The sequence below is a fragment of the Mustela nigripes genome, chromosome X (assembly GCF_022355385.1).
Source record: "Mustela nigripes isolate SB6536 chromosome X, MUSNIG.SB6536, whole genome shotgun sequence".
Taxonomy (NCBI): domain Eukaryota; kingdom Metazoa; phylum Chordata; class Mammalia; order Carnivora; family Mustelidae; genus Mustela; species Mustela nigripes.
In genome coordinates, this window is record NC_081575.1 from 2,435,120 (window position 1) to 2,507,208 (window position 72,089).

General features: G+C 43.5%; 1 protein-coding gene across 1 annotated transcript; it reads right to left on the reverse strand.

The window, feature by feature from the left end:
- Positions 1-23,819: 23,819 nt before the first annotated feature.
- On the reverse strand, positions 23,820-40,436 carry GABRQ (gamma-aminobutyric acid type A receptor subunit theta). Its single transcript, XM_059385781.1, has 10 exons — positions 40,288-40,436; positions 38,147-38,235; positions 31,878-31,945; positions 30,027-30,247; positions 28,420-28,502; positions 27,804-27,941; positions 27,140-27,292; positions 25,460-25,710; positions 24,188-24,644; positions 23,820-24,103 (listed from the first exon to the last, which is right to left on the reverse strand). Exons 1-10 carry the CDS (start codon positions 40,434-40,436, stop codon positions 23,820-23,822), a joined length of 1,893 nt encoding a protein of 630 aa, XP_059241764.1.
- Positions 40,437-72,089: the final 31,653 nt, after the last annotated feature.

The following is a 72,089-nucleotide window of genomic DNA, read 5'->3' on the forward strand; positions in this document are numbered from 1 at the left end:
ACGCAGGTCCATTTCTAGACTGGCCCTGGAGACCCAATTCTGTGAGGTCCTTACTGTCCTGCCTTTGGTTTCGTACCTTGAATCACAGTCCCTTCTGAGGCCTCCCCTCTGAAGACCTGAGATCGGCTCCTTACACCAGGCCCTTCGTCACTCAGAGACCCGGATGCGGAAGTCCGGACTCGCCACGTGCTCCCATCCCCCTCCACGAACCTTCCAGGTCTGACTCTGGGCTGCGGTCCAGGGTTCCTCAGTCCTCCCTCTGCATGCTCACCGTGAAGCCCAGCAAGACCTGTGCCCTCCTATCACCCCCCACCATGCCCAGTTCCTTCTGCCATGGTCCCCAGTTGCTAGAGAAACCCGGACGCGCCAGTCCCACCCTAGGGGATATGAGACCTCATCTCGCCCGATGCATTTCTAAACTGTCCCTGCAGACGCAATTCTGGGAGGTCCCCGCTGTCCTTCCTCAGGGTTCATACCTGGAACCCCATTCGCGGTGGAGACCTCTCCTCTCATGACCTGATATCTGCACCTTACACCAGGTCCTTTGTCACTCAGAGACCCAGATGCGGAAGTTCGGACTCGCCACGTGTTCCCATCCCGCACCACAGACCTTCCACGACTGTGTCTGGCCTGGGGTCCAGGGTCCCTCAATCCTCCTACATCCTCAACATAAAACCCAGCAAGTCTTGGGCCCGCCCTCTGCCCCCCTGAGGGAGGCCCCGCTCCTTCTGCCAAAGCCCCCAGTCACTAGAGAAACCCCATTCGCCATTCCCACCCCAGGGGCTTTGAGTCCCCATCCCACGCAAGTGCATTTCTAGACTAGCCCTGGAGGCCCAGTTCTGTGAGATCCTCTCTGTCCTGCCTCAGGGTTCATACCTTGAATCTCATTCCTGGATGAGCCTTCCCCGCTGACGACCTGAGATCGGCTCCTTACACCAGGCGCTTTATCCCCGAGAGACCCGGATGCGGAAGTCCGGACTCGCCACGTGCTCCCATCCCCCACCACGGACCTTCCCTGACCGACTCTGGGCTGGGGTCCAGGCTCCCTCAGTCCTCCTACATCCTCACCATGAAACAAAGCACGACCTGCGCCCGCCCCCTACCCCACTGAGGGAGGCCCCGCTCCTTCTGCCAAGGCCCCCAGTGTCTCCGAGACCCGGACGCGCCAGTCCCCACACACTGGCCACGTGTCCCCATCCCGCCCGGGGCCTGCCCGGACTGGGCCTGGGGCCGACCTCAGTTTCGACCCCTCTGTCCTGGGCTCCCAACTCCCTCGGTCCTGCCCCCGCTCGGGCACGACCCCATCCCCCCTGACCCCCCAGGGCCTCCCTGGGCCGCGGCCTTCCTGACCCGGCATCCTCGCCCTCCGACCAAGGTCCTCAGCCCCCTCGGACCCCCGAGGCACCTTTCAGCCGACGCCCCCTGTGGCCACCCTCCCCCGGGGCCCCAGGGTCGGTCCGCGGCTGGGCTGCGGTGGGGCTGCAGCCCTCGGGGCCGCCCCGATCTCCCTCAGGTGCCGACACCCGCTCCAGGGGGGGCCTGGGCCCGTCCTTCTGGGGACCCGTGTCCCCTGCCCCGGCCCCGGCGGGAAGGGCTCAGCCGGACGGCGCTGCCCCGGCCCGGGGTCTCTCGGGGCTGCCGCCATGGCCCCCTGGATCCCGGGGGTCCCCCCCACGACCCCCACTCGGGGCACCGTCGGGGCAGGGTCTACCTGCACGCCTGGCTGCCGGGCCTGGGCTCCTTCCCTCAGCCAACCGGACTCCGGCTTCCCGCACACAGGGCCTCGCCTCTCTCAGGCCTCGGAGGCGGAAGTCGGCGCTCGTCACATCCGGACCCCAGAGGAAGGGGTCCCCTAGGGCTGACAGCACCTCCGCGGCGATGGGTCCCGCGTGGGCAAGGCGGGAGCAGGGGAGCGGGGAGGAGGGTCCCTCGGTCCTCCCTGGGCGCCTCGCCTGCCCTCTGGCAACACTGGGCCGCCGCTGACCGCAGACCTGAGCCCCAGCGGGATGGTTGGCGGGGCTCGTGCCGCACCTGCTCCCGGGGCCCGGGGTGTCTCAGGGCTGCGGGCAGGGACACAGTGCGCTGGGACGTGGGACCCCTCGGCCCTCACCCAGGAGGCCCTCCTCTCCCCTTGTGGGACACACGCCGTCACGGGACAGATGCCTGATGTGGACCCGCAGTGCCCGTGACCGGGAGGCAGGGTCGGAGGAGAAGCGCTCCTTCCAAGGGGTCCCTTCGCCAGCCGCCAGACCTCAGGAACAGTCTGAAGATTTTATAAAAACATTGAATCTACTGACGAGGCTGAGCAGCTGCAGAGGTTTGGGGTTCGGTCCCAGGGTGTTTAGGGTTATCCACTGTTTCGGGGTCCGCTGCAGTGAGTTTTCCTTGGTCGTGCTCGTTCATCCTAAGAAACACACTGTCCGCCTCTACCCGGTGTGTGTACTGCATATGTGTATATATGCATGCTTGTTTATGTTCTATGTGTATTTATGTGTGTGTAGACTATACTTATTTTATGAAACTACATTCTCTTACTCTAAGTGATTTACTTTGATAATCTCTCTTCTATTTCTACTCTGCCCTTTATATTCTATGAAAATAAGTTTTGAAAAGTCATTCCTCACCCCTAAGGTGATTTCCGGTGCTAATTAGCACAGACTCTGGAGTCAAATGCCTCAATCGCTCCATCTTTCCCTCTGTCCTGATAGTTTGCCAGGGCTATTGGCATGGATGCTCTGAGAACCCGCCTTAGACTTATACCAGGAATTAGGGCAGAAGTGTAAAATCATTTCTCCTACCCATCCTGTCATCTGCATCTGTGCAGCCTCCAGTACCTCCCCTGACCCCTGCTGTTCCTCACACCCCAGCCCCAGACACAGGCATCAGCTCAGCACTATTCATCTCCTGCAGGATTTTCTCCTGTTTTGTTGTTTAAATTTTGTTGTTGGTTCGCCTTCCCCCTCTTCCTTCTCTAGTCTTTTGGATTCAGTTTGGGAAGCAGAATTCAGCAGTCTGAGGTTAATTGTCATCTTGCCAGCTACGTGGTAAGGTGCTAAATGTATAAATTATTTCATCAGAATTATATGTTTGCAATATTCTGGTCCCCGTTAATAAACGTGGTATACTGGTCCATTTATTTGGGACATCTTGTACCTGAATCTATCAGTAAACTTGAGTACTTTCTTGTATACTTAGCTATATTTGTACATATATATAAAACTATATAACTATATGTATAATAATTATATTATATTAATAATTATATTATTATAGTATATAATATGTATACATATAGTTATATAGTTTTATACATAGTTGCATAGATCTTGTACATTTTTGTTGGGCTTCTTTATAGGTAATTTTTGGATTTTGTTGGTATCATGAATGGCATATTTTCTATTACATGTTCTAATTAGTTACTGATTTTGTAGGGCAGAGCTGTGTATTTTGCTATAATACTCTTTCATACACTATCTGAAGTCTTATCCACTTGAATATCCCACATGTCTAGTCCTTTAACTTTTCAAACTAGATGATTAGATTGTTTTGAAACACTCTCTTTATTTTCAATATTCATATATCTTATTTATGTGACATCCATAGCTCTGGCTTTGTGTTCCAGTACATTTATGAATGGTGGAGGTGGAAGTATCTATGTAAGTATAGTTTCTGACTCTAATGGGAATGCTTCTAATATTTGACATTTAAGTATGTTTAGTGTCTAATTTTGGAAATGGAAGTTCTTTTTATTGTAAATTCATCTTGAATTAAGTTAAAAGACTTTTTCTTGGAGCACGTGGGTGGCTCAGTCAATTGAGCATCCAACTCACGATTTCAGCTCCATCTCCTCAGCTTCCTGTGCTCAGCATGGAGCCTGCTTGGGATTCTCTCTCTCCCTCCGCCCCTAGCCCTCCCTAGTGTCTCTCTCTCTCTCAAATGAATAAATAAATATTTTTTTAAAAAAAGACTTTTTGTTTACCTACTGATATGGTCAAATATTTTTTATTTCCTCTAATTTGTTAATGTAGGGAATTACAATTGAAAATTATTTTCACCCTTTAGACACAGACTGTTCATTTAATTCATTGCTGTGTTGAATATGCTATTAATTTATTTGAGATATTTGCTGCTATATGAATAACATGGCATAAGTATTCTTTTTGTGGTATGTACACATTTGGTTTTTGAATCTAGAATACCTAGACTGGGAGAGTAAGTTAAACAGTTGCCCATATTTCCATAGATTTGGAAGAGTTGATGTAAAATGGAGATTAATTTTCCCTGATATTTTGTAGAATTGTCTCCCAAAACTGCCTTTCCTGGAACTTTGGAGGGTAACTTCAGTTTTGAATACAGTTTCAGTTTGTATTGTTAAGGGTTTTTATTTCTGTATAATATGGGCCAATTTGCTCATTTCCCCCCCTAAAAAGTGATCAGTTTCATTTAGGATTTCCAATTTAATGACATAATTATTATAATGAAATATTTTCTTATAGAAACTTTAAAATACATAGAGTAGTAGAGAGAATAGTATAATGAACCCATTGTACCTGATCCTCAGCTTCAAAAACCCAAATACATGGCCAGTCTGGTTCCAATTATTTCCCCACATACCCCACATCTCAGCTGCTGGAATAATCATTTTATGTTTAAGTATTTCAATATACATTTCTAAAAGATAAAGACTTTAAAAAATAAACCATAAAGTCAATACAAATATCATTTCAAAAAATTGAATGTCATTAGTATCATTAAATATCCAGTTATTTTTCATATTTACCTGAAGGCCTTATAGTTTTTAAAAAATTTTGAGTTGTGTCAAAATATGATTTGCAGGTGTGATTGTTCATTAGTTTCTTAAGTCTTTAAAAATCTACAAATTCCCCTAACATTATATCTTTTTCCTTACAATTTTTTTGTTGTTGTTGGAAAAAAGAAAACAAACCAAGTCTTGTGTTTTGTCCGGTTTCTTAGTGTAGATTTTACTTAATATAACACCTTGGTGTCCTTTAACATGTTTTTAGTGTGTTGTATTTCTTTTAATTAGTGATTAGAGGTATAAGCTTGATCAGGTTAAAATGCGTGTTTGTTTAATTGTCGTTATTGTTGTTTTGCAAGACATTAGGGGTCACACATTGGTTGTCTCTCTTTGTGCCATATTGGCAGTCATTAATACTTATTATCTTTATCCATTAATCCTTTAGAGATGGTAATTCTCACATTCTCTCTTTCTTAGTTTATTGGCTGCAATATTTCTACATGTTATGTTTACCTTAAAAATAAAACAGCCAAGTATTTTACCAGCAAAAATGGATTTATTCGGGAATAAAAGAGAATTGCAATTTAGGACGTGCAAAGTATGGTGAAACCACAGGCTATGCTGGAGAACGAAGGAGGGGTTCTCACTTTTATAGAGAAGAGGGGAAAGTTAGTAGGGCACTTGCGAGCAAAAAAGCCTATGGGAGTAAATTAGGAGTTTGAAGTGTAGTGGCTTTTCATTGGCTAAATTGTGACCTTCTCTTATTGGCTGGGCTGTTGTCAGGGCAGAAGGAAACCTTTCTTCCTCTGCGGGGATAGTAATGTAGTAGCTGAAGTAGAATCTACTTGCAAGGCGGGGCTCTTACTGTTGGCTCTGTAATTGACCTAGACTGGTAGGGTGTCAGAGCTCCCCCTACTGGCGTTCTGACTCCGTTGTAACCGAAGTTTCTCCTTCGTTTTCACAGAAGAAATCTTTTCTTGTTCACATCCACCATTGGTTATACTGAAGGAAAGATATAACATATTTGTAGTGTTCTCTTACAACTTTTAAACATCTTCTGCGTCTCTATGTTGTACAATTTTATTTTACTTGTTTATTTGTGCTTTTTTCTTCATTAATTGATCATATTTGCAAAAGGTGTTTTGTAAGTATTTTCAAAGAACTGGCTTTTGTTATTTAGCTCTAATGTTATTTGTTTCATTATTTCTGCATTTATATTCGTTATTTCTAACTTTCCACTTCTTTAGGTTTATTATAGTCTTCATTGTCTAGCTTCTTGAATTGCTTGGATGTTTTAAATATTTTTTTCATACATTCGAGGTTATATATTACCAGCTAACTATCATTTAGACAGTATCACACAGGTAGTGTTGTATAGCTTTATGTGTATTACTTTTTTTTTTACAAGTTGAATATATCACTCTATTACTTATGATATTAAACTTTTTTCAACATACATATACAAAAACTGGAGACTATAAAAATTATGTTTATTTATTTATTTTTGTTAAGACAATATTTTAGAGCAGTTTAAGGGTCATTTCAAAATCAGGGGAAAGGTGTAAAGATTTCTCATATTCCCACTGTCCCCACACATGCATAGCCTTCCCCATTATCAACACTCCTTACAGGAGTGGTAATTTCCCAAGTGTTTTCTTTTTAAAATTCCAGTTACTGTAATTATTCAACTGTGGTTCGTTCTTTTATATATTTTCTATCTCTTTATTGAAATCCTCATTGATTTTTTCCCATTCTTCTCTCTAGCCTCATGGGTATCTTTATGATCATTACTTTTTTTTTTTTATCAGGCACATTATTTTTCTGTTTTATTTAGCTCTTTCTCTGAGTTTTTTCTTGTTTTCTCTTTTGGAACATATTTCTAACTCCCCATTTTGCTTGATTTTCTGTGTTTTTTTTTAATGGATTAAGTGGAACAGCTATTTTTCTTCAACTGGAAGGAATGTTCTTGTATAAGGTTGTTCTGTATGTTGTCTGTGTGTGCTTGGTAAATTTGCTGGCTGGTTGGAGCTGAGGTTGGCATGGGCTGGAGGTCCTGGGGTTTTCCACATAGAGGGCGCTTTATCAGGACAGCTAAAACTGAAGTGGATGCAGGTCAGGATATCCTAAGGTTCTATGTGCTGAGGGAACTCCAGCAGGACATTGGAAATGGGTGCAAGTTGGAGTATTTCAGGGTGCTCTGTGCAGGGGGTGTCTTGGCAGAGTGGCTGGAGCTGATGTGGTGTGTGGACCAGGAGGTGCTTGAGCTATTTGTGCAGAGGATGCCGTAGTAAGATAGCTGAAACTATGGTGGGTAAAAGCTCAGGGGACCCAGGGCTCTATACACAGAGGGCATGCTGAAACAGATGTGGATGTAATTAGGGATGTTTCTGGACTCTCTTCACAGAGGGCGCCCTGAAGGAGTAGCTGAAAGTAAGGCAGGATATAGGCTAGGAGGTACTGGGGCACACCATGCAGGGGGCATCCTGGCAGTGCAGCTAAAGCTAAAAAGGGCACAAGCTGGTGTGGTCCCTGGGCTCTTCATATAAAATGTGCCCTAGCAGGACAGCTGAAGCTGAATTGGGTGCAAGCCATGGTGTCCCAAGGTATTTAGGGCAGTGGGTGCCCTGGCGGGGCTACTGAAGCCAAGGCCAGTGCAGGTGGACATGTTCCAGAGTACTCATGTAGGGGTGCTCTGATGGGTTGGTTGAAATTGATGCTGGCACAAGCCCGGGGGTCCTGGGGTGCTCCTCTTAGGGGACACCCTGGCAAGGTGGCTGGATTTAAAACAGACATTGACTGAGGTATTCTAGAGACTCTGTATCAGGGGTGCCCTAGCAAGCCATCTGAAGCCAAAGTGTGGGCCTGGAGTGTTCTGGGGTGTTTTGTGTCTGTGTCACCTTGGCACGGAGGCTGAGGCTGTAGTGAACACTGACTAGTGGTGTCCCAGTGTTCATTGCCCTCTGACCACGTTGGTGGGTCAGCTGGGATTGGTGTGGGCTGGGGCCTGGGGCTCACTGAGGCAGCAGGCCAGTTAGGGTGCCCAGGCTATGCACTGGTCTCTCATTTCAAGATGGAGGTGGAGGCAGAGTGTAGAATGTGTCTGTTAACCCCTCCCACCTGGGGAATATTCCAGCAGCTCCCCTGCAATGGTGGAGTTCTAAAGCTGACTCTTACTTTTTTAAATTTAAATTTTAATTTTTTAAAGACTTATTTATTTTATTTTAGGAGGGGAGGGGCAAAGGAAGAAAGAGAATTCCAAGCAGATTGCTTGGGAATTCTTGTCTAAGCACAGAGCTCGTCTCGGGTTTGAGCTCATGACCCTGAGATCATGACCTGAGCGGATATCGTGAGTCTGGTGCTCAATGGACTGAGCCAGCAGCAACACCAGGGCTGACTTTTTAACGTGCTAGTTGATATTTAAGATTTTGGGTTTTTAACATAAGAAAATAATAATATAAAGTAATTTTTAAAATCAATAAAAGGAAAAAAGGCAAAAAAGAAAAGACAAAATGAAACTTAAAAAACATGACCAAAACCAAACCAAAACCAAACCCCCAAAACAAAACAAAACCCCCTCAAAACCCCAAATGACAACAAACCCCATGGCTTATTTTCTGTTCCCCAGTGCTACTGAATCTGGTGTGGGCTTGTAGACTCTGGGCTCATCGTGGTCTCAAACTCACTGTGATGACCAGAACTGCCAGTTATTACATTCAGACCTTGCTCCCTTCTGGGTTTTTTAAGCTGGAGTGGGAATGTCAATGTGTTTTTTCTCCAGTCTTTCTGACCTGGAGAGAGTTCCCACAGCTCTTCCACCATTTGGCAGAGTTCTAGTGGTTGTCTCTTTTACATGCCAGTTGCTCTATTTTTATTTATTTATTTATTTATTGCTAGTTGTTCTTTTAAACTGTGGCTTTCTTTCTATACCCAAGGACACAGGAATCCGTTCCTGGTCCCTCAGTAATACCCCTCTCCACTGCTGTCCTCAGTGTCAGGGGTAGGGATTCCTTTCTTACTGTCTCTCCATTTTCTTGCTATTCTCTTCTGTACTTCTACTTTTGGTTGTGCAGAAAATATTCAGTCAGCCGTCTATTCTTCAGGAGGAGTTCTCCAATTAACAGGTGTAATTTGGTGTGTTCCATTGAGGAGTTGAGTTCAGGGTCTTCTTCATTGCCATCTTGGACCCAACAGTTGTTTCAAAACTACCAATTTTAACGTGTATATCTTTTTTGTTAAGGTGTTTGTTAAGGTCTTTGGCCCATTTTAAAATCAGGTTGTTTTCTTAATTTTGAGTTTTAGATGTACTTTTAAATTTTGGATAATGGACCTTTATCAGATATGCCCTTTGCAAATATTTTTTCCTAGCCTATGATTTCTTATCTCATTCTCTTGACATTGCTTTTCATGGAACAGAAGTTGTCAATTTTAATGCATTCCAGTTAAATCAATTATTTCTTTCAGACTGTGCCTTTGGTGTTGCATCTTAAAGGTCATCGCCATACCCAAGAGTATCTAGGTTTTCTCCTATGCTATCTTCCAGGAGTTTTATAGTTTTGCATTTCACACTTAGGTCTGTAATCCATTTTGAGTTAATTTTGGTGAAGGGTGTAAGGTCTGTGTGTAAATTAATTTTTTCCATATAGTTGTTTAGTTGTCTAACACCATTTTCTTAAAAGTACTATCTTTTCCCCATTGTCCTGTCTTTGCTCCTTTTTAAAAGATCAGTTGACTATATTTGTATTTGTCTATTTCTGGGATCTCTATTCTGTTCTTTTTTTCACCAATACCACACTCTCTTGATTACTATAGTTTCATAGTAAATCATGAAGTTGGGTAGTGTCAGTTTTCCAACTTTATTTTTCTCTTTCAATATTATTTTTGGTCTCTCACATTTCTTTCTGGTTCTTTCTTAATTGTTTTTATTTATGATTACATTACCTATCTGATTTTGCATGCTGTCTATCTTATCCATGAGAGTCCTTAGTGTATTAATCGTAGTTATTTTAAATTTCTGGTCCAATACTTCCAATAGCCCTGCCACATCAAATTCTGATGCCTCCTTTCTCTCTTTAAACTGCGTTTTTGCATTTTGGTATGCTTTGTAATTTTTTCTTAATAGCTGGACATGATGGTCTGGATAGAAAGAACTACTGTAAATAAGCCTTTAACATGGTGGTAAGACATTTGGGGAGAGGAAATTTTCTGCAGTCCTATGTTAGATCCCAGTATTTTAGTGAGCTTGTGCATCTGGACTGTGAACTTCACAAGAATTTCATTCTTTTCTCCCCCCCCCTTAGGTGGGACAGGATGACTAGAGTAGGCTGGAGTTGAGTATTTCCCTTCTACAGTGTGGAAAGCTAAAGCTAACTGGAGTTGGGTATTTCCTTTCCTGTTGGTCAGTTATGCTCTAATGATACCCCAGCAGGTTAGGCTCCTGTTAACTGGGTTCTCCAGAGGGCAGGCCTTATTAAGAAGAATAGGGTGAGTGCCTGTGTGGCTCAGTTGGTTAGGTGACTGCCTTCAGCTCAGGTCATGATCCTGGAGTCCCAGGATCGAGTCCTGCTTTGGGCTCCCTGATCAGAGGGGAGCCTGCTTCTCCCTCTGACCCTCCTGCCTCTCATGCTCTCTCTCCTTCTGTCTCAGATGGATAAATAAAATCTTAAAAAAGAAGAAGGAGGCCAGGGTACTCTGACATATTTCAAAATGGTTCTTTTTTTGCCCCCCTGCCAGAAGCATGGGGGGATTTTTCTTGATATTTACTGTGGGAACCTGGTTGAGCTCTTAGAGTAAATCTCACAGTATTTTGGCCCCCCACTCAGTGACTGCCCCCTGGAGTTTTTAACTCTCAATGTTGTCTATTCTGAGCCTCTAGTAATTCATCAATTACAGTTCAGGTAATCCCAGAACTGGTTCCCACAATGGTTTCCAGTTATGGGCCTCTGCTCTGGTAAGTTTTCAACCTCCTGTAGTCACCTGCCTGTCTCTCCAATCTTAGGGACCGTGTTTGCCCTGTGTCCTCACCTCTTGTATACAAGAAGAGTTGTTGATTTTTCAGTCTGTTCAGCCTTTTCTCATTTTTAGGAAGGAGAGGCAACTTCCAATTTCCTTACATGTGGAGCTGAAAACTGAAAGTAAAAATGATTTTTGAGAATGCTGTGAAGAGGATGAGAGAAATAAAATGTCATTTAGAAGAGATTTCATGGAGGGACACCTAGCTGGCTAAGTCAGTCAGGATGTGCCTCTTGATCTTGGGGTCATGGGTTCGAGTACCACATTGGTGTGGAGCCTACTTACAGGTGGTTTCAGGGTCCAGGGTGTTTTGTTTTGTTTTTGTTAGTCATAAAGATAAACATATTTAATTGCTGGCCACATAGTTTGTTTATCCCTGGAATACAAAGAAATTTGACACTAGAAAAATCAATCAGTATAATTAGCCTCATATAACAGTCAGGGATTGTCCAGAAAAATAGAAACATTTCTAAATACTTAACACAGTGAAAATTTAATACAGAGGACTATTTACACAAGTGAGGAGCCAAATGAGGGAAAGTTGGGGAACCCAGTAAATAGCAGCATGAGAAAGTCAGTCTGACCTCCAGGCTGAAAGGACAAAGAGAGGTGGTAGTGTTACTACAATCTAAGTATTGGATTCAATAGGCTCTGGAGGCATAGTAGGCCAATGTGATGGTGGCAGGACCCATAGGGAATATGTAGTCATTGAAGGAGAAGCCACTTGATGCAAAGGAAGAAGGAGAAAAAAAGTTTGTCTACCCTGGGTTCTAATCTCCTGCTGGTGCCTCCAGTTGGCTGCACTAAAATGGTAACCAAATATTGGTGAGCTTAAGGATCATAGCCTTCAGGGGTCAGCCCCTGTGTAATTGAGGGAAGAGCAGGAGAAGAATGAAGGATGAATCTAGGAACAAATAGGCTCAGGATTGTCTTACCATATTAACAGATTGAATAAGGAAAATAATATTTAATTTGATAAATAAAAATAATTAATATCTGCATCCAGTCATAATAAAAAGAAATGCTAATCCTAGAGCATAAAGTGTGTATTTGTGAGTCCATACTGATGTAAATGAGTGTTTGGTAAATAAACAAATGGGAGAGAACAGGTACATCTCCCCATGTGGGAGAATTACAAATTGTTTATGTAGATACCCCCATTCAAGGCAAGGGAGCATAGCTCTCCACTCCTTTAAGTGTGTGCTGTACCTAGTGTCTTCCTTCCAAAGAAAGCACAATGTGGAAAGGGTGGGGGAGAAAATAATTTTACAGTAGAGAAGCCTGAAAAATTTGACTTTAGCCAGGTGATCAAGATTAACATAAACTCTGATGTCAAGTTGGTAGTATGTACCCTTGATATGATGTCATGAGAGTAGCACTTTCTTTGTGTTATTCCTCCCTAAAACCCATAACCCCAGTATCTTTATGAAAAAAAAATCATCAGAAGAATTCCCAGAGTGTCATCCTGTAATATACCTGACCAGTAGTCCTCAAAGCTGTCAAAGTCACCAAAGTAAGGAATGCCTAAGAAACTGTTATAGTCAAGAGTATTGTAAGGAGGCATGATGACTAATTGTATTGTGGGATCCTGGATGCGATTCTGGAACAGAAAAAGGACATTAGATAAAAACTTAGGAAATCTTAACAAAAAACCAAGGAAATCTGAATAAAGTGTGAATTTGTGTGATTAGTATTATAACAATATTGGCTCATTAGTTGTGACAAATGTACCATGTGAATACAAGATGTTAATAAAGAGGAAACCGAGTATTGAGCATATGGGAACTCTTTATACTATCTTTGCAACTTTTTAAAAAAGATTTTATTTATTTGACAGACAGAGATCACAAGTAGGTAGAGAGGCAGGCAGAGAGAGAGGAAGGGAAGCAGGTTCCCCACTGAGCAGAGAGCCCGATGTGGGGCTCAATCCCAGGACCTTGGGATCATGACCTGAGCTGAAGGCAGAAGCTTTAACCCACTGAGCCACCCAGGCACCCCTATTTTTGCAAATTTTTTTTATAAATCTAAAACTATTCTAAAATAAAGAGCTTATTAACAAATGAATAAGAGGGGAATTTTAGCCAACTAGAAAAAGGATATATATGAAAACCTACAGCAAACATCATACTTGAATGAGGAAAAGTTGAAAGCTTTTAATTTGAAATTGGGAACTAGACAAGGATACCTGCTGTTATTTCTATTCAATAGTTTGATGGAAATACTAGCAAGTGCAGTAATGAAAAGCAGAAAAATAAAAAACATAGAGATCAGAAAAAAACAAGAAATAAAGCTTCCATAACAGATGATTATACTGCCTGCAAAGAAAATTCAAAAGTACTTTCTGGGTTTAATATCAATATACAAAAAGTAAACTTTGTTTCTACAGCAACAAACAGTATGAAAATGAAAGTAAGAAAACTGTAAATTTGAAACCTATCATACTAAAGTATCAGCCACCAAGAATAATTCTAGCCAAAGAATGTTTAAGAACTTATGGGAAAAAATACAAAAATGCTACTTAGATAAATGTATGAAGAAATACATAAATATAAAATAAAATATCATGGTTATGAAGATTCAACAAGTTAATTCTCCCTAAAATTAATCTATAGATAAACTGTATTTCTAGTACAAAGCCCCAAATCTGTGGGTGAAAGTGTATTTATGTGCACGTGTGTATGAAACATGACACAGTGATTCTAAAATTTTTTTTTTAAAGATTTTATTTATTTATTTGACAGAGAGAAATCACAAGTAGACGTAGAGGCAGGCAGAGAGAGAGAGAGAAGGAAGCAGGCTCCCTGCTGAGCAGAGAGCCCGATGCGGGACTCGATCCCAGGACCCTGAGATCATGACCTGAGCCGAAGGCAGCGGCTTAACCCACTGAGCCACCCAGGCGCCCCTGATTCTAAAATTTAAACTGAGATGCAATAGGCCAAAAATAGCCATGGCAGTCTTGAGATAATAGAAGGTAAAAGGAGTTACACTGCTAGATATGTAAGAATTGTTAAAATGCTATAGTAATTAAGTTTTTGGTGGATGCAGGGGTTGACAAATAGGCCAATGGAAATGAATAGAGCCTTGAAACAAAGACTCTTATTATAGGCCCTTGATTTATGAAAATGGTATAATTTCAGAGCAACGGGAAAAGGAAAAGTTTTTTTATTTGAAAAGTCTTTCAAATAAATGACAACAAACAATAGAATATCCACATAGAAAACAAAATACAACTGGAACCTTCCTGTCACCACACAAAATCAATTGCTGAGGAATTAAAAACCTCCATTTAAAGTTGTTATTTTAAAAAACTTATTTTTATTAGTTTCAGAGGTAGAACTTAGTGATTCATCCATTGCATAGAACACCCAGTGCTCATAGCATCACGTGCCCTCCTTAATGCCCATCACCCGGTTACCCCGCCCACCCTCACCTCCCCTCTAGCAACCCTCAGTTTGTTTCCTAGAGTTCAGCGTCTCTTACGGTTTGTCCTCCTCTCAATTTTCATCTTATTTTATTTTTCCTTCCCTTCCTCTATGTTCATCTGATTGTTTCTTTCTTTTTTTTTTTTTTAAGATTTTATTTATTTATTTGACACAGAGAGAAATCACAAGTAGGCAGAGAGGCAGGCAGAGAGAGAGCGGGAAGTAGGCTCCCTCCTGAGCAGAGAGCCCAGTGTTAGGGCTTGATCTCAGGCCCCTGAGATCATGATCCAAGCCTAAGGCAGAGGCTTAACCCACTGAGCCACCCAGGCACCCCTCCTCTGATTGTTTCTTAAACTCCACATATGAGTGAGATCATATGGTATTTGTCTTTCTCTGATTGACTTATTTCACTTTACATAATTTTCTCTATTTCCACCCAAGGGGTTGTGACAAGATTTCATTCTTTCCGATGGCTGTGTAATATTCCATTGTATATATATATATATACCACCTCTTCTTCATTCATCTGTAGATGGACATTTGGACTCTTTCCATACTTTGGCTGTTGTGGGCATTGCTGCTATAAACATTGTTATAAAAATATTCAATTGCATATATAAGTATACATAACAGCAAAATGATCCTTTATATATTCTATCATCTGGAGAGCCAGCAGTCCTGTTCAAGTAGGATGTGGATAGTGCTGGAGAGGAAAAGACTAAAAGAGGCTGGGGATATTGGTCAAATCAGTAACAAAAAGGGTGGAAATTATATGAATTAGGGAATGGAAATCGTAGCTTCTTTTGCCCCTTTGTGGCCAATATTGGTGGCTTTGCCACCTTCATGGGCCTTTGCTTTCAAAGAGCAGGACCTGGTACTCAGCAGTGGCTTGGGAGAAAGATACCTGGGCCAATAATCTGTTTATTCTGACTCCTACCAGACCAATATTTCTTCTGATCTCTTGAATTCTGGAGAGTATGTCTTGACACAATCATACATGTGTGACTTGACAGTACAATTTCAGAGATTCATGGCAATGAGATGTTGGGATGACTACAGACACCCTGAACAAGCCCAGTAGTCCTCTACTGACTTAGAGTCAGTGCCAGGTTGTTGACATGTGATGGGAGCAGAGTCCTCACTCCCTCCTTACCTGGATTAGAGAGCTCTTGCTAGGGGGAAGGACTTGGAGGTCTTAACCCCACTACTTTTCTGCTCTGGTGAAGGTGACCTGCAGATCCCATTGTCTTGCAGAAATCCCTTCTTATAGACCTCTACTACTGGGGATTTGGGTACTTAATGGAGTAATGGAGGGGTCTCTCTCCTCCCTGAGGTCAGGGGTACTCTAAGTGGGGAGAAGATAGGAATCATGTAATGATTCCACAGTGGTCAGGGAGCTACTGGGAGCACCTCCTCTTCTACCACATGAACTACCACAGTCTGGGCAGGATGGAAGTGTCTAATAAAGTCCCTCCACCATAAAAATAGGATTTGAAGCTCCTAATTGGAGATGCTTCAGGTTTGCTGTCTTATTCTCTAAGAATGGCATCATCCATAAATAAGGCCATAAGGTCATTAGGTGAGGAGACCCCTTAGGAGGAAGAAGTTCATTTTGGTCATTTGATTCACCCATGGATAGCTGAGCCCATCCCATTGCTGCTCCACCACTTAAATTTTTTTTTTCTTTATTTAGCTGCTCTCACTCTTGACAGGACTCAGAGAAGAATTCAGAAACATTCAGAAATCCCGAGATCCCCTCTCTGATATGAGGAATTTGAGAGGTAGAGTGGGGGGGCTTGGGGGGTAAGGAGGGAAAAAATGAAACAAGATGGGATTGGGAGGGAGACAAACCATAAGAGAATCTTAATCTCACAAAACAAACTGAGGGCTGCTGGGGGTTGCGGGGGGAGGGATGGAGCGGCTGGATGATGGTCATTGGGGAGGGTCTGTGCTATGGTGAGCGCTGTGAAGTGTGTAAGCCTGATGATTCACCGACCTGTACCCCTGGGGCTAATAATATATTATATGTTAATTTTTTAAAAGTATATGAAAAAAAAGTATTAAAACATTATATGCTAATTTAAAAAAAAAAAAGAAATCTTGAGATCCCAGAAGACGTTCACTTGTAATTTTGTCAGAGATTTCAGTGGAGGCTTGGGTTATCTCCAAGTCTACTTTGCTCAGGACCAAGTCAGCCCAGAGTGGGTGAAAAGACAAATTGAAGTCTTGTCCATAGAAAGGGGGAGGTACAACTTCCTCCAGCGGTCAGAAAGCTCTCCTTTAAGAACAGCAAACACTCTGATGATTGGCAGTGCTTTGGAATTTTAATGTATGTTGCTGGTTCCTGTGTCAAAGTTAAAGATGAGAAGACTACTACAAAGGACGGCATAGGTATCTCTGAGTTGGAAGAGGAGCAAGTAATATTCCTACAAAGATCAAGAGAAACTCCCAATGGTTGTCATTAGTACTTCTTAGTGATAGGTTCACCTTTCCTGGGTACATAGCAAACTAAATATCCTGGATCTTTAGAGTTATGTCAGGCTATAATTTCTAGTTAATGAGTTGTGAGTACATGTGTATTCCTGATGTGAGACCCCACCCCCAACTTTCCTTTCCCTCCACTACAAAGATTGGAGAAGCACATGCCAATGATCCCTCTGTCAGCTTGTCCCTGAATGGCTACCATGAGCAGAAGTTCCCCCGATGATGTGCATTGATACACAATACGAGATGGAAATAAAGATATTTTGGGCTTAAGTTACTGGGATTTGGGGGCTGGTATCATAAGCAGCACTCACCTAGCCTTTCTGCGTGGATTATCCTATACCAAATTGGGCATTACATGGTTAGCCATTCTCAGGTGGTGAGATGGGGCAGAGTCCCTTCTACATACAATTTTGCACCTAACCAAAGACCCTCTGTTTGTGGTTTGGCATAGGCCAGGGCTCCAGGACATCCTCCATCCCAGCACTCTCTACAGAGAGGATTATGCAGATACTTTGACAAGGAAAGTGAGACCCAAACTTTCTGTCCACTGTCTCCAATATATTTTTAACCTCTGTCCCCCCACGTGATATTAAAGGGAGACTTTCTGAGATGTTGATTTGGTTTTTCTTAAAAGATTTTCATTTATTTATTTGAGAGAGAGAGAGAGGCAGAGGGAGAGGGAGAAGCAGGCTCCCCGCTGAGCAGAGAGCCCCATGTGGGGCTCCGTCCCAGGACCCTGGGATCATGACCTGAGCTGAAGGCAGAGGCTTAACTTACTTAGCCCCCCAGGCGCCCCTAAGGAGTTGAATTGTAATGGAAATAGAGAAATCTAGAGTCAAGGATGCTGAAATGCATTCTGTTGCAGAAAATCTTAGGTTGGCCATGGGAAGAGTTCATGTTCAAGTTCTGGCACCTGTGCATTGGGTGGAGTCCCTGCGCTGTTTTCAGACCATTGGACAGGAATGCATTTAAATCTTATGATAAATAGTTCCTTATTCCCTAGTACTTTTAAAAATATCAGTATAAAATGCACTTAAGATTAAAAAAAATAAAACAAAGCTGCCTCAGTTCTGTATTCCTTACTAATTTTCTTGAGCTTCCGGTCAGGAGGAGAGCTTAAGAGAGACCTGGACTGGGTAAGCAGTACCAGGGCAGTACCAAGGGGCCCCAGGGAGGCCCTGCTAGGGCTTGGAGTAAGCTGAGCCAACACGGGAGGCTGGGAAGAGAGGCCTTGCCAAAAGCCTCCAGACATCGCGGCAAGGGCTCTTTTGCCCTAAGGGAAGCTGTAAACCCCTTAAGGTAGTTGTTCCATCAGTGGCCAGCAAGTGACAGTAGGAACATTGAAGGGCAGCAAGCTCCACTTGGGGTCGCTGGCCACCTTCAAAACCTAACTTGTTAAAAAAAAAAAAAAAAAAAAAAAGACAAAACCTGACTTGCGGCAAGAAATTAGCCTGCAGAAAAGAACTCAGTAGCTAACAGTAGGCTCCAGGTATACTGTGAAAACTCCTCCTTACCTCCAACTGCGTTTTCTGCTGTGTGGACCTGTAACAACACCAGGCCCCTCCCACCACGGGCAGATCGGCAAAGCAAAGTGCCCAGAAGGCACTGCTCTTCTGGCCTCTTTGGGCACTAAAGGGATCACAGAGGAGGAGACATCAGGTTAGGGGCTGTGTTGCAACTCCCAGGGTTTTCGTCAAATGGTGTTTGAAGGTGGAAGTATCAGCAGGATGTTTCAATGTAACTTTACAAAGTTTTATTATTATGTTAATTTTTATACTTATAGCAAGAATTACTAACAAACTGTACTCACTGGGCCAGAGCCCCTCGTGGTACCTACACTTGTGAATTCATTGGCCAGCCAGGGACCTCAGCTCCAAGTTCTAACTATGGTCAGGACTCTACAAAGTTTTTAAAACGTGAGCATGCCCTCGTCCCAACCCCATAGGGCTTTCTTGCTCTCTAGTTTGTACATCCACGTTGGCAAAAGAGATTTTTTTAAATGTTCTTAATAAAGATTCCCCTGCCAATGGAAATAAATGTTCACATTATATTTTGGCACTACGATGGCTTGACTTGTTTCGCAGTTTTTGTTTTACTTATTATTTATTTATTTTCTATCATATTCAGTTAGCCTGCCTATATAGTACATCATTTTTTTTTAATTTTTAAGATTTTATTTATTTAACACACACACACACACACAGAGCAGGGGCGTGTGCATAAGCAGGGGGAAGCAGCCAAGGGAGAGGGAGAAGCAGGCTGTGGGTCTCGATCCCAGGACCCCAGGATCATGACCCGAACTGACAGTAGATGCTCAACCGAATGAGCCACCCAGGTGCCCCTTAGTTTTTGATGTGGTGTTCAACGATTCATTAGTTGCATATAACACCCAGTCCTCATCACAACATGTGCCCTTTGTTTTAAATGATTAAAATGGCATGTGTGAAAGTGTAAACTAATATCAACTGTACATTACTATTTCCACTCTGCTTGAAAACCATGGATTCAAATATCTTAGGGTATGAGCAGGTCAGTGTGCAAAGCCTTGGGGAGGCAAAGGTGAAGAACAGTGGAAGCCAGAGGCTTCCTGGGCCCAGAAGGGTTAGTCCTTTCCAACTGGACAGAGAGGAAACACAATAACCTGTAAGTATAATTGCCACTACATGTATTTATTTTCTCCTTTTGACTATTTACAAACCTTTATTTCAGCATACTTTTCAGAAGCATAATTTTATGTTTCTTCATGTTTTCCTTCTTTGAAGTCTGGACTGGTCAAGGTCTTTTTCATGCAAAAATGTACATTTAATGAGGGCAAAGAGGGAATTGGGTCTTCGGGGGAATCTCTGCTGTTCTGTACCCTTCTGCAGGTCAGGCCAGTAAGACACATGGGTCTCGGTCCTCCTCCTCTCCTGGTTTCCTTGAAGACCTCCAGGTTTGTGGTTTTACTGTAGTTCATCTGCTTCAGAATGGCACTGCCTTGCCTATCTGAAGAACTCTCTGGCTGCCCAAAGTCAAACACCACAGCCAGTTTCACTACACTCGGGCTCCTTCAGTTCTGCTGATGACTCCTGACCCCAGGGATACAGTCCGGCAAGATAGAGCAGGTGCAAAGTCTCACACATGTTGAATTAACAGAGGTGACCCTGACCAACTAGGGCTATTTTATAATTGAAATATATCAGAGAGACACTGTAACACCCCCCCTACCCTGAAAACCCAACACTGATAATAGAGATTTCATATTGATCACAGGACACTACACAACAAACACAAACACACTGCACTTTCAATAGAACAAGTCACGATTTCCTTTGATGCTCAACACCATGGCAAGGTACCATGCAGGTTGATAGCTTAGCAAATGCATTCATTAGTTAATAGCTCAAAGGGTTAGTTCTTTAATGTACAGAAGAAACCTCATTAGGAATGGCCACAGTCTCAGCAAAGCTCAGTTCTAAATATGCAAAGACATTACAGCCTTGCTATTAACAAGATGACACAGATTGTAAGAATACATTTTACAAGCTCCAGTAAGACCCAACAGATCATCCGTTCTCTCTGCAAAGGCACACGTCCTTACAATAAGGTAGTGGTGGTGAAGGAATTCTAGGGGCAAAGACACATGGGTCTCATAATGGGATAATGGGATAGCCCATGTGAGAAAGAGGAAAGATAGGTAGAAAACTGAAGTGGGGGTTGCTCCATCCCAGACTCAACAAGACCTTTCCTTCTGCCCGAGCTCCAAACTATCTCGCCCCCAAGCACCCTCTGATTGGCTGGGGCTGAGAACGGCTCTGCACTTCTGGAGTTACTTGGTGTGAGGTGAGGAGTGGGGCGGGATGTAGGCAGCTGGCTGAGGATAGGGCCGACAGCGACGCTGGTGACAGAACACACACGGAACACAACAAGGGGAGATCTGGCAATTTTCAGGCTAAAATGACCCAGTCCATGAGAAACTCAGAAGGTTCAAATTTCTGCAAAGGTGTCATTGCCAAACCTCCACCTCACCTTGACACATAACCTCACACAGTGTGAGTTGCAGTTGAGTTCAACTGTTTTCATTGCAGCACTTGAGGGCAAGTTGTTCTTTTTAAGGTATAAATATTTTTATCTAGCTACATGGATCTACAGAGATATTTACAACTGGCCTCTCTGCCTCTCTTCTGGGCTTGAAGCCTTCCCGTGCATTGCCGTGAGACACATCTTCAAACCTACTTTGCAGTCCCCACGGCTCCAGTCTCTCTGTATGACATCACCCCAAATAAACCGCTCATTTCCCACAGGGCTCAAAGGCCCTCCAGGGTTCTGGAAACCCAAATCCCAATAAATCATCCAATGCTTTTCTCCAGGAAGTAAGTCTTCCAATAGCCATGATGGGAGCCTCAGATGTGGGGTCATTTCTCTTCTCCCAACCTGGATCTTTCTGTGAGAGGTTTCCAAAAAGAGATCTATGATACTCCAGTGGCAACTTTTTAATTTTTAGCTGTTTTAGGTGTGTTTGTGTGTGCGTGTGCGTGCACACGAATACGAGGGTGATCGTGTGTGATTGTGCATGTGAATATATATGTAGCTGTGAGTGTGTACCTGTTTGTGTATATCTTTGTTTGGTGCTGAGGGTGAGTGCCCACATGTCTTTACGTGTATGTGTGACTGCGTAGGTGTCTGTGGGTGTGTATGTGCAGGAGGCTGTATTTGTATGCTGTGTGTATAGAAAAGAAGAGAGCTGTCAAACTGGGCTGACCTAGGTAGTCAGCCCCTGGGGCTCCTTTGTACCTCTCTCCTTGGTCAATCCTCTCACCCCTCTGATGCTATCTTTCTATGGACTCCAAATCCAAGGCCATCCCAAGATGCAGGATGGGTTACTACAGTGCTCCTGGCCCCCAAAGGGCCCAGCCCTACTGTCCATGCCTGCAGCCCTCTCCCAGGCACCTTTAGCTCTCCACTTCCAGTGCTGCAGTGGATACCGTGGGCGATTTCCTCACATCAACCACCTGCTTCTGGCGGCCTTCAGCCCCGACATGTGTCGGGCTTACAATGTGATTGCAAGAAGGGGTTGAGTTCTCAAGGCTATATACAAGTCCCTCTCCAGTTCTTTAGCTTTCCCCACCCATTATCTACATCATATATCTGTGCTTAATGCACCTTCAAGGCACTGCTCCCCCCACCCAAACCCTGCCTTTGTTCCTCAGACCTGTCGTTTCAGGACAAAGCAACATGCTCTGCACTCCCAGCTTATCCCCTGTTCAAGCGCTTCCTATCTCAAAGCACTAAATTGTCACTTTCTGGGACTACCTTCACTTCTCGTGTGTCTTCTTTCCAGGAGACAGCACAGACGGGTGGAGAGAGGAGGTGGGGGGGACCGGGAGACACTGCTCCCTGGAACAGGAAGTTGGAAAGAAACAGTCAGTTAACCAGCCCGGCCAAATACGCACCCCCCACTAATGTGGGAACAGGCCAAAGGAATTTGGATGGTTCTAGAAGAGCCACCAATGCGAAATACATATGCTTTTGGGTGTTTTTCCTTTCACACTCATTCGAATCATGCTCTCATACACACACAGCATATACCCATGTGCGTCCACACAAGCACACATACTCTTTCATAGGGGTTGTTATATATACACTTTTATACACACCGATATAGATTTACATTACTATACACAGAACTGTACAGCTTCTCAAATGGGTGTATGTACATACAGAATTACTGTGACGCACACATGCACTCAGCTATACACAGAAACACAAACACGGACACACAGTTAAAAGGGTAGGTGTCTGAGGGGCTCTGGGAGAGGCTGCCTAGGCAGGAAGGAGAAACACAGGCTGAGTGCTCGGCAAGTCTTGTTCCCCCATGGCCTCCATTAACGAGGTGGAGCTGCTAGGAAAGGGAGCGCAGGCTCCTTTCTATTTCCCTTGGTGGCCCCCCGGGTGGGCAGTACCCATGTTTCATGTGCTTGGTTCACACTCACTGGCCGGTCATGGGCCACTTCCTGCAGAGATGTTCCGCGTGCTATAGAATGAGGTCTGGTGCCTAGTAGCTAACCTGATGGAGCGCCCCCATTTGTAAAGAGGGGAGGAGAAAGGGGAGCACTTCAGTTGAGAGAGTTAAGAGGACAAGGAGAAAGAAGAACAAGTGGCATGGCTCTACCACTTACCAGCCATAAGCTCCATCTTCTCCCCTCGGAAGAGTGGGGACAACGTGCTTTGCCTTCCCTGGCTCACTGGGCTCCTGTGAGGCCGTGACAATATGATGGGTCGGTGAGCTTGTTGACATCTGCTACGCACTAGACACACAGGATTACTACAGAGATTCACAACAACTGTTTGTCTGCTGTTCTAGACCAGGGAATGAAACAGCAAGTTGGAATTTCCTGACCCTAGTCTTCTTTCAGCAAGTGTTTGCTCTGGGACTAGTGATCAAGTCAGCATCTGACCTGGACAGACGTACCCAGTCCCCAGTCTGTAATATCAAACATCATCAAGCAGAAATATAGACAAGAGAAGTCCCAGTCCCTCCAGAGATGCCAGTTCAATCTGGGAATCTCCAACTTGACCTCATCACCCCCTGCAAGCTCCTGCTGGAAACATGATCTCTCACTTTGACATCTCACTCAGTGGGGAAGAGGCACTTTCAGATCTCCCCAAGTCACCTAGAGCCAGCCCCCTGCACTTTCACACGATGGCTAGTGCCCCCCTGTGTGCCCCTGCTCAACCTAGCTTGACTTTCTCTGGTGAAACCTTAATCAGGGGGTGAGCAAGGACTCAATTCCTAGGAGGGGAAAAATAGAGAAAAAAAAGTAATGTAAAAGGCAATTCAACACATCACGGGGCTGGGGGTGGGGGTGGGGCCGGGGCCGAAAAACGCCCAGAAATGTTTCCGCATTCCTCTGTCTCCCGTCCTGGCTTTGTCCTCCGAGCATTTCCAGGGGCTTTTCTGTGCTTCTCAGATGTTAGGAGTCTTTGAAAAGGTGATAGTCCTCTGGCAGAAAAGGACAATCAGTGTGCTGGGATACCTCCAGCTCCTCCTCAGTCCCTTTCCTTCCAGCTAGAACACTGATTCAACTGTCCAAATAATCACAAAATAAAGTGAACCAAGAAAAGAAGGCAAAATGGAATCAGGAGGAACCTTGAAAGGGGCACTAATAGAGATGATATGCCCAGTAGACAATGTTGAACACCACAAAGGCAAGAGGGAAGAGGATCCGGGACCACTTGTCGACCTGAGGGACATAGTCAGGGTCAAAGAGCTTGGAGGAGAACACTTCGCTGAAGGAGCACCTAGGACTCGGGGGGCGACTGTCATCAGACTCTGAGTTACTGTCCTTGTCTTGGTCAAAGCCTGGGAGCCCATCAACATTAAGGCTCCAGGTACTATCAAGATCACGCCTAAGTTGCTTCTCAAGGTCAAGGTAGCCACTCTCAACTCTGATGTCATCAGGCAAGCTACGGATCTCCTCAAGGTCGCTACGGATCTCCTCAAGGTCGCTACGGATCTCCTCAAGGTCGCTACGGATCTCCTCAAGGCTGTAGCTTGCTTCCTGCACACACCTGTGGCCATAGACAAGCAGATACCTGCCCCTAGGGCCATGGCCATGACTCTCATCCGAGCTCAAGTTCTCTTTGGGATCTTCTGGGTCACGAGTATCAGCATGGCCATGGGCGTCAGCACGGTTGTGGATTTCAGGACAAATAACACCGTCATCAGTCTCAGAACCACTAAAGTGAAAGCCATTCCTGTGCAGGGCCTGCTCTGAGGTGGAGGGGCGATCACTCAGGCTTTCCCTAGAGCCCGTCCAGGCCTGCTCCGAGAGAGAAGAAAGTGAGCTAAGGCTTTCTGAGGTGGCCAATGGGGCCTGCCCTGGGATGGAGATCAAAGAGCTGAGGCTTTCTAGGCTTGCCAGGCAGGCCTGCACTGGTCTGGAGGAAAGAGAGCCACTTTCGTCTTCTATGCTAATCTGGTCACCCTTCAGGGAGATGGTAGATAGACTTCTGACTTCGGGATGGTCATAGCCTACATGAATAAGCACCGGTGGCGGGGAGGGAGGAAGAGGGCGAGGGCTTTCCGCGTCAGCACTCGCGGTGTGACTGGTGATCTTTTCCACTGACAGAATCATCTCTTTCCGGCATCTCCGGCGTGCAGAGGGCTGAGGAACAGGACCAAGAGGCTGTTAGCATGTAAGACAAACCCGCGGGGGCTGCCCAGCCCGTGTCTCCCTGGGGCAGCTGCTCTCTCCGCAGTGCTCTGTGGTGGAAGGAGCCAAGCCTCCTCAGGCAGGTGTGGCTGGGCTTCCTGTGAAGGAAGCGGGAGCCGCCGGGAGGTACCGTACTGCCCGCGAGCGACAAAAGGCTCAGCATGGCTTTGGGAATGGAAAGAGCAAAGGAAGGAGGGGTAGGCCGGCTCCTCCGGCCTCTTTCTCTTCCTTCCAGCCGGCCTGAGCTCCTCTTCCCTCTGTTCCATCCCCAGCCCTTGAAAGTGGGCGAAGTGGACTGGATTTGAAGTCAAAGGGTCTGGGAAGGTCTAGTTCTGCCACTTACTGCTTTGTGACCTTGCGACAATGATTTGACCTATAAAGGAGTGACGATAAAGTGTTCTATTTCTTTGTTATCTGATGTGTGTGTGTGTGTGTGTGTGTGTGTGTGTGTGTGTGTGTGTGTGAGTGTGTGCCGTGTGAGGATTAAGGGAACTACGAAATGTGAAAGGGTCAGGGGCTAAGCTCAGGCTTAAGAAGGTGCCTAATCCCTAATCAGGGAAAGCTGACTGTTTTTCAGAGAACCAAACCTGCACCATCACTTCCTGGTAGCGGTAGCGGGCCATGACTCTTCGGGCTCTCCTCTGTCGCCTTTGGGTGCGCCTGGATCGTCCTCGGCTGTAGAAAAGATAGTTGATGGAGACATACTCCAGCAAGGACAGGAACACGAAGAAGAAGCATACGACCATATAGATGTCGATGGCCTTAATACAGGCCACTTGGGGGAGTTTATCCCACAGATGAGAGTTGATGGCGTTCAGGATGAGCATCGACGTCAGACCTATAAAGAACATGGCACAGGGTTAGCCCCCTCAGGTGGCTGAAGTTCTTGGTAAGCCATTGGGCCCATATCCTACAGGAAGGGAGCAGCCATCCTCCCTGGGGCTGGGAAAGCCCGCAGCCAAAGGCCTTCAGCTCTCTGGGCCTGGGGACTTCGCTCAAGTGCTCTCTTTGCTCTTTGTCCCCAGCTTTACACCCAGCCTGTACTTTGATGATTCTGTGATTTTTCTCATTGCACTTAGGATCAAGTCCAAAGTCTCCAGCCATGGTTTCACAGTGACTTACACCTCCAGCCTCTTTTGCCCTCCAGCGCATAGGCTTTCTTTTAGATCATGTCCCTCAGAAAGGTCTGTGAGCCCTTAAAATATTACACAAATATCAAAGGTTTAGTCCAACATGTGCTCCTAAAGGACTCTGCCCCATAGATGGTGAAGAAAAAACCAGACCTGGATGTGGGGCCCACCACGACCAGATCAACTTGGGAGCTGATTCCGTAGGCCCCACCCTGGTACTATTCGAAACCTCTGGTTCTCCCCGTTGCTTGGACATGACGTTCTAACTGCTTAAACGCGAACTGCAAGGTCTTTCCAAGTCACCCCTCCTCTCTCTCTGCAACTCCTCTATTTCCCCACAGCTCCTACCCCAGGCACGCTGTGACTCAGTCCCCTTTTAGGGCCCCTGTATCTTTTTTTTTTTTTTAATTAAAGATTTTTATTTATTCATTTGACAGAGGCACAGCGAGAAAGGGGATACAAGCAGGGGGAGTGGGAGAGAGAAGCAGGCTTCCCGCTGAGCAGGGAGCCTGATGCGGGGTTCGATCCCAGGACCCTGGGATCATGACCTGAACTAAAGGCAGATGCTTAATGACTGAGCCACCCCGGTGTCCCCCACTGTGTCTTTTGATAGCAATTTCATGTTTTAGTGAATGACAAGTCTTGTGCCTCTGCTTCCTACAAGTCTTGATAACCCAGTCTGAGCAAGACTTTTCTGGTGCAGTTTTAGCCAATAAGATCTGGGTCATTTCCTCCTTCGGCATCTCACAGTATCTATCCCAGCATTCCACTAGATTACTCATTGAGGGTTAGGACTTCATTGGAAGTCCTACTGCCATTTTGATGGGCATCTTGATATGTTGCTTAATCAAAGTTTGCTGTATTGCATTTCTGATCTAAATTTGTGCCTTGTCCATTCACGTATCCAGCAAATAATGCACTCTAGTGCTTTGGCTCTGACATACCAAGATCCCAGCCCTGATGGCTTTTTTCCCCCCACACTTGTCTGTAATATCAGTCTCTCTGCTGGGCTACGCCCCTGGACAAATGCTTCCCTGCTTGTGCAGTCACATACCCCTCAAGTATTACTCTCCTACTCCTGACTTTTTTCTGAGCAAGAGGATCCAGGTTCCTCCCTGGGAAGAGGAGAGGACCTACCAACTGTCACCCTGGCTGCAGAAGATTCATAGTTCATCCAAAACGATATCCAAGAGACAACAGTGGTGAGAACAGTAGGCCAATAGATCTGCACAAGGTAGCTGGTGATTTCCCTCTGGACCAGGAACCTCAGTATCAGGCGCACATAGGAACCTGGCAAGGAGACACACTGGTGTTAGCACTGTAGGGCTGAGGGGATTTTCAGGGTGAAGTACCGGATAGAGGAGGGAAGCCCCTAATAGTCCAGCCTGGGCAGCCTGCCAATCTGACCCTATTTGCCACCTTAGGGACAGTGACAGTGGCATGTCTGTAGGCCCATATGGCATGGCTGATTTGTTTTCTCCTCTTTCCTTCTTCACTTGTTTCATGTCAACTGGAGTTCTGAAATAGGAGGTATAGGGAATATTTCTAAGTGACAAACAGAGGGAGGGGGAGAGGCTGGCTCAAGAGAGGAAGAGCATGAAACTTTTACACCTGTAAAGCATCAAGGTTGGCCAAGGGCTTCCATACCCGTTTTCTCACTTGAAGGGGGTTTTGGAAGGTGTCTAGAGCCAGAAGGAGTAGGAGAGGAGGCAACAGAGAGTGCAGAGGTCAAAGGCAGGCAGATGTCCAGGAGTGTTCCAGGGTACAAGAGAGAAGAAACGGGAGAGAAGATCAGACCCACCTGTGTAGAAAGCCATCTCTTTGCTGGACATCGTCTTGCCCAGGAAGCTGAACTGAGGAATGTGCAGCTGCTCAGTCCCCTGGATGGCATTCCCATCGCCTTCCCAGTATAACACAATGTCTTCAACCGTGTAGCCATCTGGGAGAGGGAAAGAAATAGAGTCAGTCTGAGAAAGCAGGCATGGGCAGATTTCACTGCGGCGCAGGCTGTGGAAACCAAGGGATGGTCAGAGCCTGCACTCTGGGGGCACCTTTGAGGTTTTCGGAGTCTGAGCACAAAGGAGGGGGGGCACTTGGCAAGGGAATTCTCCCTTTGGAGTTTCTTGGCCAGGAAAGAAAACAGAGCAAACAGATGTGTTCCTATCCGCTAGCTTGTACATGGTTTCCCAATAGCAAGCTATAATTTCTCCGTGGGACTGACTATTCACACATGAAAGGCCACCTTCTCCCAGATGCTATGTGTATACTTCTGTCTGTCTGTTCATCTGTTGAAGAGAGAGAGAATGCGGAGGAAGTAGGGGAGATAATGCCCCCCCTGCCACTGTCCGCTCTGCGTTTGGTTTCTGCAGGACAGTAACTTCAAGCAGAAAAGGAGGGGCCTTGGAAGACAGACGTACAGCTCTCCACTTCCAGCTTGCAGGCCTGCTTGTCCAGAGGGAATTTCTGCAGATCCAGGGAACAAGCTGCCGTGGTGGTAAGTCTGCAGAGGAAAAGCAAAAGGAAGGGAAAGGAAGAGTCAAGCCTGGGAAAGGTGCCGTTGCTGAGAAAACGGAGAGATACTCCAGGTACTGACCCACCCAACCCGTGCCCAAACTGCTTACGCCAGCAGTAACTGCTTACTGCCACTGCTCACTGCTCACTTGCTTACTAACGGACGAGCTGCTCACCTCCCTCCCTCATGGCGTACATTCTGTTAGAGGAAAGCTGGGTCACAGCTGTGTAGGCGGAGAGAGGGAATGTGTATGTGACAGAGACACCAAGAGGGCCGAAAGGAAACCTCAGGTCAGCAGGATGGGAAGGGCCCTTGAGGACACTGGACAGAGGGACAGAAAGCGGCCTTATTGCTGAAGAAAGAGCAAGGCTGTCAATAGGAAATGGCGCTGCCCTGAAGCCGCTGAGCTGCCCGGTGCGACGTGGAGTGCGAGTACGTGGTGTGCGGGCATGGGTGCGAGCTGTAGCTCAGGCCCGACGGTGGCTGTGGCGGCTGCTCCGCAGCGCTCTCGTCTCTGTGCACACGGGCCACCGGGGCTGTGCAAAATGACAGCACTAGGTGTAAGGGGGTAGGAGCTATTCGCATCTCTAAGGCGGGCTGTGGAGTGCTGGCCGGGGGCTTCAAGTTGCCACGTGGTGTGTCTGTGAGAAGAATCTGAGGAAGGACCTTGGAGGAGCCGCAGAAGTGGCCGAAGGGAGACCGGGCCCAGTCCCTTTCAACCTTCGAGGTCATTTCCATTTTGTACACAGGGTAGGCTGCGCGCGTGCGTGATCCTTGCATGGATCCTGCATGCAGCTTTGTTGTTCTTTTCACTCTAGCACCTTGGGCGGCGGAGAAAGGAGAGAGAAACCAAGGGACGGAGCGGGAGCACCCCAGAGAAAGAGAGACTCAGAGATGGGGGCTGAGCCCTGGTGCAACTGCCTCTTGCAGCAATTTTCTGAGCTGCGCCTTCTCTCTCACGCTTGTCTTAGCGATAGTTTGTAAGAGATGATGCTGCGAGGGGAGCCCCAGCGACCACACGCTGGGCTCTAAATCAGCCAGTGAGGATGTCCTGCTCGTGTGCCTCCTGTGTGTGCAGAGCCTTACTCGACAGACATACATGGCACACCCCCGGTCCCGGCCTGATGCAGATACGACCAACAACCGATGACCACTGCGTGGGCTTCGGCATTCATTTGTCTCCCTCCCTCGCATCACGGAAGAGAAAAGAAACAAAGATACCTAACAGAATGTACGCCATGCCAAGGTGGAGGGAGAGTTCTTCGAATGCAGAAAATCAAGGAGGGTTTCCTGACAAAGACGGCATTGAAGTTAGGGACTGAAGGATGGGCAAGGTGTGCGGACACGACAGCCGAGGACGGCTGTGGAAAAGTCCGAAGGTTTCACTTTGACTGCTAGGTAGGCTGAGTGAGGGGGCAGTTGCAAGACACCAACGGGCTCCTTAGTGTGTCCCTTACGTGCATTCATGGGCTACTCCGTGGGGAGAAGGAAGCCTGCCAGGGGAAGACTCACCGCATGCCATACCGCACTGTTCCATCTGGGTGAAGCTGAAACACGCGATTTTCCACAGTTATGTCATGCACAAAAGCATCCTTGCTATTTAGAAAGTAGCAGTCAGGGACCCACAACTTCTCCAGCATCCGATAGTCCAGGGTCAAGTTCAGGTTGGTCTCATGGTATGCTAAACGTGGATCTTTCCAGGTTTGATGAAAAAACATTGTGATCGTATAGTCCTGAGGAGAAAAAGGGAACTCCCAGTCGTGAATGAGGTTGTGTGGCTGTTCACCCTCAAAGTGTGTGTGTGCGTGTGTGCGTGCAGGTGTACAAAACACATCCCAAATATGGATGAGTACTGGGACATGTAAGAGTGTTAAATGTGAAGAATAAACTGAGCTTCATACAATTACAATCTGGGTTAAGAAGTGAAATATTACCAACAACTTTCAAGTTTCAATGTGTTTCTTCCAGAACATACTCTCCACACCTACCTCCCAGCCGTATCCATTATCTTAGATTTTAATGAGAATAGCTCTGCTGCTTTTGGTTAACTTTATTGTCTATGTATGTATTTCTACGAAACATACTGCCTACTTGGATCTATTTTTGAATTTTTCTTCCAAATGGAATCATACGTATGCATTCATAATTTTTTTCTTTCACTCAAAATTCTATTTGTGACATTCCTTCATGTTGATGTCTGTAATTAAAATTTGTTCAGTCGCACTGGAGAGAACATTCTCTCATGTGAATATATTATGTATTACACCAAAGTCAGCATGAAATAAAAATAATGACATGAAAGTTCCACTTTACCCCCACTGCTACCGTCTGACTTTTGACTTTTGCCCATCTGGTACATATAGAATGGATTCTTGCTCTGATCTTATTTTGCATTTCAGTGATTAATAATAAAGTCAAACACACTTTCACATGTTCATCTGGTACTTGGTTTTCTTCACAAAAGTGAAGTTCCTGTTCAAATTCTCTAATCATTTTTCTATTGTTTTAAAAATATTCTTATTGGGGCACCTGGGGGGCTCAGTGGGTTAAGCGTCTGCCTTCGGCTCAGGTCATGATCCCAGGGTCCTGGGATCGAGCCCCACATCGGGCTGCCTGCTCAGCAGGGAGTCCGCTTCTCCTTCTGCCTGCTGGTCTCCCTGCTTGTGTTCTCTCTCTCTCTCTCTTTGATAGATAAACAAACAAACAAACAAACAAACACTTTCAATAGCACTTCTTTGTACTGCATGTATCTCAGTCCACTCTGACTTATCCTTTTATAGTTGTTATACTGGTTTTATTTGTCTGTTATGCTAAACAGAGGTTCTAGAAGTTTTGGCTAGATAGAATTTTTAAAAAGGTTTTATTTATTTATTAGAGGGAGAGAGAGACAGAGACAGACAGAGAGAGAGGTGGGGAGGGGCAGAGGGAGAGGGAGAAGCAGATTCAGCAGGGAGCCTGAGGTGGGGCTCCATCCCAGGACCCCGAGGTCATGACCTGAACCGAAGGCAGATATTTAACCGACTGAACCACCCAAGCGCCCCTATAGAGAATTTTAATAAAGTTGAAATTATTTATTTTTATGGCTTCTGTTTTCTACGACTTTTTAAAGAAGTCTTACCACAAAGGCACAAAGGCAGTATTCTATATTCTTTTTTAAAACCTTCATAAGCCTTTAAGCTTTAGGTTTATAACCCATTTGGATTGATTTATTTTTCTTGTTGCATGTGGCTGTAGTTTCCAAAACCTACTAAGTTCATTTATGTGGCTCTGTTGCAAGTCAGGACAGTTGGAGTTGGCTTATGGGTCTGCTCCTTGCCACATGTTCCCTGCTCCCAGGCCCATGGCTGAAGCTGGCATACTTACCATAGTCATTTCCGAGATCTGCTCAATACTGGAGACATACATAGATATTCCCACGGGCACAGGGGCACCTGCAACACAGGAAGACACTATTACATGCAGGGTATGATAAAGTACGGACTCAGGAGCCAGACGGCCTGGGTTTGGACCCCATTTTGACACTTACTAGCTGTGTGACCTTGAATAAGTTACCTAGCCTCCACAGTGTTTTCCAGAATGGCCGACGTTCCTCAGAAGGTTACAGATAGAGCTACCCTATGATCCAGTAATGGCACTACTCCATATTTACCCCAAATACAAAAATACTCATTTGAAGGGCACATGCACCTTGCTATTTATTGATATTTATATAGCAGCATAATCTATAGTAGCCAAACCACGGGACCAGCCCAAGTGTCTATCGACTGATGAATGGATGCAGAAGATGTGATGGGATATTATTCAGCCACGAACAAGAATGAACTCTTGCCATTTGCAATGACGTGGACGGAACTAGAAGGATTACGCTAACCGGAATAAGTCAGAGAAAGACAAATACCACAGGATTTCATTCATATGTGGAATTTAAGAAGCAAAACAATGAAAGTGGAGGGGGTAGGGAAGAGAGGCCAAGCAAGAAACACTCGTAACTCTAGAGAACGAACTGACGGTCACCAGAGGCAAGGGGTGGGGGATGGGGGAGACAGGCGGTGGGGATTAAGGAGAGCACTGGTGATGAGAGTTGTTCAATCCGTTCACTGTACACCTGGAACTCTTATGACAGTGTACATTAGCTAACTGGAATTTAAATAAACATTACAAAAGTTACCTAACCTGACTGAGCCCAAGTTTCCTCATGGGTAAAATCAGAATCAGGACAGCACTGATCTCATGATAACTGCAGGCCAACCACTCAGCAGGGCCTGGCCTGGCCCATCATGATATGATGAGAGGAAGGGGCCCGGGTGAAATCGAGAGAAAACAAGGGGATGAAGCACTCTTTTTCTAAATGATTTTGTGATTAAGAACTCAAGAGTGATGAGCTCAAAAACAAGAGCCAATATTTGTGCAGGAGCATACTCGCGTGAGGGCATGGGAGTATGTCCGTCTGTGAGCTAGTCTGCGTCTTTGTGTGAATGAATGTGTGTGTTGTGTACACGAGTGTACGTGAGTATATTCACATGCACAGGTGAATGTGTGATTGTGTTCACGTGCAGGTGAATATGTCAGTGTGCCCATGAGAGTAGGTATGTCTGTGTGTGAGAATGCATGAGCACGTCTGTGTGCTTGTGTTGCGTGGGAGTGAATGTGTGAGCACGTTCAGGCATGTCGGCATGTTGTGTGGGAGTGAATGTGTGTTCAGATGCAAATGGACATGTGTGTTCGTGTGCAACTTTGAGTGAGTGAATTTGTGAGTGTGTGAGTGTATGTAAGCTTGTTAATGCGCACGGGAATGTCTGAGCATGTCCGTGCATAGAAGTGAATTTGTGTGTTCATACGTGAGTGAATGCATAAGCATGCTTTTGGGTTTGCATATGAGTAAGTGTGTAAGCACAGGGAAGCATGTAGGCAGGTTGGTGTGTGGAAGAGAGTGTATGAATGTGTTCATGTGCAAGTGAATGTGTGAGCATGTATGTACTTGTGAGTTTGTGTGTGTGAGCAAATTTGTATGTGAGCATGTGAACATGAGTATATTCACATGTGTGTGAGCGAACCGGTGTTTCATGTATGTGAGCATGTTTGTGTGGGAGTGAATGTGTTTCCTGTTTCCCTGTGCATGTACTTGTAAGCATGTCCACATGCGAGTGAATGCACTTTCATGTTTGTGTGTTGAAGTTGCTTTTACATGAGTGTATGTATGTTGGTGTCCTCGGTGGATGTGTCTGTGTGTCCATGTGTATGAGCATATTCATGTGTAAGTCTGTGTGTGAGCATGTTACGTGCATGGCTGAGGGAATGTGTAAATGAAAGAGTGTGAGTGAATGTCTGGGAATGCAAGTGAAAGTGTGAGCACGTGACTTACGGTCAGTGTGAGTGAGCACGTTCATTATGTGAAAGTCTGTGTGTGTGGCCCTACTTGTATGTATGCAAGTTAGAAATGTGATTAATGATCATGCTACATACTCACACTCACCACACGTACATATGTGGGTGTCGGAGTGTATTTGTACACCTGAAACAAAGGTGTGAGCACCTTTCTGTGCTTGAGTGGATGTGTGAGCATGTTTGTGTGTGATTAAATAGGAGTGTACATGGGTGTCTTTGTGTGTAACTGAATGTGTGACCATGCCAAGGTACAAGGGAATCCGCGAGCGTATTCATGTATGTTAATGTGTCCTGTGCAGGTATGAGGGAAGACGTGAGCATGTTCATGTGTGAGTGTGTCTGTGCATGGGGATGTGGCTGTGTGTTCATGTGTGAGCTGGTTCATGCGTGGGCATGTTTCTGTGAACTGCTGAACAGGTGGACATGCTTGTGTGAGCAAGCTCCGACGTGAGCTCGTACGTAAACAGCATTAGCTTGTTTGCATGCAGTCACGTGCACAGTGATATCAGCATTTTCAGGCACGTGGGTGAATATGAGTAATTTATATGTATGAGTGAATGTGTGAACACGTTAATATGTATGTTCATGTGTGTGGACATCCAAGCACGTGTGTGGATGTTTGTATGTATGTGAGTGAGCCTGGCAGTGTGCTTGCATATGTGAGCATGTCTGTGTGTGAGTATAAGTGAATGTGGGAGCAGAAGCATGTGAATATGTTAAAAGATTTCATTTATTTATTTGAGAGAGAGAGCACGAGTAGTGGGGCGGGGCAGAGGGACAAGCAGACTCCCCGCTGGGCAGGAAGCCTGATCCCAGGACCCGTAAGATCATGACCTGAGCGGAAGTCAGACCCTTAGCTATCCGAGCCACCCGGGCGCCCCTGTGCGTGAATACATTTTTGAGTGTGTTTGCGAGAACACGTTCACGCGTGTATGTGCATGCGTACGCATGTTCGTACGTACATAGATGTGTCAGCATGTATAAATGTGAGTGCAGGTAAGTTTGTATACTGAATTTGTAAGTGAACGAACTTGTGAGTTGGTTCCTGTGAGTGCACGTGTGAGGGTGTCTGTGTATGTTAACATGTGAGTGTCACTGAATGTATGTCTGTCTTGAGTGTTTTTCTGTCTCCTGGCTTTCTTTTTTGGTCCTAGGTGTCAGCACTGCTCTCTCAAGTGTAATAATGGATGTGAAGATATGTAGTAAACTATAAGGTGCTGTGGAAAAACACTTTTTGGTTGTTTCCTATCGGCTGAAAGCTGTCTTCACCTAGCCCCACAGGTAAGACATCATGCTGTATGTACTGCGCCACAGCGCTGCTATGGGAACATGCGTGACCCTTGCCAGCGCTGCTATGGGAACATGCGTGACCCTTGCAGTTTTAGCTTGCTGGCTTCCCTGCAGGCTGACAGTCCAGAAGTGGAGCTGTGAAGACGGAAGAGCATTCTTCCTATCCCAGGGTTTCAAGCAGTGACAAGTGATCGGGATCAGCCTCTGAATGGCCGCATCACAAAATGGCCGCTACTGTGAATGATTTCTGGCAATGGTGTAGTGATAGAGGTTTCTAGAAATGTAGTTCTTTATCATAGCCTTTAGAGGGTAGAAAGTGTGTTAAGCAGGCGACAAGCCCTAGAGGGGCCATGCAGCCATCCCTGCCCCCGCCTCACTCTTGGGTCAGACTGTGCTACTCAGGCACGGTGGAGTCCTGGGGGACCCAAACCCTAAAGGGCCAGGACATAGCCTTGTCCAAGAGCCCTCAGTGGAAGGAGTATGCATGAAATGTTCATGAAATGCAGCCCCCTTTTTCCTCACCAAGCCAGGAGTCCTGGCCTGGGAGTGTAGCCCGGAGGAAGGAGACCTGGGACTATTTTCCAGTTTACCAATCTAGTGGGGGCACCTTGTGAGAGTTTAGCCAAGGGATCCTATGGAAGGGAACAAGAAATCTCCAGGTAAGTTGTCTAAGTGCTGTCTCTGGGGTGACGGCATCCGTCTTACATCCCATTGTTATCCCTCCTGACGGGCTCAGGAAGGCAGAAAGGGGTTAACCACTTCTTCCCTCTTAGAAGTTTTGCTACGACAAGTCCTTTCCTCCTTAGCAGCCATTAGAGTACCAGAGGAAGAAGAGATAAATGAAGGAATGATGAGGCTGTCCCACTCGTTCCTTCACTCTACACCTGTGCCATGCCACGTGCTGAACTAGGTGAGGTCCTCAAGGAACTGCCTTTGGCAACACTGTAGAATCCCACTTCTCTTGCCCAGAAAGAAGCAGCTGGCTCTTCCTCCTCCTGCTCTCAAGGAGCAATAAGGCTGACCACAGTTAGGAGAAGCCTCTGTGTGTGTGTGTGTGTGTGTGTGTGTCCTTGAATCTCTATTTCACTTCAGACAGAGAGGAATTTGATTCTGTGTCCAGTGGGAGGCACTGAAGGGAGTCCTGGGTTACCCCAACACTGAAACCCCGACCCAGTGTCCCATTGATTGGCATTCCATGCCCACCCCCCACCGCCCAGCCCAGAGGACAGTTTTAGACAGAGCACGTAGTGTCTTCTTTTCTCTAAATGCACTGGCCTTGCTCTCCCACCTTCATGAGGACCCATCTTTTCTCACATGCCCCAGGTCTACAGGACCAGAAAGCTTAGTGTAATTTAGGAGGTTGGGCATCAGGTGCAAACAAATCCGAGGCAGCTCCGAAGATGGCGGTGCGGTGCCTTGGAGATGCCCTGGACCAGCCATGCCTCTGCTCCCTCCCCCTGGCCCTGGATGCCTGCTGAGAAGGCAACTGGAAACAGTGGGCAGGGTGTGCTAGGTGTACTTGAATGGCTGTTGGTCAGCCTTTGTTGCGAAAGGCGAAAAATGAGGAAAGGAGAAAGTGGAGTAGCTACTCCCTTGACAGCCACCAGAGCTTGGTGCGACAGTTCCAAAACCAGTGTGTGCCTTAGCCGCTGAATCCCCCCACTGAAAGAGCCTTCCTTCTGGCCTCTCTACTCCAGCTCCCTGATGCCCAGCGCCCACTCACCTTGGATCCCGGAGAGAGCTCCCCTCAGAGGGAGCGACCCAGCAAAGGCAGCACCAGTTAAGTGTCCCACTTCCAAAGCCTGGGGCTTTGGTTTTCCAGGGGCCTCTCCAGACACATCACAGCACCCCACACTGGTGGGCTACACCGTAGAGCTCACTGGCTGAGGGCCCTTCAGGGTGGAGGCACTGTGCATTCAAAAGACCTCTATTCATATGTACAAATGTGAATTCATTAACAAAGAGCATTCATTAACCCTTTAGAGTCAGTGTCCAGTTCTACCAGCAGCAGGAAGTGGAGTGGTTTCTCCAACTTAGGCACTCTAACTTTTAGTTCTTTCTCTGTTTCCTTTTCCGTTGAGCTGAAATGTGACTAAGTTCTACTTAGTACACCCTCCCTTCCTTTTGTCTGTCCTTGGTCTAGGTTTCCCGGGTGGGTGGCCCCTGGGCCAAAGACTGCTACTCCTGTTCTGTGGGGTTGGAGCAGACTGCCTGTCCCTTAACGCTGTGTGACTGAGCCCAGATGGGCTCCCTGTGTCAGTGTCCTTGTCATTTCTCATCTCTGTGCTTGAGGTCTGAGTGCTAGGCCAAGGAGTTTGGATTATACTTGGCAGTTCAATAATGCCATCAAAAGTTCGTGAGGGGATCAGGCTGGATTTATAAAGATCACACTGCTGCAGTGTGTTAAATGAACTGCACTTGGTGGGAGCTGGAGGCTTTGGGAAGGGGTGGCAGAGGTGGAAGTGCCCAGGACGCCAGAGGGAAAAGTAAACTGGACGGAGAAGCCCATGCCGTTAGTTTTGAGCAGAGCTGAACAAGCTAATCACTTTGCAAGTGTCCAAGGTGCAAAGAAGGTGTGATCGAGTAGCCGAATGTGTCCCGCCACCCCCCACCAGAGATGGAGTGGGAGATCTTGAGCCCATCCTGGGTTACTGCTTCTCCAGCCACGCCGGCGAGTGTGTTTCAGGCTCTTCTGAGGGAGGGGAACTAAGGGGCCCTTGCAAGAGAAGGCAGAGAAGTGGGAAATTGCTGGGGACAGTGCAAAAGGCCTGCAGGCTGGAGGCATGGAAGTGCTCTGAGGCAGCTTTTCCACAGAGGTAGGAAGGCGGGGCCGTAGAGGAAAAGTGTTGAGCCTGGCGAGAGTCACTGGTCACATCCCGAGTGCGGTTGTCTCGTTGCATCTGTCTCAGCTCTACTCCACCTAACACAAAGGATTCGAGTATCTCCATGTGGCTTACCTCCAAAATTTGGCCTCAGACGGACATCGTATTTCGACAGCACCCTGTCCAAAATCTTGTGAACCACAGCTTCATTGGCACAATTTTTGCTGAAACAGAGAAGTCATCAATAAACGCCACATTCCTTCTCAGGGAGCAAACAACAAAGAACCCAGGTGTCAACGTGCTGGAGCCTTCTTTCCTCCTGCACACACGCCGACATGTACAGTCATACATGTACATACGTGTACCCATCTCTCCCTGCTCCTCTCCCTCCCTGCAATGAGTCAGCCAGAAGCTCAGTGTGACGCACTCTTTTTCCCCTCCCCCCTTCCGCTTTTATCCAGAGAATGGGGCACAAAGACTGGATACTTGTTACCAGGCAGGACTGGGGAGGGGGGGCATGAGGAGGGGAGACTGTAGTGGAAGTGGAGAGGGGAGGGAGTGGGCAGGTTCAAGGCCTGAGATAAATGTGTCACTTCAACCCCTTAAGAAGCTCCATCTTGCCATCAGCCTGGATGTGGCTTTCCAGGTTGCTGGGGGTCCTTCCAGGGGCACCCGATGGCCTCAGGAAAGGTCACCTTCCACCCTCAGTGTTCCCCCGCTCCAAGCTGAGGCAGCCAATTTACATTCTCCAGCTCAGGTACATTTCCCTACATAAGCTAGGACTGGGCATTTTGTTCTCACGTCTATGTAAATCTTGTGTTTATACAACTCTGCTTTTTAAGACTTGACAAAGGGCACATGCAGCAGAGAGAGCCTTGCCCATGTAGCAGAGATTAAAGACCCCCCACCCAATCAAACCATTTTAGATTTTTGGAGACCAAGGGCTGCCCTCAAAAAGACATGTATTCTGGGAACAAACGTCTCTCTGGCTAAGCATATGCTTCCAGCCTAGACGTGTTTTGAGTGAGCCCATGTAAGTGCACACAGCTCAGCCCTGCAGAGAGCTGGCCTTTCTAGAATTCTCTGAAGCTCATCCAATTCACCTAGACGTTCAGTGGGGCTCTTTTCTCCAAAAGGGGTTTGCGAATGAGAACAGGCCATGGGCTTCACTATGACTCTTAGGATCTTTGAGGCATTGACCAGGGAATGAACATCAGTCCCTCCAAATCACTGTGTGTGTGTGTGTGTGTGTGTGTGTGTGTGAGAGAGAGAGAGAGAGAGAGAGAGAGAGAGACAGTTAGTTCACTAGCGCAGTCTGGTATGTCGGGTGGAGGACATTGCAGGGTTGTCTGCTGGAAGCTTGCCAGACTATATCTCCCCTCTTTTTTCGGAATACATGTTCATTTCTGGTTTGTCATTTAAAAATTATTTCTAATCATCTTTAATGACAAAATTTTATTTTGCATCATTCCAAAGTGTACACATGTATTATTCTCGAATTAAAACAACACATTCCCGCCTGTTTAGTATCACTCAATAGCCATATGACAGCCCTCAGGATCCGGAGATCCTGCAAATACACATTTTTGTATGATCTACATGTAAAGTCTGACCGTTTGTTTAACATCTCTTCAGATATTTGCAGATCCAAACTTGAAATCAAACACAGAAAAGAACCACTGAATCTTCAAATGTTTTCACAGGAGTAAGTACAAAAGCACACCACCTCAGGCCACACAGCCATTCGGTTATGCAGCCACTGATCGCACTGTCTGGGCTCCGACGAGGTCGAGTCCATAATTTCTATCTGTGGCGTTCGAAAAGGTCTGTCACTGCTCAACACACACGCAAACATACGCACGCGCTTCGGGGAACAGACTAAAATCCTGACTCAAACAGGTGTCTCTATACTCTCTGTGTTTTGTGACTTGTGCATCACCCTGTGCCACTACCACCCCAACCCCGCAGGTGCCAATGGGTATGACCGGGAAAACGTGCCCAGGGCACCGTCCTCCCCCCACCCCCGGGACTGCAGTTTGGGTACATGCGGGGCTCTATGAGGCGCCGCGCTAACAGGTGGGCTTTAGCTCCGAGCTCTATTTCGATCGGCCACCCCCACTCCCACCCCGTCCCCCTCCAGGCACTGGCAGGCAGGACCCAAGCGCCAGGGCTCAGCAAACCGGGTTCAAGTGACCCCAGCCCGCTCCGTCCAAGAGGCCCGAGGCCGCCCGCGCGTCCCCGTCGCCGCCATGCCCAGGCTGGCGGTACCCGCTTACCAGTTGAAGAGGCTCAGGACGACTTCGGGCACGGTAGGGGAGAGCTCGAAGTGGAATTCTGGGGTAGGACTGGGGTCGTGGCCCTCCGCGAGCCAGGTCCGGATGAGTAGCAGGAGCACGGCGGCTCGCAGCATCCCTCTGATGCCCATGGCCACACAGCTCCGGGCTAGAAGGCGCGAGAGACGGCAGCGGGAAAGGGATGGGATGGGGGCAGAGTGCGGGGCGAGAGGGAGCTGGGGGGTCGCTGGGAGTCTCCAAAGAGCCACTGGCGAGGGTATGGGAAGCAGGGAACGCGGGAGCCGAGCTGGAGCCCCGAGCCCCGAGCGCAGAGCCCAGGAGGAGCAGCCCCTCCAGCAGCTCTGCCCGACGCAGCGGCCCCAGAGCGCGCCCGGCAGCCGCCAAGTGCGCTCCGTCTGCGACCGCTCCTGCCTGCGACTGGGCTCCCAGCCCGGCGCCCGGCTGGCTCCGCCCACTCCGACGGCAGCGCGGACCCAGCCAATCCCGCAGGGGCCGGGAGCCGCACAAAAAGGCGCGCGGGGCTGCCTCCGCCCGCAGCCTGCGCTCCCCGAGGCCCCCCGCCCCTTCAGGCCTCTGCAGTCCTACCCTGGCCAGCTTCAGACACGGGTAGGGGCGGTGCCGGGCCTCGCGCGGCGGCGGTGGCGGTGGCGGTGGCGGTGGTGGGGGGGGGGGGGGGGGGGGGGCGGGCGGGGGGGGGTGGGGGGGGTGCTGGGAGGGGAGTCTGGCCGCCGGGGGCAGGGCACAAACCCGCGCCTTTAGGCACCCAGTAGGTCCTCCTCTTCCTGTCTGCAAATATGCGAAATCTGCGTTTCTCTTGGACTAGCGCGTGCCCAAGAGTTTGTTTGGGCTTTTTGTTGTTGTTTGGTTTTTGAGTTTTGCAGTGACTGGCGCGAGGTGGTCTGAAAATGCCGGAGCTGAATCTGCGTTCTGAAGGAGCTGGACGCGCATATCTTACGGCTGCCCATTCCCAAACCCCTGACCCACCAGTCATCCTGCATGCCTTGCCTCTGGGTGGGGTTTATGACAGAGCTCTAGCCACGCAGGAGTGACCCTCCATCAGGCTGGAAATTGGATGCAATAGCCCAATAGTTTCTTAAAGACTAATTTCTCAGAGCGCTCTTGGCCCCAAGTTTAGGTCCCTAGGACAATGCTCAGGGAACTGGAAGGACTCTGCAGTCAGGATCATGGTGAGATCTCTGTCCACAGCCGGGCCATGCAGAGCTGAAGTGAGGGTCCAGGGCTCACACCTTGAAGGGGAAAGAAAGCATAGGCCTGCGTTTCAGGTGTTCGACTGAGTTAGCCTTTGAAGAGCCGTCCAAGGCAATGCTTTTGCATTCTGGCCCCATCGTGTGCAAAAGCCTGGCATTTTGGCTTGGGGGCTCTTCCCACTACCCTGACTCTGTCCTATGAAATAAAAGGATGTCAAAGGGTAAGGAAATTCCTCCGCTCAATCCTCGCTGTCATTCCCATCTTTGATACATGACAAAACATGTTTAGAAAGGTGTCCCTTGAGCCCATGGGCCAGACGGGCAATCAACAAGCAGACCTCAGTCACTTTTACTAACACTGAACCTCCTAAGGCATGCCATTGAGAAGAGTCGCAATGAAAATGAAATTCAAGGCCACTTTTCGTTAGCTAGAACATTCCAACATAAATACAGCCCTCTTTCACTTTCCCTCAGTATTTAATGAATGAGATGGAACTGCTTGTGCCCCACAAAGCTTCAGTTGCCTGGCTTGCTGAGTGTTTCCCACACTTTTCTTAACCATTTTAGGATCAAACTTTTAAAAAATGCGTATCACAGTTCCCTGCTTTCTTGTAGGAACGGAACACTCTCACATCTTCCTATCCCATCTCCTTACCCTCTCTTTCCCTTGTCATTGCGGCAAATGCTCACCTTTCCACACAGGTGCAGAACTAAGGATCCATATGTCACTATCACATACCGAAGTGGGTCAATGGAACCTACTCCTGCTGCTGTTACCTCTGCGCTCACCATCCCCGCGCACCCAGGCATTCTGTACATACTGTTTACAGAACAGTAGAGGCCCAAACCATAATCCCTGTTTCCTGGTTTACCTACTTCCAGCACGTTGGGTTTTTTTTTTTTTTTTTGGTGTGATTCGCCTTTGACTGGATGTTCAGGCAACCGCCAGCAGGTGGGAGTAGATTAATTTAGTTGCAGTATGTTCCCAGCACCTTGGAATCAAATTTCACAGACAGTCCATCTCTCATTTTTCATGGAAAACAAGCCCGAAGCTTGAAGTTTTATTCCTAGGGGCCCTGTGACTCTAAAGATTGACAAAAAGTTGATGATGGTGATGTATCCCCAGGGGGGCCTTCCCACCACTTCTGCTTTCCCTAGAGGTAACGCTTGGTTGAAATTTCTTTTTTTTTTTTTTTAAAGATTTTATAGTAATTAATTAATTAGAGAGAGAGAGAGGGAGCACAAACACCTGGTGCACATGAGGGGTGCAGGGTCAGAGGGGAAGGGAGAGGGAGATGGGGAGAAGTTTGTCAGACCATCTATGTTCTGGACCCAGGTCTGCCACATGACAGTGAATGTTCCAGTTCAACTGGAATGTAGGTAAATTTGGAATAAGAAAGGGGTAGAGAGGTAAAAGTCAAGAGATTAGTCAGAACCTGTCCTAGTGAGGACCACCCACACAGTGTGCAGTAAATAAATGAGGCAAGAAAGATTTGGATCTAATTGTACAAACTAAGAAATTTGATTTTCATTTTAAAATCAACATTAAGCTTTTGAAGGGTTTGTGCAAGGGAATGATTCGATCAGAATGGTGTCTTGGAATAATCATGGTTACTTTGTAAAGGAGGAACTGGAAGGAAGAGAGATTGAGGGCAATGAAAGCTGTTAGGCAGGTATTGTATATCTCCGCTTCTTGTACTGTCAGTCTAGGTAATTTGGACTAATTGTCCCAATGAAGACAAGTAAATAAACTGGATGAAACATAGGAAGAAAAAGCTAAAAATAATGAGGTTTATCTTGTCAAAATTTCAAAGGCATTTTTCACAGAAATAGAGAAATCTTGACATTCATATAGAACCACAGAAGACCCCAAATAGCTAAAGAAATCCTGATTTTTAAACTTTGGTACAAAGCTATGGTAATTCAAACAGTATTAATGGCATTAGAAATAGACACATAGACCAGTGGGATGAATTGAGAGTCCAAAGAAAAGCTCTTGCATATATGGTCAACTAGTATTTTACAAGAAAGTCAAGATGACTTAACGGGAAGGGATAATTTCCTCAATAAATGGTGTTGGGAAAACTGGATAACCACATGCAGGAAAATGAAATTTTACCTCATTTTACACTGCTAACTTGAAATGAATTACAGACTTAAATGTAATACCGGAAACTGTAAAACTACCAGTAGAAAACACAGAAAAAAAAAAAGCTCTTTGGCATTGGTCTTGGCAAGTATATTTTGGCTATAACACCAAAATTACAAGCAACAAAAGCAAAAATTAGCAAGTGAAACTATATCAAATGAAAAAGTTTCTTCACAGCAAAAGAAACAATCAGCAAGATAAAAAGACAACCTCCAGAATGGGAGAAAAATATTTGCAAACCACACATCTGGTAAGGGGTTAATATCCAAAATACATAAGGAACTCGTAAAACTCAATAGCAAAACAAAGCAAAATAAACCCTAACCCCCCCAAATAAAAAATAAAAAACAAAAAACAACCACAAACAGTCCAACTAGAAAATGGGTAGAGGATCTAAATAAATACTTTCCCAAGAGATACAGATGGCCAAGAGGTACATGAAAAGGTGCTCAACAATACTCATCATCAGGGAAATGCAAATCAAAACTACAATGAGATATCACCTCACACCTGTCAGAATGTCTAGTATTAAAAAGACAAGATATAACAAATATTAGTGAGGCTGTAGAGAAAAAAGAACGATTGTGCACTGCTGGTCGGAGTGTACATTGGTACAGCCACTGTAGAAAACTGGAGTTTCTCAACAGATTAAAAACAGAGCTGCCATATAATCCAGTAGTCCTGATTCTGGATATATAGTTGAAGAAATTTAAAATCAGGATTTCAAAGAGATATCAGTATTTTCATGTTCATTGCAACATTATTTACAATAGCCAAGACATGGAAACAACATGAGTGTTCATCACTAGAAGAATGCATAAAGAAGAGGTGATACACACACACACACACACACACACACACACACTGGAATATTATTTACTCATAAAAAGAAGAAAATCTTGTCATTGGCAACAACATGGATGGGCCTTAAGGGCATTATGCTATGTGAAATAAGTCAGACCGAGAAAAACACATGTATGTTCTCACATGTGGAATCTAAAAAAGCTGAACTCAAAGAGATAGGGACAGAATGGTGGTTGCCAGGGGGTGGGGTTGGGAGAAACGGGGAGCGTTTGGTCAAAGGATACAAACTTCCAGCCATAAGATGAATAAGTTCTGTGGATCTAATGTACAGCATGGTGACTATAATTAACAATAATGTATTATATATTTGGAAGATCTTAAAAATTAACACCACACAAAGAAAGGTAATTACATGAGGGGATAAAAATGTTAATTAATCTTATTGTAGGAATAATTTCACACTATGTATGTGTATCAAATCCTCATGTTGTACACTTTGAACTTACATATATGTCAATAGAATCTCAGTAAAGTTGGAAAAAAATCCCTCATAAAGCTATGAGGCTAAAATATAGAAGACAATGAGAAGCCAGAGAGGTAAGTTAAGCAGTAGAAGCCATTTTTGCCATCAGGGTATTTATGTAATCAGAAGAGAGTTATGAAACTTAGCTATAGTTTTGGTGACCTCATGAGCAAAGGGGACAAAAGTTGAAGTTCAAGGCCCAAACAAATGGGAGATTTAATAGACCTTCAGGATATTGGTGAACCAGAAGTAATCAGCCCTGGCAAGGACTTGTAGCCTAGATGCACATCACTTAGGTGGTCCCAGGAATCCCAAGCCTTGAACTTAAACTAAAGTGGCCTTAGACAGGTAGTGACCCCTGGTGAAATACAACTGAAGAGAGAATTATTGAATTGGAAGATAGGTCAAAAGATATTGTCCATGTTTCTGTTTGGAGAAACGAATTATATAGAAAAAAGAAAAAGATGGATAAGAGACCCAAAGAATGTAGTGAGAAGTCCAATATATATTTAATTGAAGTCTCAGAAGGAGAAGAGAGAGAAATGGGGAAGAAAATGTTGGCTAAAACTTTGAATCCACAAGTTTAAGAAGCTCAGTGGATCCTACATAGGATAAATAATAATTCTACTCTTAGAGACATCATAATGAGAGTGCAGAAAATCAGAGACAAAGGGAACTATGATAATCATAAAAGTTAGAGATAATGAGGACCTAATCAAGGGCACAAGCCCAAGACATTGAGACAGGGGGATGGAAGTTAGACCTTGGTTTTTAGAATACCTTTTACTCAAATTTCCCATGAAAGACAATGTAATAAAGGTGCTATCCATTTCATTTTCAATCAATAAAATGTATTTTAAAATTGAATTACTCAGACCAACCTGACTTATAAGATACCTTCCCAGTTGTCATGCTTGGAAGGCCATCTTCTTATGCCTTCCTTACCTCATGGGCCACGAAAGAGGCAAATGCTCTCTTATGGGTCTGAAATGTTAGCTGCAGCTGATTTTTGAACCTGGAAACATGTGTGTAGATAAGGCTTTCTAAGACTAAGCATAATAAAGTGAATCTTTGTAGAAAGGCAAAGGCTTCCTTTTGCTTACTCTTTCCCAAATTTTCATTCTAAGGAAGGGTTTATAAAATAAATAATTTGTGCTTTTCAGGGTATCTTAATACACCCTCCAGTGTATGTATACATGTATACTCACTGGGCTACCTAATACTTGACTGCAGTTAAATTCCTGTAGGACTTCGTATTTCTAACAAATAGAACTAAAAATGCAATGGACTGTATTCTGAGAAAGTGAACTCCTGACTTCAAACCAGAGCTTTTTATACAAAGACTGACTGAATGGCTGCCTGTCAGGGATTTCAAAATAGGAACATCAGAGTTTATGTGGTCTCCTGTACCTCTGAAATTCCTTGACAACTACCTAAGTTGAAAATATCTGTCTATAATGGTTTCTTACTTTTTAAAAAAACTATCTATCTATCTATTTATTTATCTTTCTTTTCAGTGTTCCAGAATTCATTGTTTATGCACCACACCCAGTGCTCCATGTAATACGTGTCCCTCCATAATACCCACCACCAGGCTCACCTAACCCCCATCCCCCTCCCCTCCAAAACCCTCAGATTGTTTCTCAGAGTCCACAGTCTCTCATGCTTGTCTTCCCCTTCGATTTCCCTCAACTCCCTTCTCCTTTCCATCTCTATAACGGCTTCTGAGAGGAGTTTCGAATGTTTTTGCTCAAACTCTTTCATGCATTTCTTCTATTTGAAGGACATTTTTGTATGTCCTCTGGACCCCCTCTTCCTACAAAGGTGTTTCTCCAAGAGAAAATATTTGTAGGGCTGGAAAGTTTTCTCTATTTTCTAACCCAAGTCAATCAGAGAGTTATCCAACAGCAAAGATATAAACTTGCCTTCATTTCTGGCATGCAATATGTGAACATCAATTTTGACCAAATCATTAAGAGAGGAGTTTCGGGAACTTTGATTCTGAGTTTTCAGAGTTTCTTCACTTTTGCTGGGTATTGACAATTTGTCTGTGTTACAGATTTCCTCAGAAATCTGCTTTTTAATATATGGCATCTTAGCATTGAAAGAAAGGAATAGGGAGAATGCTTCACTAACTAGTTTTTTCCCTTGGGAACTGGTTGTAGCATCGTGTGCTGAAAACGCATTTGACTAGAAGAAGATCTAGATTGAAACTCCATCATCAGCTACTAAGCATTCGCCACTGCCTCTGAATTTCAGTCTGCTCATATGAAATATGGGGTAGTAATAATGCCTACTTGTTAGTGGAACAATATAGACAGAGGAGAATCCCTATCCATCCCAACTTCCTAGCCCTGGGGGTTCACCTCGCTTCCTCAACCCTGCCAGGTTTCTAATAATCTCCATCTGGGAGGACTGCTGTAATTACCACTTCTAGCCACCAGGGGTCCTTAGCTCTTTGTCTAACTGTGGACTAAGCTTTCTGCTTAACTAATTGTTTTCTTGAATCCAGGCAAGTCAGACTGACCTTTACAAAAGAATTTCATCAGAAGCTCAGTGAAACAGAGTGGGATAAGCACAGGGAGCAGAGATTCTTCTGAAGGAAGAGGTTTTAATGTACAAGTGGGTGGACCTCTATTTCTATCCTGGAGTTCTAGCTGCCACTAGCTTCTTTGCCCCTCAAAGGGGCTGCTGATGGCTGGCCTTGGGCACCTCTGATCCTGTTCCCAGGGGATGAAAAGCAGAGATCCTATAAAAATGGTGAATGGGTAGCTCCTGGAGTTGTGTAGGGTGCAGCCTGCATAGATGTATAGAGGAGGGCTCCTCTCTGAAATGTGACACCCAGAACCCTCCTGGGTGTCAGAGGGCCTGCACTAGTCCTGCGCCAGTGCTTAGAGTTCCATTGTTTCCACCATACCGCACCCTCCACCTTAGGCTTCTAATTATTGCATACGTGTGTCCTTACCATGTTTTTTTCTGTTCCTCTTTCAGGTTACATTCTATCAGAGTCGGGGATTTTCTTTTAGATAGTCTAAGAATCTCAATATAATCTGCATTTGTGGTAACAACGCTAATTCATAAGACATTTCAACTGTAAGCAACTCTTTTTTAATTTATTTATAATAATTTATTATTATAAGTAACAAATGCATTTATGATAATAATTACTCACTTTAAACCCATCATATCTATAAAGGATTCTATAGGTGTCCATTTTAAATAGGTGTCAAATTATTTAAATTTAATAAATTTAGGTTATTTAATCCTAGCTGCATACATTGTTTCCAAACCAGTAGTAGTTCCTAAGAAAGCCTGCTTATCAGAAGCTTAGAAGTCCTTAGCTGAGATATTGGAGCTTTTGAGTCAGAAGAGAGCAGAATTGGTAGAAGTAGAACATCATTTGGAAAATTTACAAAGAACTTTTATTGGGAAAGGTGAGGAAAACACTCCTTTAGAAGACCAGGTGGAACCCTACTTCCCCAAATTGCTCAGAATGGCCTTTTTCTCCATGACCTTAGACAGAGTCAGTAGTCCCTACCAAGTATTCTAGGTGCTGCCTGAATTTCCCATCCCCCTTTCAGTTGAATGGGCTGTGTGACTAGTTCTAGATAATAGAATGCAAACATGTAAGAGCCAGTAGATGATCCATTAGCTCTCTCTTCCCTTGCCCTAGTGATGCTAAAAGCCAGATGCTGATGTGGTGATGTCAAAGATGGAGGGAATCGAGACCCTGAGTCCTCAGGTAGAACAGAGAGCTGATGACTTAGAACAGATCTTGTATGAGATGGAAATCAAAGTTTGTTATGCTTAAATTGTTGAAATTTGGGAACTTTATTATTTCAGTAAAGCCTAGCCTATCTCGATGAATACATTCTTTGTCCTGCACTGCTCCCAATACCTATACCATTATTAAAAAGACCCATGGGCAATCCTTTTTATATGTTTCATAGGTTTCCTGAATCCAAAACATTCCAAGATCATTCTAGCCCCTGCTAATATGGTCTTTTTTGAGTATCCTTAATCTCCACTAATTGATATTCGGTTGTGACCTGATGGTGACCTAGAAGTCATCTGTGCCATTTCCTTCTACCTCTTCATTCCAGTATTCATTTATCAGCTATTTATTGAGTATCTATTATATGCTAGGTACTTGTCTGAGAACTGGGATATAATAGTAGGAAAGACAAAAAAACAGTAAAAAAATCCTTGCCATCATGAAATATGATGTACATTCTAGGAGGGGGAGGCAGACAACACATAAGTGAAATTAGTAAAATATTTTGTCTGCTTGATGATGATAAGAGCAGCAGAGAAAAATCAATCAGAGAAGGAAAGTAGAATGGTGGGCGAATGGGATGGTGATGGTTGGGGGATGAGGATGTCATTTAAAATAATTTGATCAGGGAAGGACTCATTTTTAAGATAGCACTTGAACAAAAAGACATGAAAGAGAAGAGTGTGGGGAAAGAGGACACTAGGAGAGGTAACAGCATGGGGAAAGGCCTGAAGGTGGAAGCATGATTTATGTATTCTAAGAACAAGGAAGCCAGGGTAGCTGGAAGAGAGTGAGTGAGGGGGAGAGGAATAGGAGATGAGGTCAGAGTGGAAAAAGGGGGTACAGGTCATGTAGGGTCTTGTAAACCATTGTAAGAACTTTGGCTTCATGAAGTGAGGTGGAAAGCCAATGGTGGATTTTGCACAGATAAGTGACATGATCATACTTTTGTTTTTGAGGGATCACTCTAACCACTGTGTAGAGAGTAGGCCATTGAGGGAATGGACAGAAGCAGGGAGGTCAGTTGGGAAGCTACTGCAGTAACCCAGGTAGCAGATGATGGGCTTGGACCAGGGTAGTAGTGGTGGAAATGGTGAGATTCTGGATATCTTTTTGAGGTAAAATCAAAAGAATTTCCTCACAGATTGGAAGTAAAATATGAAAGAAAGAGGGAATTAAAAAAAAAAAGACTCCAAGAGTTTTGGTCTAAACATTTGAAATAATGGACTTAACCATTTACAGAGCTGTGTAAGAGTCTGGGAAGAAGTTAAAGGTAGACGGGAAGCCAAAGATTTGGTTTTGAACATCATAAGTTTGCTTTGACTATTAAATGCCTAAGTGATGATGTTGGTTTGAATATATGATATGCCCCTTCTCTGTACTGTGCCTTCCTACTAATCCTTCAGCCCAGCTGTTATGAAGCTTTTCTCAACTAGCAAAGCAGAAATAGTGTCTCCTTCCTTGATTCTCCAAGGGCAACTTCAGTAGTCTTCTAGAGTAGCATTTTGTTCCTGTATTGTCTTATTGCCTCTCATCTTTCTTCCATGATGGATTGAGAGCTCCTGCAGTCTGGGGAATGTGGGATGTTTCTTATTCATCTTGTGGTTGCTTAGAACCCAATCCAGAGTCTGCCTTATAGTGAACACTCGAGACCTCTGTTGAATGAAGCATCTTAGAAACGAAGAAAGGAGAAAATTTCCCGAAGTTGGAGCTCATGGAAGATGAAGGCTTGAAAGGGGCCACCATATTTATTGGTTAGAAGTCTTGAAAGCGACACCTGGCATTGTGGAAGACTAAGGGCCACATGTTGAGGAGTCAGGTTTCTAATTGTGGTCTTATTTGGCTTTCATATTGATGAAAGGGATCCAGAAGATTTGTGTCTCTAACTGTGCCTCAACGAAGACATCCTCTTCCTGAGAAGGGTTGTTATAACTCTGTTGGTGGGTAAGATTTACAAGCTGACAGATTTTGGCTTAGATTTAGTTCTAATGGAGGAAGTGTCAGATAGATTTAGGGGCTCAAATCCCAGCTCTGCTGCTCACTATCTACATGACCTTGGACAAGTCATTTTCTATGTCTGATCCTCATTTTCTTCATCAGTAACATTTGAGGATTAAGTGAGATCAAGATGGTAAAGCAGGGGCACCTGGGTGGCTCAGTGGGTTAAAGCCTCTGCCTTCGGCTTGGGTCGTGGTCCCAGGGTCCTGGGATCAAGCCCCGCATCGGGCTCTCTGCTCAGCAGGGAACCTGCTTCCCTTCCTCTCTCTCTGCCTGCCTTTCTGCCTACTTGTGATCTCTGTCTGTCAAATTAAAAAAAAAAAAAAGATGGTAAAGCAGCTAGACTAGTTACGAACACAGTAATTGTTATGGAAGGGTAGATGAAAGAGAAACAATATTTAGGACAAGCAAAAGATGGAATCAGTTCCACATCACTGGAGATGTTCAAGGACAGACTACATGACCACTTTGTGGGAATATTATGGAGACAATATTGACAGTTAGGTGAGCTGAGAATTAAGGTCCTTTCCATTCTTGAGTTTTATAATTCTAAGAATCCCAAACAATAGAAATGCAGACATAAACGTAGTTACTGAGACTACTCCACTCATGCCCAGATGGAGTCTTTTGGAGAAATTGGCTTAAGGGTGAGTATGTGCCATCCGAGGGCCTGTGTGTATGGAGCAGTGTTCAGGGGATATTAGTACTGTCTCAAATTTGAGACTAGATTGCCAGCTGTGTTGGTTGCTGCTACACACCTTGCATATTTCCTTAGCATTACATTTTTCTTCCAATAACCAAAAAAGCCTGTAAAGTGACTACATGTTCCTTTTACTCCTTGACTCAGTCAACTGGGGTTTCCATATTAATCTTTCATTTACTCTTCTGCAGTTTTATCATAATTGACTCCTTTTTTATGAGAAGATTTTACGAGCTGGTTCAGGGAGATTGTTTCTTTATTATCTTGGGTTTTCTGTGTGACTCACCATATCTTTTCAACTTGACTTCAAGGCTGTCTCCATGATGCTTCTCCCCACTGTGTCCTCCTCACAGCACTGCTCTCATCCCTGTAGTTCTGGCCTTCATGCTTTACTTGGACTCCTGCAATAATCTTCTAATTGGTTTTCCCTTTCATGTTAACTTTCTGTTAAATCCATACTGCATTCAAACCATTTACCATCTAATTCCAACCTACCCTTTTAGCTCTCTCCTCCCACTCCTTCCTGTCATGCATAGCAGCTCTCATTCAGAGGGGTTACTGGTCTTTCCCTGAACAACCTCCTTTTGGTGGATATTCAGTTTTCTATCTACATATGCCCAAATACAATCTATTTTTCAAAGCCAAGATTATATACCCTTCTCCCCAAAGCCATCTGTGAGGGTCTGACTGCATGCCCTGATCATGTAGTGTCTTTTATTGGAGCTCTGTGTGTGCATGGCTTATTTCCCTAAATGTCTGTAAGCTTCATTTCTCTCATCATTAGCTACATTCCCTCAATATCTCTTCTCATTTTAAAAAGATTCTTTTTGCCCACCATGATTTCTCCCTTGAAATCTTATCTCATTTAACAAATAAACCTAATCATAATTTGTGTGGGTGTACTGAAAAGTAATTTTAACTTCCGACATCCTAAAAGCACCAATTACAGAAGTCTTTTTAGGTACTAATTGATGATGTAGAAATCCGAGTGAAAAAACAACAGCAACACAGGTTATATATAAGTGATGGATTCCACTGAATGTTGTGTAAGCATTCTTAATTAATCAACAAGGAGCTATATTTGCTCCCCCAGCACCCCTTTCTCTCTTTTAGAAATGACAAACCCAAGGGAAAATTTGCTTAAATCATTCATTTTTTAAAAAAGATTTTATTTATTTGACAGACAGAGATCACAAATAGGCAGAGAGGCAGGTAGAGAGAGATGGGGAAGGAGGATTCCCACTGAGCAGAGAGCCTGATGTGGGGCTTGATCCCAGGACCTGAGACCATGACCTGAGTTGAAGGCAGAGGCTTAACCCACTGAGCCATCCAAGAGCCCCTTAAACTATTCATTTGATTTATTTCTCAGCTTTTGAGCTTGACTGGCTTAAGCCTTTTGGTTTGTTCTTGGGGACTATGGGTTTTTTAACAATTGAGTTATTCTCTAGTTTGTTCTTCAGAATGTGGACATATTGCATTCATTTAATCCCTTAAATTTGCAGAACATAGAAACCAGAGGTGAGTATAGCATTTATTTTGGTGGCATGAATTCCATAAAACAAGACAACAGGAGCCCACTTCAGTTCTTCTGATGGCTCTCATGTTCTTGATGTTGCTTATGGGAACATTGCCCATTATAGTGAATTGGTTCCTCTAGATTTGTTTCTCCCACATGGAGCCTATTATGCTGAGATGGAGCATAAAGAGGCAACATGTCTTAGTGGATGAACAACTACCAAGGATATGCTTGCTAACATCAACACCACTAGAGTGGGACAAAAGGCTTTCAGAACAGGGTGTGCACATATTCAAGTGCATAGCCTTATTCCACAAGTTATTAGGTCCATGAAAGTTTTCTGGTGAATCTGTAGATGCTACTTAAGAGTCAGCTTTGGAAATGAAGTCAAAGTGACCCTTCTTGTGTTCCATTAAATGTAAATATGTTAAGAGCTTCTTTCTAATGGAATGCATTATTATGGAGCTATGTTTATGCAGAATTTCATTTCATGTTCACTAAGGTTTATTTATCTATTTATTTATTTAGTAGATTAAAGCATTTCTTCTTTCACTACGGTTTATTAAAATAAATGGAAATTCTTGTTCTAAAGAATGTCTGGAACTTAATTTTGTTAAATGTAATTCCCAATCCTAACCCAGCTGAGAGAAAAAGGTCACTCTAGTCCAGAGGGCTAATGATAATAATTTAGTCCTCACAACAGCCCTGTAAGCCAGGTACTGTTTTTCAGCTAAGAGTGGAAAGGATATGATGGAGGTCAGATCTTGGGCTCTGAAGCCAGACTACCTGGGTTTAAACCCCAGCTCTGACACTCCCTGGCTGTGTGATCTTAAGTAAGTTACTTAATTTCTCTGTGCCTCAGTTTCTTCATCTCTAAAGTGAGATAATAGGACTTCTTCATAGCTAAAATGAATTGATAGGTGGAAAATATCTAAAGCAATTGTGGAGCACACATTCAAGGCACATGTGATGTAAGATCTTCTGGAATTAGCTAGCCATTTTTTGGACAACCAGTAGGACAAGTGGGATGAAAGGAAGGAAAAAAATGTGGGTCATTGAGAGCAGGTTGAACTTAGCCATAGTTTTTGAGATGATCTGTGTGACTTTGATAAAGGACAGAAGCAGATGTATGGAAGAGTTGCAGAATGCAGGTCGGGGGGAGCCAGCTCCTGTGATGTGTCCCAAATGTGTCTGACCCCATCCCCCAGAGTTCAAGAGATAATAAAAGGCCTTTTCCTACATACACCAAAAAGAATTTAGAACCTCAAGGAATAAGATGCTAAGCTTATGAATGAATAAATCACACTTCATTTTTAAATTACTAATTTACCCTCTTAATTTAGATGTGGCAATTTATGAAATAGCTGACCACTCATGATGGGCTTTCATTGGGGGACCTGGAATGCAGTTGCTACTGTATCTAGTAGGGTTGTCAGAAACCTGAGAATTATCATAGTACTCTGAAATGTTGAATGATTTCATTTGGTGTTTTATTGTCTTTGTATAATTTAGACGTTTCAAATATGATTGTGTTCAAAGCTGTAAGTCCATGTTGGACTAATTGACACCCCCGCCCTTTACTTCCTAGAAGCACTGTCAGGGCAGTTTCTATAGCAGTGGCTTTGGCATTTATATCATGATGTCAGCAGCTTCATCTCAGGTATGTGGACATTGCTCTGTTTCATTAAGATGCACAAGGCCAAAATACAGAATTTCTTCATGTTTCTGGTTTGGCATAATGAGGTGTAGTCTATTTAAAGAGACTATACATTCCCCTGGGGAGCAAAGGGGAAATTCAGCCCAACATAGTGTTTTTGGCTCAAGTAAACCTGATTGCATGTTTCTCACTTGGAGTTGAATTCTGATTTCTGACTACCCAAAGGATTCTACGCAGCAAACTGAAAGAGGTAGCCCCATCCAGCAACACAGGTAATGAATGAGAAGTAATAAAGACCCCTTAATGGAAAGAGATTCACCAGGCCACTGAATAGATAGATTCAAGGTGATATGGTATTCCTTCATCCATTTTTTTTCTTTCTTTCTTTTTAAAACAGCAGTTTTATTAAGACATAACTGAAACAATACTCAACTCACTCTTTTAAAGTGTACAATTTTATTATATTCACCGTGTTGTGTAATCATCCATCTAGTTACAAAACATTTTCATCACTCCTGAAGAAATCCTATAACCATTAACAGTCATTTCCCACAAGAAAAAGATCATGGTAAAGGAGCTAAATAAATGAAATCTAGATGAGCAATATGACTGATAAAGAATTCAAAGTAGTGGTCATAAAGATCTCACTGGACTTGAGAAAAGAATAAATGAAATCAGTGAGACCTTCAACAAAGAGAGAGAAAATATAAAAAAGAACAAGTCAGAACTGAAGAATTCAATAACTTAAATGAAAAATACACTAAAGGGAATCAACCACAGATTAGAGGACGCAGACAAACAAATTAACAATCTGGAAGACAGAATAATGGAAAGCAACCAAGCTGAACAGTAAAAAGAAAAAAGAATAATACAAAGATTATTTGTACATACAAAATACATATTTGTACATACAGAATACAATAGATGAAGAAGCATCATCAAGTGTAATACCATCAAGCATAATAACATTTGCATTGTAGGGATCCCAGAAGGAGGAGAGTTAAGCGGGCCAAAAACTTATTTGAAGAAATAATAGCCAAAAACTTTCTTAATCTGGGGAAGACATCCCAAACACCCACTTGCAGGGAGCATAGAGAGCCCTTAACAAGATGAACCGGGGGGCCACACCAAGTAACATAATTAAAATGACAAAATGTAATGATAAGGAAAGAATTTTAAAAGCAGCAAAAAAAAAGAAAAGTTACATGAAAGGGAAACCTTATAAGACTATCAGCTGATTTTTCAGCAGAAACGTTGATGGCTAGAAGAAAGTGGCATGATATATTCAGTGTTGAAAAATCCTACAACCAAGAATATACTTGGAAGGCTATCATTCAGCATAGGACGAAAGAAAGGAGTTCTCAGACAAAAATTAAAGGAGTTCATCACCAGTAGCCTACCAAGATGCAAAAGGGAATTCTTTAAGTGGAAATAAAAGACCATAATTAGAAGTAAGAAAAGTAAGAAAGGAACAAATTTCATAGGTAAAAGCAAACATATAGAAATGGTAGTAGATTAATTGTTTATAAAACCAGTATGGAGATTAAAGCACAAAAATACTAAAATCAATTATATCTGCAAAAATTAGTCAATGAATACACAAAATAAAATGATGTAAAATATAACATCATGTACATAAAGTGGTGGAAGGAGTAAAAATATAGTGCTTCTAGAATGTGTTCAAGTTTAATCTAACATTAACTTAATATTGAATGCTATACAAATAAGGTGTTTTGTATGAACCCAAGGTTTAACCACAAATCAGAAACCTATACTAGATAGACAAAATATAAAAAGAAAGGAATTTAAGCATAATACTAAAGAAAACAATCAAACCACAAGGGAAGAGAGCAAGAAAAGGAGAATGAAACAGAGAAATATCCAGAAAACAATTAACAAAATGGAAATAAATATATACCTATCAATAGTTATTTAACAGGTAAATGGGATAAGTGCTCCAAGCAAAAAGCATAAGGTGTTATGACCAATTGCACTATGAGGTATTTACCCAAAGGACACAAAAATACTGATTCAAAGGGGCACATGCACTGCAATGTTGGTAGCAGTATTATTAACAATAGCCAAATTATGAGAAGACCCCAAATGTCCATGGACTGATGAATGGATAAAAGTGTCTCTCTCTCTCTCTCTCTCTCACACACACACACACACACACACACACACACACACACACACACAAATATTACTCAGCCATCAAAAAAAGAATGAAATCTTGCTATTTGTAGCAACATGGATGGAGCTAGATTATATTATACTAACCAATATATATCAGTCAGAGAAAGACAAATACCATATGATTTCACTTATATATGGAGTTTAAGAAACAAAACAGATAAACATAGAGGAAAGGGAAAAAAAGAAATAGAGAAGCAAACCAGAAGAGACTTTTAAGTATAGAGAAAAAACTGAGGGTTGTTGAAAGAAGTGGGCAGGATATGGGCTAAAAAAAGCTGAGTACTTGTTATGACGAGCACTGTATATTACATGTAAGCAAAGAATCACTACTTTCTACACCTGAAACCAATTTTACCATATATGTTAACTAAAATTGAAATAAAAATTGAAATAAATAGAAATAGAAATTGAATAGAACAGATATTGAAATAAATAGAAAGCAAAAAACTAAAAAAGACAAAGGGTGATTGAGTGGATAAACATCTAAGACCTATCTATATGCTGCCTGCCAGAGACTCACTTCAGAACTAAAGGCATTGACAGGCTGAAAGTGAAGGGATGGAAAAGCATATATCTTGCGAATGGAAGTGAAAAAAAAATAGCTTGGTTATCAATATTAATATCAGGCAAAATAGACTTCAAAACAAATACTGTATCAAGAAACAAGGAAGGGCATTACATAATGATAATGATAAAAGGGTCAATCCAACAAGAGGATATATCAATTGTAAATATCTATGCATCCAACATAGGAGCACCTAAACACATAAAACAAATGTTAACAGATATAAAGGGAGAAAATTAACAGTAATATACTACTTCTACTACTAAGGGACTTTAACATCCACTTCAATGCATAGATCATCCACACAGAAAATCAATAATGAAACGGTGGCTTTGAAAAATACATTAGACCAGATGGACCTATCAGATTAAATATACAGAACATTTCATCCAAAACTAGCAGAATACACATTCTTTTCAAGTGCACAAGGAACATTCTTCAAGATGGATCACATGTTAGGCCACAAACAAGTCTCAATAAATTTAAGACTGAAACCATATCAAGCATCTTTTCTAACCACAATGGTACAAAACCAGGAATGAATTGCAAGAAAAAACTGCAGGGAGCACAGAGGAGGAGGCTCACATGGAAGGTAAACAAGATACTAATAAAAATCAATGGGTCAATGAAGAAATCAGAGGAAATTAATAGATACATGAAGAGAAATGCAAATGAAAACACAATGGTCTAAAATATGAGGTGAAGTATTATAAGAGCCTCTAACCAGCTTCCCAAATTCTGATATGGTCTCCTGTCACAAATATCATGTATTAGCTCACTTGACTTCATTCCAACCCCAATCATAGCAAAACTTTCTAAATGATAGAGGTTGGAAACCCAAATTTATATGTCCAGAAGTTTCTCTTGGTCTGGGTTCCACAGGTAACCTAGCCTCTGCCAAGAAGATGGATCTACATGTAATTTGAAAAAGTGAGTGGAGAAGAGTTCATACTTTTGCTTCTGCAATTTTCTGGTTTTTGATAGTGAGCATGGTCTTGGAAATTTTTGCTTTTTCTGCATGAGCAGTAACAGACGTCCCAAGGTGTGGTTGCTAGTTTTATGGGCATCGAAAGGCAGATCATGGGTTACCTATTTTATTTAGATACAGAACGAGTTGGTGTGGTCTTGGAGTCAGGATTTGTATAATCTCAGCAGAGAAGATGTGGTCCTGGAGGCAGCTGTGGGGGCGGTGGCTTTCTGTATCTCCAGATTCCTGATGGTGCAAATTTTTTGATGTTATTATGGGAAATGGTTCTTGCAGCACCTTTGTAAGTATCTAATTCCAAATCCTTTCTGTTTAAATGGGTGAAAGTGGTTTTCTTATTTGTAACATAACTCTACAGTCTACTCTCTATACAAAAGATAAAGGAAATGTTTATATGAAGTAGAAACCAGATCCTATAACTTTGTAGCTTCTTGTGCCACTTGCAGCAAACTTCAAAATCCTAATTTCCTCCCACTGTGCCCTGACTCACTTCACTGAAGCTTTACTTACCTTTTTGTTATATCTCAAACTCACCAAGGACACTACTGCCTGGGCACCTGACATTTGCCGATCCCTCTACCTGGAATACTCTTCTTCCAGATAGGCGCATGGGTAAACTTTTTAATTCATGCCAGTCATCTCCTTGTAATCTATTTTAGTCCAACTTTACTTTCTATGACATTACTCTCTTGATATTCTTCAGAACATGCATCACTTACTGAGATAAATTTGTTCTCTCTTCATCTGTCTCTCTTCACTGGAATATAAGTTACATGAGGGTAGGGACCTTGTCTGACTCATTTACTGAATTTGATGGAAAATCAATGACCCATACATATTGAGAAAATCACAAGGAATTCAGGAGGAGGAAAAAGAAATAGAAGACACTGGGCATTTCTGAGCACTGCTGGGATGTTTAGAGAGTGTCAGAAGGCAAAACACCAAGGACTAAAAACTTGGATCACCTGATAAAGGTGGTGATTTCTGAAGAATATTTTTGCAATTGTGAAATAGAAATTATATATGCAAGGAGTGTGAAGAACAACCAGACCTGTGTCTGTAATAAGTGTCATTACATCATTGATATCCAATTAGAAGCCTTGTTCATGATCAGCTGTGCAGCTCATTTAGGATTTTCTTCTTCTTCTTCTTTTTTAATTTTATGTATTTATTTGACAGAGATCACAAGTAGGCTGAGAGGCAGGCAGAGAGAGAGAGAGGAGGAAGCAGGCTCACTGCGGAGCAGAAAGCCCGATGCGGGGCTCGATCCCAGAACCCTGGGATCATGACCCGAGCTGAAGGCAAAGGCTTTAACCTACTGAGCCACCCAGGCACCCCTAGGATTTTCTTCTATAAAAGCATGTACTTGGATGGGTTTGGTCATCTGAGGAGTAATAAAACAGGGTGTTGAGGTTCATGTCATTTTGAGGAGTAACAAAACACTTTGAAAGCCTCTGCCATTTATTCAGTCTAGCACTAGGCATGCTGGTATGGATCTAAGAAAGGGAAAAGCCACAAAATCTACATGAAAAAAAGGATAGCCAAGATACTGTACAGTGAGAATTAGGGAACTGACTAGGAGAGGACTGACCTGTAGGAATCAGATAGGTTGGGTTCTCTGGAGTGGGAAGAGACTAGGAAAACAGAGAAACAGGAACTATGCCATCAGCAAACAGGAGAGCCTCAAGTACTTTGGAACTAGGGAAGAATTCAATGCCCAGCCTCTCAGCTTCTATTACAAAGCAACTAAAAAATAAAACAAAAACAAACAAACAAACAAACAAACAAACCAAAAAAAAAAAAAAAAAAAAAAAAACCCCCAAAAAACAAAAAAAAACCACAGGTATCAATTAAACTATTCAGGACCACAGCCAATGCACTATCTCTCACATCTGTCTTAGGGCCTCAGGTGGCTAAACTTGTTTGCTTACTGCTGCCAGCCACTTTCACATTGACTATATTACTATAAATTCACAATCAGCAGTTTCATCTGCATCCTCAATATTGCTTAGTATTCCTACTCTGTTTCTCTAGTCACCTATCTCATTCTCCCCCATACAATTATTTTTATCTTATACATGCTCTGTAAGCATTCTCTCACATAGAAGGTAAGCTTACCCTTCATTTTCATGGAGAAAACAGGGAACTCCAAACTCTAAATGGGAATGGGAATTCTCTCAATTTCCTGCTATCAGACTTCCAGCTGCTTACATCAGTCTCCAGCCTCTCATCCTTCTTTCTCTAGCTTGGACGTGATAGAGGCTTTCAGGCTGAGTTTGTACAGGGAGAGTACTTCTGGGATCACTGACTGGTTGCAACCAAGTCCCTCTTGGGACTTGCAACATTCCACTGTCTTGGTGCTTTTGTTCATATGAACGACTCTCATTTGGGACTCAGTTGATCAGACAGTTTTTATTCATGCAGCCAGAATGTAGGGAAATATCAGGTTCTGCAGTGTAGCTCTCCCATGTCCTGGATCACCTGCACTAAAATCTCAAGGTATATTTATTCAAAATGAAGATTTCTTCTACCTGCCCCATCTTCTACTAAGAATGGCTCCAAAGATTCGACAACTTAACAATCTGCCCGTAAAGGAATTTGTGCATACACTGTTTTGACAGCCATTGGTATTGGTCATAGCTAATTTATTAGACAAAAAGTTCTGAAATGGGTTTTTCATCATGAATCAGAGATCGCTAAAAGGTGTTTCTCTAAAACATAGAGTCAACAAGGAACCAGGGGAATCCTCTTAGACCATGTTCTTTTCAGACAAATTTAAAAATGGTATGTCATGTACTATATCCCACTCCACTATTTCTATCTCCACCAAAACACACATACACATCCAGACTGTACTTAAATGCGGAACATGCTATTTCCCAACTTTAACCCAGTAAAATGACTCAGCTGTGAGAGTATTACAGTGCTATACAATGTTTAAGCTATTTTTGTGAACTATAGCACATCTACAGTAAAGTACATAAAATATAATTATATGGCATAAGGAATAATTATAAGGTGGACTTTCATGTAAACACTACCTAAGTCAAAGAAAACATGACTAGTCCTCCAGAATCCCCCCATGCTCATTTCCAACATGAGCTCCCTAGTTATTGTGTATCAGGTTTATAATCTATTTATGCATGTCCACCTTTAACTTTTAAAAAATGGCCTCATACAGTATGTATTAACGTGTGTCTGGCTTCTTTGACTCAATATTTTGTTTATAAGTTTCATCCAGTTTTTACATAGGGCATAGAATGTTCATTTCCTTTACTAAATGATATTGTATTTATAGACATATTGCAATTTGTGTAGTCACTCATCTTCTTTTGGTATTTGGATCCTGCCCTGGTTAGGATTGTTACAAGTATTGCCTCTTTGGGTCTTCTGGGCCATGTCTCTGAGGACATGTGTGCATGGGATTCTCTAGACTAATGGAATTTGCCTAGTAGTGGTGTTGCTGGGTTGCAGGGTAAGCATATTTAAAATGTTATGGAATGCTAACATAGAATGTTTTTATTCATTTCTATATATTTATTAATTTCCAGTGAAGTTCTCTACCTTATGTTAGCCATGCTCTTCCACAGATACATTCTGGGTTCATTCTTCACCAGAAACTTCTCTACTCCTGAATGCATACATTAAAATATCACATATCACAACCTCCTAGCCATTTTCTCTCTCACTCTTCTTCTACATCTCTTCTTTGATCTTACTGCGGTCTCTGTAGCTTGACATCTTTACTTCCTGCCCATCTGTCCTCTCTCTCTTCTCTTTCATCTCCTCATTGATTTGGTTCAGTGAAATTCTCTTCTCTACTTTCTTTTCCTGTTTACAGGCAGACTTACTAAGTTGTCAATACATCCACTACCACTTATCTCCCTATAATAGCAACATCTCCTATATATGAACATCTAGTCATGGCCCGCATGCAATAAATTGTTGATTCTAACTTCTATGTACTTCCCACTGTGTATTCTAACACTACTTTCAGCATTTCTAAGATAATTTTTGCTGCAGTTTGTGATATATTGTTGTCCTTTGATCCTTTCTTCACATTGCTTCTGGAATGATACTTCTAAAACACAAATTACTTCCCTAATTGAAACCTTCTAATGGCTTCTTATAGCCTTAAGGATAAGTCCAAATTACTGACCCTGGTATCCAAAGCTCCATCCTGCCTCTTTACTCTTGACTTCCACCATTCCACCTCTCAAAATCCTTTGGTATATTCACCCTGAAGCATTGGCAGTACCCCAAATGCGTAGTACTTTTTCGTGACTCTGATTTTCTTTGAACATGCTGTTCCCTCTGCTTAGAAATTCCTTGTCCTTTTACCACTTCTCTAAATACCTCTTCATAATTCAAAACTTAGCTTTCCTCATACTCCTTTGTGCCTGCTTTGCACTATTGTGGCATTTATCCAGCTGAATTATGGTTGTTTACTCTGCCAGTTGAGAACTTTTTTACCACTAGACTTTGAGCAACTTTGAGATCAGAAATCATGTCTTGTTCTTTCTGTTCCTAGTTGTGAGATCAATTCCAGATACACAGTAGTTTTTTTTCTCTCTCTGTAATAGAGTTAACTACACTTATTGAGAACTTACTGTACAATGTGCTGTGCTCAATTCACTGACTCCTTACAACCCTGAAGGATGATAATTACTATTACCTCCATTTTACAGAGGAGGTCCCTTAGCTCTAGAGAAGTAAAAAAAAAGTTGTCCAAAGTCACACCCCTAGTGGGAGAAGCTAGGATTTGAAACTATGAAATTTTATTTCAGGGCTAAGGTCCTAAAGCACTATGGACCTTCCTGGGGTTGCAAACAACTTAACCATACATTAAAGGAACAAGCATCATTTTAGGCAAATTGAAATTACTTCCCCTAACAAACATTGGAGTTACCTTCTCAGGAGGACTACAGCTAATAGTCCATTGACTGGAGATGTTTGAACAGGCCTAAAACTTGTTATTCTACTGTCAGTAGATGCTCTTTTCATAAATTTTTGTTGGTTGAATGAAGAAATGATCTAATGTTGTCCTAATGATGCTTTGAAAAAGTAACATAATATGTTTTTCCAGGTTTTACAGGATTTGTTTCTCACAAGACAAAGCTTAGAGTAAAACCATTTATTTTGTACCTCAAATTGAATATGAGTCAGCTAGATTTCTGTAAAGGCCGTCCAGAGACCTGTCATCTAGATAAAGCTTGGCAAAAGAGAGCCTCAAAATAAATCCTTGAGTTTATCAATAAGTCTTAAGAGAACAGGAAACAAACTTAAATTTGTGGCAGTCTGAGTAGTTAGGATACATGATGGAGATTTATATAAAAGAGACCTGTGCAGTATTGGGCCAACTCCTCTGTGGTTTAAGGTACACCAGATAATGCATAGATAAAGTAACATTAATGACATTGACTTTCTTCAGCCACACACCAAGGAACCAAAAGCTCAGCCTCACTGAAAGACAAAGTTATTAGCCCAAGTACAGCTGTCAGGAGACTTAAAAGGAAAAGCTAAAAACTCAGGAAAGAAAAAGGATTCTAAAGAAATGCAGTCATTACTGGTCATTACCCAAAACATAGAGTAGGAAAAGAGTAGGGTGGAAATTGGCAACCTTTATACAGAGCCTGCTTTCCAGATTTTCTTTCATTCCTTCCCCCAAACCGGGGAGTTAAAGACAGCATTTTTTTTTTTCCACATTGGGTGGACAAAGGAAAAGTTGAAAGAAGATATAGCAATGGGAAACCTCTTTCCGCCCTCTCTTGTTTCAGACTGGCTCTGGCTGGAAGCTCCCTAATTAGGGTCCCAATGTGCCCTCCTCCTGTCACAGCTCCATTGGGCTCAGGATCCAAACCATGACACAAAGAGTGGCTCTTGTCCTGCTCTCTTTCCATAGCCTCATTCAGCTCTTCCTAATGGCCATCAAGGACACAATGGAAACAAGAGGGGCTTAGAGCACCCAGGGAAAGTCCAAAGAGAGAGACTCACTGTACACCTAGCCAGCCAAAACTAACCCTGGCAGCTCAGCTCTCCCCTTCCTGCTCCTCTGGAGCCCTCCAATACTTTTGGATGCCCATATGACAAATACTGACTGAAAGACAAATACTGATGGATGGCACCGATCAATCTTGGGGGCTTCTTCTAAGCTTCTAAGCTTCTTCTAAGCTTTAGGTGTTTTGAGTTGGGGAAAACCATGAGAGGAGCAGGCAGAGAGAGCTGTATTGGCTGTTCTGTTTATTGCTATACCTTCAGCATTTAGAATGGTTTCTAGCACATAATAAGTACTCAACAAAATAAATGATTATTAATTGACTGAATGAGTGGATAAATGAATGAATAAGTAAATGACTATAAGAAAGGGTAAGACTTCAACAATAACGATCACAGAGAGCAGACAAAGGCCAAAGCTTATTTGAGGGCTACCAAATAGGTTGGTATTGCTAGGTATACAGAAGTAATGGAGCCTTTCTGTTTAATTCTTGAATGATAGCTTATTTTGTGTGCAGTAGAGTCCGCAAAAGTTTCCTCACAGGAATTTGGCATGGTCAGAGTTCGGTTTTGGAAAGTTTAAAATGAGCATATGGGGAAAGATGAAAATAAGGGAAAAGTTAAGATGGAAAGTAGGAGCAAAATTTAAGGCAATAAGTAGTGAAGGTAATAACACTGAGAGTTCATGAGAATATGGAAAATATAGAGTTCCTATCCTCTGACATTGGGAGTGCAAAATGGTACAACTACTTTGCAAGATAATTGATACCACCTAGCAAAATTGAAGTGGTAAGAAATTTCATGCATAGGTATATATTCTAGATTAGGATTGCTCAACCTCAGCATCATTGACATTTGGGGCCAGATAATTCTTTGTTCTGGATTCTGTCCTGTGCCTTATAGAATGTTTAACAGCATTTCTGGCCTCTACCCATTAAATGTCAGTAGTATCTCCACAGTCATAACCAAAAATGTCTCTGGAGCTTGACAGATGTCCCCCAAGGGGACTAAAGTGACCCCCCATTGAGAACTACTGCCCTAGAGATACTCTTGTACATAGACATGAGGGGATAAGCATGAGAAGGTTCATAGTACCATAATTTGCAAAAGCATAAAACTGGAAACAACCCACATGTCCATCAACAGGAGAATGAAAAAGTTATGTGATTTTCATATAATGAGTAACTAAATAGCAGTGAAAGTTAATTTTTATAGCTATACAGATCAACATAGATAATTTTAAAGTTGGAAGGGGAAAGGAAGAATGAAAAATATGATACAAAATGTATGATTACATTTATATTAAGTCCGCAAATGGACATGAAAATAACATACTGTTTAAGGGAACATACCAAAAAAGTGAACTTATAAAGAAAAGCAAGGGAATGATAATAAAATTCAAGATAGTGGTTACTTCTGGGAGGGAATGAGGAGTTAAGTCAGTGAGAATGCATGTGGGTTTCAGAGGCATTGATTATATTCCAGTTCTCAAGGTTGGTGATAGATATAGTTTTCATTTTATTATGAGGCATGCTGTTGTGAAAGCAGCTAGCTATTCCAGACTTGCTGCCCTCTTTGGGATTGTCCAATTACTGTCCTGAGCCTGGAATATTCTTCTATATGAAATACAGCTATCTTTTGGCCCTGAATTCTTCTTTCTTATTAGGGGGCTTTAATCTGTTCTGGGTATGAGGTGAATGTCCCTGTACTGCTTAAATGTGAGTATCATATGGCACCTGGCCAGCTCTACCAGTATATCTGCCCCACTGTGGGAAATGAACAGGGTCTTAACCTTTCCCAAGTATGTGAGGGAGAAGAAACTGGACTTTTCCTAGAAAAGACACAAGGTTTTTAAGGTTGAAGGACTGATAGACTCGGTGAGCATATATTTTACCCATGTGAAAATAGAAAAATCCATAAATACCCAGATAAACAGGAAATGCAGGAATGGTCTTGACCCAAAGCAGGAATGAGCACTCAGAGACTCAGAGAAACCTGTTGAATTAGAGCTGGATCAAGTTTAATCCAGAAAGGCAAGTCAAACTTCTGAATGTGGACATAGGAAGGGGAGCAGGGCCCAGAAAGAAAGCTTCTGAGTTATGTAGAGGTTGTGTGGAAGTTACAGTCAGATGTCTTACTCTAAGCTCAATGCCTCTGTCGTTTCTGAGGTTAAGTTTCCAATCAAAAGCCATGGATATTGCTATTCTGAATGTTAAAGCAGGAAGTAACCTTAGATTTTGTAGATTTGGTAAAATTTCCTCCCCTTTATACTGGGGAGTTGGGGGAGAGCAAGGTCAGGCTGGGACCCACAAGCATGGGTTGGAACTCATAGGATGGACAACACCCATGTTATTTTTTTAATTTAGGATTGTTTATGTTTACACCTTCATAGAAAATGTGTTTTCAAAACTGTCTTTCCCATGTTAGTTCTTTTTGCCTTTGCCCTTGATGATGTGCCTTTGCCTTCTGCCCTTCAGAAGCTGGGTATTTGGCCCTTTGTCATTAAGTTAAACATACACTTGGTCCAGAGTTCAGAAAATTTGAAATATAGTCCAGAGGAAGGTGGAGCATTTGCATGCTTGGCTACTGTCTTATGCCAACATGTTAAGTCAGCAGATAAGGGACAATGTGTGTAAGCTACAAAATGGTGGCTGCTTCCTTCCACCATCCAAATCACTTACAAGAATCTCTCTTCTGGCCCACTGTAACCTACAGGAAAGGTAATTCTGTGAAATTTAGTTCAATTTAGCCAGGCTGACACATTATAAAGCCAAGTGGTATGTGAAGACATAGGTGGGGAGTATCACCGGATTGGAAGGGGGAGAAGATATCAGGCTGATGGGCATAGATGGAGATATGGAATAGGCTTGGGAACCAGTGAGTAGTCTAGTATGTCAGATGCTTGGGTTATATGTAGGAAATAGGCAGATATTAACCTGAAAAGGGAGGTTTGGTACAATATTAAATGGCTCTTGAATGCCAGACTGATGAAACTAATATCTTAATAAACATAATAAATGGAGAAATTATTGAAGGTTGTTGAACAGGTGAATGGCATTTTTAGAAACTTAAGCTGTCAGCAAATACAGGATAGATCAAAGGGGAGACTTTGGTAGGAGAAAATCTCGGTGCAAACAGAAGACTTTTTAGCTCATTTCTACTTTATTCCAACCTTCAAGCATTAGAGAGACTTGAGAAGGAGTAGGAACTGCTCAGCTTCTCCGTGGCACTCAGTTGCCAGCTCTTCTTTTCTATCTGATCCTGCAGACTCTCTGGCCCTAGTCACCAAATGCTCTCATCTCTCAAATATTCTTCTCCCTATTAAAAGGTTTTGCAGTTATTGGTGGTTATTCTGAAAATAAAAGAGGCAGGGTTTTCCTGAAAGAATGGGTGCCCAGGGATATCTGAAGGGGTTGTTAGAAGCTGGTTGTGTGGGTGTATAAACAATGAATTCTGGTACCTTGAAAAGAAATTTAAAAAGTTACAAAATTACAAAAAAGAAGCTGGTTGTATACCCAGACCAATTAAGCTTTGCTCTGGAAGGTACAGATGGACACATTTGTACATTAGGGAGAAAGAAGATGAAAGGAGGAGTTCCTTCTTGGCTTTAGACTTTGCGATAATGCTTCAGTTGTCACTTTAGTAAGTAGTGGAGTATCTCACCAGTGAGTCCACCACACTTAGTATGTGATTGGAAAGTCCAAGCAGATCAGTACCCCAGTCCCAACCCTCGAACTTGGAGTCAGACAACCACTCTTCCTCTCAGAGCCTCAGTTTCTTCATGTGTAGAATTGAAGTAATAAAAACATCTGCATTGCCTACCTTAGAGCTATAGTAAGGGTCCTGTGAGATGGCAGGTGGGAAAGTACTTGGTAAACTGTAAAGAGCTGAGTCATCATTGTGGTTATTATAAAAGAGGATCTTTACTTGGATAAGTGATACTGCAGAACAAGTAGTGCTTAATAAAGAATTCCTGATGGTGCTGCTGCAACTGAGCATTTGACTTATGAGAAAAAAAAAATTACAGCTAGAAACAGAAACTGGGTAACTTTCATTGTGAAGTAAAGGTAACACAGAAGCCATCAGTGCAGGGACCTGGGAGAAAGGGTTCCTCCTGCTGACTCCATTACCTTCATTCCCTCTTTTGGATGTCTCTCTTTACAACTTTTGGTCCTCTCCCTGTTTTTATCAAATGATTTAATCTCATAGCCCACCTCATGAACCTCTCTCCATTTCTCCTTTCCTCTAAATTCATTCTCATTCTTTTTCAATTTTTTTCTTTGTTTATTAAACTCTCCCCTTTGCTTGTCTTTGTTTGCCTGTCTTTAAATTTCACTCTCTCTGTCCCTTTCTCTCTTTCTGTTTCTCTTTCTTATTGTCTGTCTCCCCCCCCCCCACTTTTAAAACAAATTCTCTCTTGTGCCATGCTCAAGGAGAGCCTCCCAGCCTGTGTTGCTAGGCAACACAGTATCACATGGCCAGCCCCACATTTTCTGTCTGCTTCTTAAGAACTCTATTGCTCAGAGTCTATACTATATAGTTCACATTGAGCACATATTTGAATAAAGAAAGGGCTCAGCTGATTCACTTATAGTTGGCCAAAGGTGTCAGCTTTGCTGTGGGATATCTAAGTTTCTGTAAATATAGTAGGCGGGGTGGGGGGGGGAAGCTAAGGAAATGAGAACCGCAATGGGATGCCATGTATTCTTGCAAACAACTTTCCATAGCAGGGGCTTTGTATCCATGGGATTCCTAAGTACACTATGGAGAGGCCACAGGCACTGTAATATCCCATGCAAAATCAAATATTTATACTTAATTGACTTTTTTTGTTGTGAATGTTTACAGCTTTCACCAAATTATCAAAGGGAAAAGGCCTTCCCAGGAAGTTCCAACTCCTGTCAAGTTGTCCGTGCTGAATATTTTCATTTGCCTATCCCCATACCCACGCTTCCTATTTCTACATCCTTCTTTGATTCGCATGGATGCTTCAATGGGTCCCCTTGTCCTGTGGCTTCCAGGTGGATCTGGCCAACGGGAAGTAGTAACAAAAGATCAAAAAAAGAGGTTGGAGAAGAGTTAGGACAGAACACTTATTCCCCGGCTTCCTCCCTGACAGCTTGCCAGAGGTTGGTGGTACTTCTCAACTGATGATCACAAATCCTGTCTTGAGGCCCTCTCCCTATAGCTACCATCTTCTTCTGGGCTCTGGTAACTTCTATGTCCTTTTGCCCCCTCAGGCCCAAGGACAGTAAGGTCTCCAGCAATTAACATTCCCAGGGAACATTGTTGGTGTCTTTAAACCATGATCATACCTCAGTAAATATATTTTTTTAAAGATTTCATCCATTTTTTATTTGACAGACAGAGACCACAAGCAGGCAGAGAGGCAGGCAGAGAGAGAGGGGAGGAAGCAAGCTCCCTGCTGAGCAAAGAGCCTGATACGGGGCCCGATCCCAGGACCCTGGGACCATGACCTGAGCCGAAGGCAGAGGCTTTAACCCACTGAGCCACCCAGGCACCCCATACCTCAGTAAATATTAAACTTTATTAAACTCTTCTCAAATTATCCAGTTTGAGAGAGTTATACACTTCCTATAGGACCATACTAATAAATGGAGTCATAAAAAATTAAAAGGTGGAGGCAAGAGAAAAGGATTTTGAAGTTATCTGCAAATAGAAAGTATTTGAGTAGGTGTGCACATCTTCAAAACCCAGCTTTAATGGTTGTATCATTCTCTCTGAGATGCCTTCATGTTGTTTTACCAAGATTTATTGCCAGGAGAGGAAGGAACATGACTATTCGGTGGTTGCTAACTCTGACATAATTCCAGTGTATCAACTGATGGTATTGCCTCCAAAGCAATGACAACTTGAGATTAAGAGGAACCTTATAGCAATGGATATTTCAACACTCTTAATTCTATGGGATATCTCAAGATAGTTTTCTCATGCTACCTTGCAAAGTTGTTCAGGAATTTCTGAAGGTCCAAGACTGTTGAACAGTTATATCTGGCTATTGTTCCTGCTTGACAATTGATCAGTTGACCAATGAGCTTCTTGGCACATGGCTTTCTGGTGTTGGCCCCTGATGAAGTTTTCTTTTGTAAAGCCTCTGACTTCCCTCCCCCACCTCTACTGCTTCTACCCCTTTCCCTGTACTCCTTCCCTTCTTCTCTCCCCAGTCTGTGGAATCTGGGGCAGGAGGAAAAAGTAGGTTACAAATGCTTCCAAATCTTCTCTGTCTTACACCTGAACCTCTGGCTTTTGAGAAACTCAACAGCCAAGATTTAAACACCTTTTTTTCTCTGGTTACACTCTGACAACTTTTCCTAAAGGCATAGGTGACTCATGTCTAGCATCTTGGCTGGGAGGGAGAGGGTCTTGGGGAAAATTTAATGAAGTATAGAAAAGGCAAATGCACAGGTTAATGTTTCAGTACCTTATCTTGTCATGCTCACTTTATGTTGGCTATAGCTATCTTGAGATTTCAAGTTCATTTAGACTTAGAAGTTCCTCTTTTTTTTGAACTGGCAGCCTCTTTTTTTTTTTTTTAATAAGATTGTAGGGGTTGGACAATATAAAGAAAAAAAAACAGGGCGGGGTACCTGGGGTACCTACAGTTGGTTGAGCGGCTGCCTTTGGCTTGGGTCATGATCCCAGAGTCCTGGGATCAAGCCCCACTCTGAGATCGAGCCCCACATCAAGCCCCTGCTTGGCGGAGAGCCTGCTTCTCTCTCTTCCTCTGCCTGCTGCTCTGCCTACTCGTGGTCTCTCTCTATCTCTCTAATAAGTAAATAAAATCTTAAAACACACACACACACACACACACACACACACACACACACACACACACAAAACCCAGGAAAGACAATGAATTTCTGGGCTCTTCATATGTGTAAGAGAGTTTCATTGGTAATTGAGGATACCATTTGGGAGGTCCTCAGCAACCTAGATGATTTGATCCAGAGATCCCACTTTTCTGAGTCAATTAAACAATTTCACATCTTTGTGTTCCTGGTTTCACAGCTATCTGGTCGTTCTAGAGATACTGTAGTCCTTATAGTTGGCTAGTCACGTTCACCTAATTGTAATAAAAAAGACCAAGATATTGTCCTGACAATGATAAGCTTGTTCTTTAAGTCCCTTGAGATTTTGCTGGGAAAGGCTGGGGAATCACGCAGCAAAAACAGCACAGTGCTGTACGCAAAGAGTCTGGTCTCAGGAAGAATGCTGCGTTCCAATTATTGCCTTTGTGCATCCAGACCTGATTTTAGATTCCCTGGAGGTTTTACTTTGTGAACCATCTGGCCTATCAAAAATGTTTGAATAATTCAGGGATGAGAGAAAGCACTTGCCCATTTCTTATAGTAAATTGGAGGAGTGTAGTAATCAATATGGAAGAATTTTTTCAGTTTTTCATTATTTTTCTTTGTGCGATACCCTGGCAAATGACATTTGAGAGTGTGTAGGGGATGAGGGCAGGGATAAAATGAATAAATACATCAGTTCCCTGTGAAGTTGCTTATGTTACAAGTACATGATTGAGTCATTTAAGTCTTCTAGGAAGTAGATGATGGATTGGAGATGTAGGAGTGCAGGAAGGGGAACATCTGTGAAAAATGAAAGAGGCATGAAGCATGACTGGACTGGAAGACCCTCAGATTTCAATGTATATCTGACATAGTTTTAGCCAATCTAACAGAGAGCTCTG

What these genes read in the sequence shown, in the direction of transcription:
- GABRQ (XM_059385781.1), bottom strand. Translation starts at nt 40,436, where the DNA reads ATGGGCATCAGAGGGATGCTGCGAGCCGCCGTGCTCCTGCTACTCATC. An exon ending in AGAGATGGCTTTCTACACAG is followed by an intron (nt 27,293 to 27,803) that starts GTGGGTCTGATC and finishes TCTCCTTGCCAG; the next exon opens with GTTCCTATGTGCGCCTGATA. An exon ending in CAGCCTTGAGGAGATCCGTA is followed by an intron (nt 24,104 to 24,187) that starts GCGACCTTGAGG and finishes ATGACATCAGAG; the next exon opens with TTGAGAGTGGCTACCTTGAC.